This window comes from Lissotriton vulgaris, chromosome 10 (genome assembly GCF_964263255.1).
Source record: "Lissotriton vulgaris chromosome 10, aLisVul1.2, whole genome shotgun sequence".
Lineage (NCBI taxonomy): Eukaryota > Metazoa > Chordata > Amphibia > Caudata > Salamandridae > Lissotriton > Lissotriton vulgaris.
Window position 1 is genome coordinate 1,020,953,817 of NC_141698.1, and position 72,089 is coordinate 1,021,025,905.

General features: G+C 46.2%; 1 protein-coding gene across 1 annotated transcript; it reads left to right on the forward strand.

The window, feature by feature from the left end:
- Positions 1 to 2,773: 2,773 nt before the first annotated feature.
- Positions 2,774 to 31,007, forward strand: LOC147689247 (uncharacterized). Its single transcript, XM_086939905.1, has 10 exons — positions 2,774 to 2,840; positions 3,484 to 3,597; positions 5,063 to 6,318; positions 9,194 to 9,641; positions 10,379 to 10,478; positions 24,773 to 24,921; positions 28,333 to 28,445; positions 28,725 to 28,814; positions 29,513 to 29,635; positions 30,813 to 31,007. Exons 1-10 carry the CDS (start codon positions 2,774 to 2,776, stop codon positions 31,005 to 31,007), a joined length of 2,655 nt encoding a protein of 884 aa, XP_086796031.1.
- Positions 31,008 to 72,089: the final 41,082 nt, after the last annotated feature.

Here is a 72,089-nt window from a genome sequence, read left to right on the forward strand (position 1 = left end):
CATCTATGGAGCAGGGGTAAGGGGATTTGCATCTGTAGGTGGTCTCCAGGTGGAGGAAAACTGTTTCCTAAAAAGACTTTTGTGCTTGCCAAAATCATCTTCTAATGAATTAGTCCACAAGGAACTAGGAATCCCCCACCTGTCGGATTTAATTGCTCTAAGACCGCTTATGTTATGGCGTGCTGTGTGGGCGAAGGAAGAAACGTCCTTAAACAGAACTATTATAGAGGACTGTCTCTCCCTTGATAATTATCTAAAGATCCCTTGGATTAAATACGTAATGAACACCTTTAAGGAGATCATTGGAGTTGACGTCAAGGCGGACACGCTAGCAGCCTCTGATTTGTCTAAAGCTGAATTGAAGAATGTCTTTTTAATGTATAAGTCTGAACAGCGGCGATGTAATGGAATTAATGTATCCACTCGTTCCTTCTATGCCAAATATAATGAAAGTGTGGGTTTTCAATCTTATCTAAGGCACGTAAACAGAGCGTCCCATCGATTTGCTTTGACCCGGTTGAGGTTGGGGATTGGGCACCATTTGGTGGCTTTCCCTTCCCTGAACAAGCATCCAGAGGGCGCGTGTCCATGCGACAATAGCTCTGCACAAAGCACCCTGCACGTTGTATTGATATGGAAGCTATATGAACATTTTCGCATTGCCTTTTTACAACCTGCTTTTGTTAAGTTTGGTGTTAGGACAGTTCACGACGCCTTGAAGCTGCTTTTTAGCTTAAATCATGCTGATATCTGCTTTTTTACAGCTACCTTTCTTTTGAAAGCGATTAGGGCCAGGAAAAGTATGATCTTTTAACTTTTTATTGTGATGGATTGCTTTTATATCATGTTCTTTTTCTGGTGAATGTACCCTGCCTGTATTTGTTGTGCTTTTATGGACATTGTTTTTATGTCCCGAAATAAAGCCTTATGAACTGAACCGAACCAGGATCTACAGCTCTTGATTCACCCGCTCTGGTCGCTATGCCACATCCCCTCCACTCCCATGAGACTTGTCAGGGAGCTCTTTCCTTTGCCCCGAACAGTGATTGATAAAAACAGCTTATTATTCTTCACGTAGGCGAAACCGATGCATTGCCATTGCTTGTTTTTGTTACATTGATTGTGCTTTGCAATAATTCGTATTGATGCATTTTTAATGACTAATGAATATATAATTAAATGATCTATGTGTGTTTTAAAAATTCCTGTGGTACTACATTTGTTCCATTGTGGTGACTGAATGTGAGTGTATTTATTGTTTAAATAATCTAGCAAGGGGAATCCTTTAGATTGACTGGTTGCTTAAGCACTGTCCCTTGTTTTGAGGGGTGTCTCTCTTTTTTCAAGCAGAAGTAAAGGGACCCTTTAATCGGACACTCTAGAACCCCATACACGGAAGGCTCTGTCCAGGTAAGTCCTCTCTCTCTTTCTTATATAGGTCACTCACTGTACCTCCCTGTTGTATAATTATTACATTATTTACGTTTCTGTTAGTCTAATCTTTATATGTTTCTAATTGTACACGCTTTGTGTGTAGTCTATTCCCTGTTCCTCGGTACAGGCGTTATGGTGCCTCGAGAGGCCTAGTTGGCACTACATTGCAATGAATAAACACAGAAATTAAATACGTTTTATATTCTCTCGGGAGAGATGCATTTAATTCTCCTTTAAACCGATGTATTTTCTGTGGAAATCACGAGCACCTTCTCCCTCCCTTCCCCCTCTGCCCTGTCTCTGGAAATGTATTCCTGCCTGTCCTGGACACTGTCCTGTATGTGAGGTCTGTCCCCTGCTGCTAAGGGTGCACGTAGAAGCAGCTTGCGGGTGTGAAACCCCCTCCAGGTGTCTTACCACGCAGCTGAGGGGGGGGAGGAATGAAAGGGGGGGGGGCAGGTTGCAAGGCGCTGCCCTTTCGGGAAAATCCCACTGCCCCGTGAGTGACAGCGACTAGACACGCCCCCCGGGGACACTGCAGATAAAGAGCTGCTGGGGCCGGGTGTGGAGTGAGACACCAGCGGTGACTGACCCGGGCGCACTCCAGCTACCCCAGCCTGACGGGCTCCAGATTCACCCACTATTATTTTATTTATTTATTTTGAGAATTTGTAAAGCGCGACTGACACCTTGCAGGCTTCCTGGCGCTGGAAATTACTCTGTTGACGGTAAACCGGGAGAACAGTCAGACGGACAATTTATTTGGGGAAGAGCCAGGTCTTGATACGTCTCCTGAAGGGAAGAAGCTGTGATATCTGACGTATGTCAGTGGGCAGGCTGTTCCACAGCTTGGCCGCTGCAACACTGAATGATCTGCCCCCTGTTCTGGTTCTGTTAAATCTGGGTACCTTTACCAGACAGGCAGAGGATGAACGTAGGTCTCTGGCAGGAGTGTACCATAGAAACAGGGCTTGCAGAGGTTTAGGTCCAAGTCCGTGCAGAGCCTTAAAGACAATGCAGAGGGATTTGAAGGCCACTCTTTGTTTTAAGGGTAGCCAATGTAGCTCAGCCAGAGCTGCTGTGGCTGAGGCCCTCCTCGTCCAGCCAAGAGCCAGCTTGGCGGCGGCAGATTGAATTCGCTGTAGTCGATCCAACATCGTGACCCACGCTCCGGACTCACTCCGGATTCAGCCCACTCTCCAGACTCATCAGCCCAGACTCTGCGGATTCAACACAGACTCACTGCGGATTCAACACAGACTCACTGCGGATTCAGCCCATACTCCAGACTCACTTCGGATTCTGCCCAGACTCAATCCAGATTGACTCCGGCCGCAGGATGCCGGAGCCAGGGAAGGCCCCAGAGCCCCTTCACTATTCCATTGGGATCTTGTCCATCTGTGCTGGTAGGACCCATACTGCCACTTTCGTCATGTTTGATGCCTTTATATAGCGCTAGGATCCGATTGAGGCAGGCGAGCGCTTTGTGAATGGAGAGTCCAGGGCTCTGTTTAGATGAAGTGTAGGGGAATCATATAAGTGTTGAGTTGTTTTCTGAGGCTTAAGAGAATGGTTTAGGATGGGTTAGGGCCAGGAGCCGGTAGAGCTGGCGAGAGTCAGTGACATGCTATCTTCACAACTCAGTGCGACTGACTGTTTCTGCTCCAAAGGCCTTCGGAGCAGAAGCCTCTCAGGAAGTCTTGGGTCCCTTATAGCTCATTTCATGTCTGAATACAGCCACGTAGGCGCTTTCTCCCAGTACCTCATCTGTGACCAATCATTATTGAATATTGGAATAATAAAGTGAACACGTGTTTCCTGGGTTAAGGCGCGTGCTGCGGAGATCTGAAAGGAACAGGTGTGTGTTTGTGTCACGGATGTCTTTGCTGTGTATCCGGGCTCCTCCCAAGATGGGAGAGAGGCTGGTGTGAGTGTAAGTTATCATTTCATGTCTGTCTCTGTGTTTCCAGACTCCCTCCTAAAGAGGGACCATGGCAGGCGTGTGTTTTATTTATCTTTGCATCATGGCTGTCTTTGCTTTTCTTCCAGGCTCCCTCCTGCTGGCAGTGACGTCATACAGCTCCTCCAGAGCCACGCCCCTCATCCCCAGTACACCCCTGGGGGTCCTGCTGGTCATATTGGCAGCTCTGCTGGGATATACAGGTGAGATCACACGCGTGGGGTTCAGGGGAAGTAGAGAGGGAGGCACACGGCTGAGAATGTGCGACTCAGTGCCTTAAATACACAATGATTGTAGGACTCCTGGCTGTCCCTAAGGTATCCAGAGCTCGGATGGGGGGTAGATCTTTCAGATACCTTGCAGCCACCAGATGGAACAAGCTGCCCATGGCGCTACGACTAGAGCCATCTGAGTCAATTTTTACAGCTAAGCTCAAAACTGCTCTATTCGCCTAGTAGGTGTGCCGTTTTGCATGGTCCAGGAATAAAGTAGCTCCTCAGCGCGGGGACACGCCGTTGTTGCGTCACCATGCGCTTTACAAAACCCCCAAATAGAAATAGAAATAGATTGCCTCAATGCGCTTATGACATCTCAATATGGGAATGTAGTGCTTGAAACTAATGCTAGGTGGAGATGCCCAGAGAGGAAGTCTTCCCTCGCCCACCCTGGGGGAGGGCCTCGGGGTTATGAGTGAGAAGAGACCCCTTCTTTCGGATAATGATAGGAAAGTAAACCTGTCGAAAAGCCTGGTGCCGGTTCTGTGGGTCAATGGTGGGTAAATAAAGTGCGGTCCAGGAATCAATAAAGCCTGACACCGGGTCTGGCTGAGAGTTTGCAGAACTGGTGAGAACTATCGGCCAGGGAAGACAGGAAGATACACTGATGCTGATCTGAACCTTTTTCTTGTTCCATTTCTCGATCTTGTTTCCACCTCTGCTTTCTCCCTCGGACCCTCATTGTTCTCTTTCTTTTTCCTCACTTCCAATACTTTTATCATTCTTTTCTTTTAATGATTTTCTTTTCCCTCTTTAGTCACTTCTCCCCTCTGTCTCTCCCTCTCTCTATCTACTATATTTATCTCATTCCTCACACTACCCACTCCCTTAAATTTGTGTTTTCATTTACTCAGTCTCTCTGCTTGTCATTCTCTCTCTCCTTTCTGCCGTGGCTCTTTTTATTCCTTTGCCACACTTTTCATTGTATAGTTTTCTTTAATTTTTAATTTACTTTTCCCTTCTCTCTTTCTTTATCTCCTCTCTTTGTTCCTCCTCTTTCTCTTCATCACTCATCCTTTCTCTTTTTCCATCCTCTCCCTTTTGTCTAATTTTCTTTCTTCCAGTATTTACCTCTCTCTTTTCCTACCTCCTTTCTTATTTTCTTCTCTCAATCCTCTTCTTAGCACGTTGTCTCTTGTTTCGTTGTCTAGTTCCCTTTTTTTAACTTAAATGTATGGCTCCCATCTCTCTTTCTCTGTGTCCTCTCACGCAATCCCTTTCAATCCTCTAATGTTCTCCCCTTTCAGCTTTCTTTCTCTTTAAACCTACCTTTCCTATACTAACTTCTTCCTTCCATATCTTTCACTCTCTTTCCCATCTCTACCTTTTCACCTACTTTTGTCTCTAATTTCCTTCCTTCCTATATTTACTTCTCCCTTCTTCTCTCCCGCAGGAGTCCGCAGGAGCCGTGGTCCTCTCCCCTTGTTTGCGTCCTTCTGCCTGACGGTCTCAGCGCTATGGTGCTCTAAGGGAGTGATCCATATCATGGACGGGCAGGGGGTCCTCAGCGGGTCCCTTGATCTTCGTAATGCCATGGTCCCTGGTCTTGCAGCCTTCACCCTGGGGCTGCTCATCATCAGTCTGGTGGCCGTCCTTCAGAAGGAGGCTGCCCTCGCCATGATGGCGTTGGCCATCTCGCTCTCCGCTGCCCATGAAACCGCCACATACTATGACAGTAGCTTTGGTGCCTCGGCGGTGGCTTCTAACCACCTCCTCGTCTGTCTCGTTGGGGCGTACTTTGGTGGAGGGAGGCTCCTCTATATACTTACTGGGAAGTTGGTCACCCTCCCTGGCACAGATCTGGCTACGGCTAAAGCCATCCCCCAGGGCTCACCCATGGCCGCCAGCAGCAACGACGTGGTCATCATTGGGCTGATCTTGAATATGGTGTCCGCCAGCGTCTTTGGGTGCAGGGTCCTGGGAGTGACCACCAGTCTCTTTGTGGGGCAGGTGCCTTGGCTTTGGATGGCGGGGGTCTTCCAGATTGGGGTCTGCATCCTGTCCTATCGATGCTTGGATACCCTGGCGGCCACCTTCTTTGGCTTCACCTCCATCCTGCGGTTCGCTGAAGGGTATTCCTTGCTCTACCAGTTCTGGCAGGCCACTGAACCCATTTTCCCTGTCCCATTACTGGTGGTCTTTCTGCTCCTGTTCATGGTCTTGGCTGTATTCATGGCTGGTAGGAGCCTGGTGGATGGGCTGTATCCATTGTTTTATGTGACCTACTGCATCGCTTTGGCTTCACGTCCCACTGGATTCTTCCATGGTGGATCACAAGGAGTGAATGTGGCTATCTACGTGGCTTCAGCACTTATAACACTCATTAAACTTTACAACATGATAGCGGCCACCAAGATTCCAACAGGGGAGGGGATTGTTAAGAGCCTGTTCACACCTATTAGAATTTTCAAGTTACGTCAAGAAAAAGACCTGCATGTTCCTTACCTCGGCTATTCTAAGTATGCGGATGGAGAGGTGCTTGGCCACGCAGGCAGCGTTTTGGCCGCCTTTGCAATCACTATGTCTGTGGACCCAGCAGACGCACGTGCCACTGTCGTCCTACCGTGGGTGGTGGTAGCTGGAGGGCTTCTGAAATGTGTCTGTGGCTCTGTGGCCTTCTCGCGTGGTAAGACCCTTGAGAGCAGCACTGTAACAAATAAAGTTCTTGAATCCAGTATGTAAAAATAGGTTTGATTTATTGTAGATTAATCCAAGTTAAATGATCAATAGATATAATGATAAAAACCCCACCAGGAGCAGATGTTCTCTCGCTCAGCCTGTCTGCCATCAACTGTCTCCCCCTAGAGCAGTCAGGTACTTAACATTCTAGTATGACATCAAACATTCTATTACATGCAGTGGCTAAGCAATGGGGAAATCTAAGTAAGGGAAATGTAAAGCATGAGCAAGATGTAACACATCCCCCTTCCTTATAAAAACAACAAATAAAGATAATAGAATAAATTGCATTGCATTCATAAAAATATAATAATTGAACAATAAGATGGATTGCATTTTCATTTTAAAATATAATGACTAAAGGAACACATTACATAGCATTCTTAATTAACAGTTGAAATGCAAGAAGGATTCCATTTTCAAATTTAATGACAATGACCTTTCAAATCTAAAGGCCACATCCCCCTTTCCAAAGAGAAAAAGAAAAAAAAAACATTATCCACTAGAATGAAAATATGGATCACAAGTATAACTAAATAAAATCCACTAGAATGGAAAATATGGATTAAATACACAATAACATCCATAAGAATGAGAATGGATGGGTCAAATAAATAAATAAATATAAGCCAGATAGAGTAACCTGCGGCTTCTCAAAACAAAATAAGTACAATATGAACACCTCTAAACATAGAGCACTTGCGTGGTTCATAATGGCCAATAGAATAAGTTGTGGCTTTTAACAACCTTGCAAAATGGAACTCCTCAGAGTCCATAACCAGAAAATTTAGCAACTACGGCTCTTCTAAACATCAGCAACTGAACCCCTCAGAGTCCATACAAGCAAATTGAGCAACTTATTGCTCTCCATAACAATAGAACCATTGAAATCCTCAGAGTTCATATCAAACAAATGGAGCACCTCAAAATGAGCACTGATGTGGCTCCTCAACTACACATCTAATAAATCCCAACTCCTCAGAGTTCATAAAAGAAAATGGAGCGCCTCAAAATGAGCACAGATGTGACTCCGCAAATTATATATTCAATAAATCCAACACTAGGATAACTAATCCTCTGAACGAAACTTCACAATAAATAGAGCACAAAGTGGTTCACAACAATAAGAGAAAACTATGACTCAACTAAGTAATATATGTGAACTCCTCTAATTTGCACTAGAAAACGTGCCACATTAAAATAAGCAAGCAAAACTTTGAACACCTCAATAGAAATAGAGCACATAAATGGTGGTTCAACACAGCATACCAATATCAAATATGTCAGAAAATGAGCACGAGATTTAACAAAGTAAACACATAACTCTATACGAAATAAGAAGCAATAATACATAGGTAAGTTGGTAAATATGAATGGTAAAGCATATTGAAAATTTTCCAAAATAATAAATCAAAATAAGAAAAGTAGTCACCGAAGTCTGACTGTTGAAGTACTGACAGTGTGATCTCTCACCCAAACTCCGAAGTCTTTAGTTGAAATGCTGCCGCTAGTGTAATCCTTCAGCCCAACTCATCATCAAGAAGCAGAAAAACAAAATTCCTCACCAGCAAAACTTCGAAATCTCAACAAGGTGCACGTTGCCACATTATTGGAAATCCGTCGGTGCAGGTTGTTATGGCAACCTAAATAACAAATTAAAATGGCCGCCACGCTTTTAGAACGTGCGTGATTGCATGAGCACGTACAGGACACGTTCATGTGATGTTCACGCTGTCTCCCTTAATGCACTCACGCGATACTTGTGCCGTTTCCCTTCCTTCCCTGTGTGACGCTTGAAATGAAGGAAAGAGCGCACTCGCGATGAAGACCTCGGTCTCGCGCTGCATCTTGCGTCCAGGATCCAGAAGTCGCTCTCGTGTTGGCGCCTCGTGATTCACCAGCCATAGATATTCAAAACATGCAGAGGTGAGAAGCGCGCGGTAAAGATTGCTGGCACATTTGAATATTCACAAGTTGTACGGAGAAATTTAACGGCCAATTAATACTTCTTGTAATCAGTCACAAAAGTTTCAGAAAAGAAAAAAAAATCCTCAAAAACATATCTTGTATGTGCTCCCGCAAATAGAGGGCTGAAATGCGCTCCCATTAAACAACAAACTTGGGACCAATGCCTTGAAATGATTTCCGAAATGCCAGTCTTGACTTCTCTCACAGAACACAAGGCACAGAATAAAATAAAACGAAGCTGCCAAGTTCTTCGTGTGAATGTCACTGAATATATTACTGTTGAATTTTTCTTTCCAAGTGCAGACTAAAAAAAAAAACGTTTCTTTACCATTTAAAATAGTTTAGGGATTCCTCTTTGTTATCAGTTTTCAGCACAGCCCAAACACATTTGAAAATCTTAAAACACAGGCCAAAACTGTTCCAATTCAGCGGCAGGAAGTTAAACACCCTGGGATAGCAGGCTGTCCAGGTGACTGGGGACACTGGTGGGGTTAACCAGGGCGTTTCAGTAAATTTACCTTTTCTTTTCCGGCTTAACTGGTTCCTTGGTTGCAGTAGTACTTCATTTAAACAGTCCTTTTTCCACACATAAGTTCAGTTCTTCACCTCGTCGCCAATTTGTAACAAATAAAGTTCTTGAATCCAGTATGTAAAAATAGGTTTGATTTATTGTAGATTAATCCAAGTTAAATGATCAATAGATATAATGATAAAAACCCCACCAGGAGCAGATGTTCTCTCGCTCAGCCTGTCTGCCATCAACTGTCTCCCCCTAGAGCAGTCAGGTACTTAACATTCTAGTATGACATCAAACATTCTATTACATGCAGTGGCTAAGCAATGGGGAAATCTAAGTAAGGGAAATGTAAAGCATGAGCAAGATGTAACAAGCACCTTTATTCTTTATGGAGTTATGTGGATCATCTGGGGTCTCACCAGGTACGGTGGCCTCTACGGCCCCACAAGGGGCTTCCACGTGGCTGTGGGCATCATCTGCTTCATGCTCTTGAATGGGTTCATTATTTTCTGCACGCTGTTCCTAAGCAAAGCCTGGTTCCTGTATTGCCTCACCTTTGAACTCATCCTCATCAGTTTTCTATTGGACGCCGTCGCAGCCCTCCCAGTTGGGTATGACATTGCTGTCACCATCATCTTTGGCCTGGTCAGCTTCTACTGCTTCCTGGCTGGGCTGGTCAGTGACACCTTTGAAGAACCCCAGCTGCCCATGGGCCGCCCACTTCTGCAGCTCCAGGGGCATGGGGGTGGAGCCTCCAAGTGCCCCCACCTTCCTGCCAGGAGGGCCACATCCGTCAAGCAGATCGCAGGTAAGGAGATTCTGGGGGTAAATCCTTTTTTTTTATGTTGGGAAATTTAAAACTCTATAATTTGATTCAGTTATGTCTGCAATTTTTAAATGTTTCCATTCTTAGTTTAACAAAGTTGTACATTGTTTACTGCTAAACTTTGTCCGGAAAGACTTAGTGAAAACATGATTTTACCAGCAGAAAAATTTCTCCTTGGCAAAAATAAGACTTCTATTTTACCTCCAAGTCACATATTGAATCCTTAATAACATTAGTCATATTATAGTTTATACTTATTTGTTATATCCATATAACTATTTGGGGTTTTGTGGAAAAATTAAGCTGAAATTAGTATATTTCCACATTCATTTAACCGATAAATATGCACTTATGGTTGAATGTCTGCCAGGGTTCAGTGCTGTGAACACTTCAGAAGATAAATCAGTACATTATATGAAAATATGCGAATTTCAGTATCAACCTTGTGCATATCTACTGCTGTTAAAGCCTTTTACTAAAATTCCTTTCTTTTTGAACCCCCTTATCTATCAATCCACACATCTATTGACCTAGCAGTCATGGCAATCAGGGTTTAGAATTACTCAAAAGCACCCCAATTTCAGTTTTTATCCACATTTAAAAATAAACACAGACAAAAAAATAAATGTTTTCTGTCTGCATTTATCTGCAAAAATCAGTAAAAACGGAAAACAGGGTGCCTTACCTATAATCATGGGGTTCTTGCTCTTCTGTTGCAGAAATCATGAAGGATGGAGGAATCTGTGGTGTCCCCACAGACACGGTGTATGCGGTGGTGGGAGCCTGTAACCGGCCAGCGGCCGTGGAGAAGGTGTACAGGTGAGTGTTATCTTCACAGCCCTTATTTTCAATCAATAGTGAATATTTTAGATTGATGAATTTGAGAGAGCGCAATTTGAATGCAAAATATATCATAGCCATATCTAGACGTATATGTTATAAACGTAGGAATGAAACGCATATTGTAATGTTAAGTTGGCGATTATAGCATAAAAGCCAACGAATGTGATAACATGATATAGGAAATGTAAATGTATTTACATGTTAAAATGCATTAGATTTAGAAGGCCCGTATACATGATGGGTAATGTAGAAATGCTTAGGAAATGTAGAACGTGCACAGTAGAATTCGTGTACGTGTGTAACTTTAAACATGTGTAACTTTAAACGGAGAAACGTGGATAAATGTATAAAGAACTTACATGACGATGTAACCAAGGAGAGTGCATAAGTTATATTCTATGCAATTGTATTCTATGTAATATATATTCTATGTAAAATGTATTTAAGTATAACTAGGGCTTTTGCTGAAGTACGAATATATAAATGTATGCCAAAGGTTATACTGTGTAGAGGGCTTTTTGTAGGAATGCTGGAAGAGTTTAGGTCATTTGTGTTTGTAACCTAACTGGTCAAGAGCTCGCAGGAGCACAGTCAAATGTATGTAATTTAGAGGGCTTGTGAAAGTCGTAAATAGCTTGATGTGGACGTGAGAGCCGAGAAGTCTAGCACTTGTTAGATTTAAGGTGACAATGCCGGACGGAGCTTATTGCTCGAACGTGAGGAGAGACACTTTTGAGGTGGACTATGTTTTGACAAGATCATTCACAGGACCTAGCAGGGTCAAGTTAAGAGACATAGAGTTAAAGTTTTGTCTAAATTCATATGTTACTCGATCTGAAAAGAGTCAATAAAAGTCGACGATGAGATGATGAAGATGACATCCAAAGGAGAAGGGTCAACTTAACGAACGACGCAAGGAGTGGACCAATGGAAGAAGCAGGAAGTTGACATCATCGGGGAAAGTCCGTGGTGGGCGTCAAGGGGCGTTCCACCCACACTGCGATTGTGTATTTTAGGGACAGCACCCCGGGGAGGAGAGAGCAATTAGGGCAGAACCATCAGCAATGAGCAATTGGCAATCAAGAGAGGGAAATCAGAGAAGGGCGAATTGCTCAGAGCGAAGGCAAGGGTAGATGCCTTGAGCAGATGCGCTGAGACATCAGAGCGCAAGGGAGCAGTAGGCCGAGGACCCTTAGAGAGCGGATGGGTAGGCAGATAGGGTACTGCTTCTGAAACTTAAGATTTCCTTTAGAGGCTAAAGAGAGTTTGAACTTCTTTGGAAGTCAAACTGCTGACACCTTTTTAGGGAAGAAACTTGCGAAGTAGGGTTGTCACATAGCATAGAGTAGGGACAGATTAACTTGATGATTTTTATCTTACTGCAGATGACGCAGAAGGAACCACTTTACATCGAAGCTTAAGAATCTGATATTGTAACTGATTTTGTATTTTGTATACTTTGAGATTTTATCCTGAGTGGATTGTATCGCATTCAAATTAACTTTATATAAAACTCTTAAAACTTTATCAGTTGTAAGTGGTTCTTCAGAGTGGCGTCAGTCAATGGGGTTTGTCTAACCAATGCGGGGGTGGTCCTTTCCTCAATGACAGATACGAGCGGTCCAAAACAGATGAATGGGATTCTTTATTAAATTTATCATAATCATAAATTGATATCAAAATCTCATTCCCCGCAGTTGGTAGCAGAGTAATGATGGTTATCTTCTTGAGGAAGACGACCTAGGCCAGGTTAGTTTACCCCAAGGTCCCTAGTCATCGTCGACCAGAGGAAGAATTGCAGCCGAAGACGGTGCTGACGGTGTGTCGAGAGAAAAGCAGCAGAGTCGGTCGAGAGTGAGTATAAGGGTCATGCGTTGTAAGATTGCGGTGTTTTATGTTGTTCCCGTGTTGTAATGTCAAGCGGAGTTGAATGCCTGTAGTGTGATTGGGGGAAGGTTGTGAGCGCGCGCAACCGGATGAAATCTTATGTCCAGAGGACTTAAGTGGTTCGGGTGTATCGAACACCCAGAGTAAATTGTCTACCATTGAAAGGGGGTCATGAGGTACCATTGATTTCCCGACAGACCGATGATAGGGGGAGCATATGTGTGAGTGAATGAGTAGCGGACGCTGGTCGTACGTTTACTGTGTGTAAGTAACCTATCAGTTGAGGCAAGTGTCCGACCGTAAGAGGAAAGACGCCGTGCCAGTTGAGGTAGCAATTACAGTTAGACTGTGGCCGTACAGTCAGAGAAAAGTGATCGCTTGGACGGAAGTAGTCATTTTTCAGTGTATGAATGAAAACGCATATGAAATTGTGAAACGAGTTGAGAAACGAGGGAAGCTGCTGAAGAAAGAAGTGACGTCAGCATAGAACCGCGCTGAGATTGGTTAGTTTGTCAGACGTCAGCGAAGAGTCGCATAGAGATTGGTCGGTCAGCAAAGAGTCGCGCTGGGATAGGCTGATTAGCGAGTGTCGTACAGGGATTGGTGGTTGTCATCAAGACACAAACAAGGAAGAGAATTAGTAAGAAATATCATACGTGAGCAAAATGAAGTGCTTTAAGGGTTTAGGAAAAATCTTTAAAAAGAAAAGAAGAAATTTATATGCCGGAGAAGAAGCTCCACCAGAAGGCACACCAGCATATCATATGGCAGTAAATGTAGGCTTACACTCGATATTATGGATTTCCGAGTGGCACAGGCTAACTGAAGGGCAAAAAGAACTGGCGTTTCCAAGATTTGGAACGTTTAAATTAGAAGTGTTGAACCAACTGAAGGCGACGATGCTTTCAATGAGACCTTTACCGAGGCCAACACAATTTGAAGCTCTTGGTGTGTGGTTTAGAACAGCACACGAAAGGGGCGTAAAGAGGCGCCAAGAAAGAGTGAGAAGATCGGTAAAAGCAGTGCAGGATGCTAAATGGGACGAGGAAGCTAAGAAATGGAGGGTGCAGAAGATAGAAGCGGACAAACTGTTCACCATGATAGAGGCTACGGGAGAAAGGAAACCTCTAGAACAAGAAGATGAGGAAAGCGAGTCAGAGGAGGATCTGATAGAAAGGCTATTGACAGATAGACCGCCTCCATATAGCGGTGAACTTGCGAGTCCCATATTACCGCAAACAGACGGAGCTAGGTGGGGGGAATATAAGTCGATCCCAGCAACAGAGTGGGACGCTAATAAGACTGAGGAAATACCCCAAACTAGTTCTGAACAGAGAGTAGTGGGAAGATTTGTGGTCCAGAAGGTGCCGGAGACGCAATGCGCTAGGTCATACCAAATGCCGGACGCTTTGCAGGTCCCGGTCACCATAGGCCCTATTGTGTCAATCTACAACCCGGAAGGGGTCCAGCAGGAGGAACAGGCACGATGGGACAATGAAAGAGCAGAAGAGGAGAATAGGAATGCCACAATGAATCCCCACAGGCAAATACGAGCACCAATAAGTCGGAGTACCCCATTAGATTCCGCAACGGGTCCCAGGGTAGAACAGGGAGGTCGAAGAGGACCAATGGATTTGAGGGGTCCTAAACCGAAAACCCATAAGGAATTAAGGGAATACCTGAGAGAATGGGACGGTGCCGAAGAGGCTCGGAATAAAAGTTTAGAAACGGGATCCGAGTGGAGAGAGCAGGATAACAGGATTCTCTCTCATTGTGGAGCTGGCGAAAGCAGCCCCGAGTGGGAGAGAGGAAGCCAAGAGAGCAGAAGAGATACTTATCCTACTGATAACAGCAATAGGCTAATGTGCGAAGACAGAAGTGCAGGGTGTGGCGAAGTGCCTCGCGTCACCTTCAGTGAAGGGGAACGTAGGACACAGGAGTACCAGAATACACACACCATGCCCCAGGTGAGAATGTGAGACATTGGAGTCACGGAAACATGGAGAGTCGCGAGGCGTCTCGACATGCATCCGGGGATAGTGGAAGGAGTCGTGAGAACCTAGGGAGTCGCGAAACGTCTCGCCATGCATCCGGTGATCACGAAAGAGATCACGGGAACACGGAAGACCGGCGAGGGCCTTTTATTTTATTAAGCGATACCAGACAACAAGCAAGTTATAATGGGTTAGAGCAGAACGGTGGATCCTATCTCACATCTGGAGAAACCGAGCCTAAAAATCGGAACATAGGGTTGGGGGACGGAGCATTATTCCACCATACCCCACGTGGAGATGGAAAGGCTTGGGATCTAGAAGGGTGGGAACGAAGAGATGGAAGGAAGACTCCTCATAACTCACCTGTGCTCAGGCGTAGGGCGCATAGTGGAGGTGAGAGGGATATGAGAGAAGAACATAGAACTGAAATGCTGAAAGCTGAAATAAAAGCAAAACGGCTTGACGTGATGAGTTTGAAGGCAGATTTGGATGAATTGATTGATGGTACAGTGCCATTAGAGAGATTAGCCTCGTATACACCAGATGAGATACTGTTCCTATCCAAAGATATTACTCGGAGGGCGAGGTCAGCTCATGAGAACTTATCTAATTTAGCAAACAGGTACATGGTAGACCTGTCACGAACTAAGGCTTTGCAGAGTAACCATAGGCTAACTTGCACGGATCAGGATTTGGATGATCGCAGAACGATCGCGCTGAAAGTACACATAAGGGAATTGATCGTAAGCATCAGAATATGGAGAGATCTAGATAGATGGGAGGAAAGATGGTCCAGAAAGGGCTCCGTCAGACGGAGTGTGCTTGAGGAGTCCCAGGACGCAGGCTTGATGCGAATGGAAGCCTTCCCTTTGCGAGAAATCGCGAATGGAAGCTACGTTCACGTGCCTTGGAGTAGGGGGGATTTGGCGGCATTTACCAATTCCTTCCCAAAGCTCAGGGATAATCCCGTCGAGTGGTACAAACAGGTAGAAAGATTCGTGAAGATCTCGAAGGTACTGTGGATCGATTTGAACACACTGTTCGATATCGTAGTACCCGGAGATTTGTGGACGGCGTGCAAGCTTAGTGTCGAATGGCCTACTTGCGAGCCACCGAGAAATATTCGGACAAATGGTCCATCAGTTAGAGTCATGGAAAAGTACGAGAGGGTAATAACATGGCTTAAAGAGAAAGTGCCAGTGCAGGACATAGACTGGGTAAAGATAGATCGAACTACTCAGGAACCGAAAGAGACAGTTCATGAGTTCTATGAGCGATTGCTGAAAGCATTCAAGCAGTACAGCGGGTTAGATGTGATGGATCCCAAGGACATAGGACAGTTTGTTTCGAAGTTTGTCCTCGGGTTAAGACCAGAAATATGTCTAATGATCCAGCAGCATCTGATCTGTTGGCAGAACAAGCCTTTAGATGAAATTTTGAGGTATGCAAGATACTGTAGTGACGAGATAGACTCTAAGGCAAAGAAGCTTAAAGAAAAGTTAATGCTAGTGCAAATGCAAGCTGCTGGAAAGGATAAACCGCGCCAGCAGGGAACAGGAACGCAAGCAAAGAAACAGAACAATCAGAGCAGAGATGAGGAAGAAAGACCGAGACCGAGAATGGATATTGCAACACTGAAAAAGACGACGAGATGCCATCAGTGTAATGAGGTGGGACACTGGCGACGCGAGTGTCCTTACAATGTTGAGACAGGGGAATTAGAACAAGAGGAGGAAGAGGTTCAGAACAACGTGGTTAAGGGAGCCACAGTCCCGAAGGGCAGGTTTGTCAAAGGGGGGACTCAGACTCCTCGAGCCCCGTTTCCTCAACCACCTCGCATCTCAAACGGAGGGAAACCCTACAGGCAGATGCCATTGTTTGTAGGAGGAGAGGAATGCTACTACGTTGATCCTCTTACAGGGCAGCGGGCGAATAGGGAGGAAGATTGTACTCTAGGAGCCGCTTTGGAGGTAGATCAGAGAGGACCATACGTAGAGGCCGAAATAGCGGGATGTCCTACAACCTTTTTGGTGGATACAGGGGCCACCCGATCCACGTTGAGATCTGCGGTAGTCCCAGGTCTGCCAATGTCAGGAGAAACGGTTCAGGTGGTAGGGGTTGCGAACAAAAGGATGACGAATCCCTTGACCGAACCAGTGTCAGTAAGGATAGGGAATTACAGTGACGAACATCAGTTTGTGATCTGCGATTCTAGTCCTGTGTGCCTATTAGGGAGAGATTTGCTGTGCAAACTGAATTGCACGATACATTGCACACCTGAAGGAGTAGAAGTGCAGACCAATGATGAGGACGCTGATTTCAAAGTCGTAAACTCAAAAGAGTGTGTGGAACTTTATCCTACCTTAACAGTGGAGGAGCTTCCACAAGACTTGAGAGAGAAAGTCTCAGCTGAGGTATGGGATTTTACTGGGGAAGAAATAGGATTGATCAAAGGAGTGGAACCGGTAAAAATCTTGGTAAGACCCCATGCTGAGTATCCAAGAACACCACAGTATAAGCTAACGCCAGAGACGATTGCAGGAATAAAGCCTGTGATCGAATCCATGATTAAGCAGGGAATACTGAAAGAGATCGTGGGCAGTCCATGTAACTCCCCGATCATGGGTTTGCAGAAACCTAGTGGAAAATACAGAATAGTGCAGGATCTTCGGAAGATTAATAACATTGTTGTCTCATGTTGTCCAGTGGTACCGAATCCATCAGTGATATTATTTCAGATACCGTTCCAAGCTGAATGGTTTACCGTGATAGATTTGTGCCAGGCTTTCTTTTCGATACCGTTAGACGAAGAGAGCCAGTATCTTTTCGCTTTCAAGCTGGAAGATCGCGTCTTAACATGGTGTCGTATCCCTCAGGGGTATACAGAGAGCCCATCGATCTTTAACCAGTTATTGAAACGAAATCTTGAGAGTCTAGTACTGCCCAAGAATTCGGTTCTAGTCCAGTACATAGACGACCTCCTAGTTGCGTCAGAAACTGAGGAAGCTTGCAGAGAAGACACCATCACCTTGTTGAATCACTTGGCCGAGAATGGACACAAGGTGTCTCCAAGTAAGTTGCAATATTGTAAGACTGAAGTGCAATACTTGGGCCATAGGATTGAAAAGGGAAAGCGGAAGGTGTCTCCAGACAGAATAGAGGCGATTATGAAAATGAACGCGCCTACGACACAAAGAGAAGTCAGGATGTTTCTAGGCATGGTCGGTTATTGTCGACAGTGGATAGCAAACTTTTCACTGAAGGCTAAACCGTTATTACAACTGACGCACAAGGGAGTAAGTGATCCGGTACCATGGGACAAAGATTGTTTGATGGCGTTTTTGCAGCTGAGGGAGGACTTATGTCGTGCCCCGGCTTTAGGAATGCCAGATTACACTAAACCTTTTTTGCTTTACTGCTGCGAGAGAGAGGGATGCGCTTTAGCGGTATTAGCACAGGTCCATGGAGATGCGCGCAGGCCAGTGGCGTACTTTTCGGCTACATTAGATCCAGTAGCCGCAGCGTTGCCCGGATGTCTCAAATCCGTAGCTGCAACGGGTGTCAGCATTGAAAGATCTGAAAGCGTAGTTATGGGTCATCAGTTAGAAGTGTATGTACCACATTCTGTAGAACTGTTAATGACCAGGACTAAGACTCAGCATCTGACGAATAGCAGGCTCACACGCTACGAGCAAGTCATACTGGCTGCCGAGAATGTGACCCTAAAGAGATGCTCTGTCTTGAATCCTGCAACCTTGATGCCACTTCCGAATGAAGTGGACGATGAAAATTGTACAGAACATGACTGCCTCGATGTGACTGAACTATGTACCAAACCGAGACCCGATATCGTAGATGAGCCATTGACAGACCCAGACGAAATTTTCTTCGTTGATGGTTCATGCGTAAGAAACGATGTCGGTCAGCTGAGAGCAGCTTATGCAGTATGCACGATTACCAGAGTTATAGAAGCCGCTTGCCTGGAAGGAGTACACTCCGCACAGGTAGCTGAAATTGTGGCTTTGACTCGGGCTTGCCTAGCAGGCGACAGACTTCGAGTCACTATATACACCGATAGCCAGTATGGTTTCGGCGTAGTTCATGATTACGGGCAGTTATGGTCTCAAAGAGGTTACATGACCTCCTCGGGTTCTCCTATAAGGAATGGAGAATTCGTGAAACTACTGTTAGAGGCTTTACAAAAACCTATGGCCATAGCTGTGGTCAAATGTGTAGCTCATACTAAAAATGTTGATTTTGTATCACTAGGAAATAGATACGCAGATGAAGTAGCGCGTTATTGCGCAGAGCAGGGATATTCTCACACTGATGCAAAAGTGGGGGGAATCCAGGAAAGAACTGAATTGACCATGTTGTTAGACACTGTGGATACATGGGATGAATTGAGAGCTGTACAGGAAAATGCACCAAATGATGAGAAAAAGAGCTGGGAAACAGCAGGGTGTGAAAAAAGTGAGATGAATTTCTGGGTTTCTGCCGACGGAAGGGCAGTTTTACCAAATGAACTCATTAGTCCAATGGCAAGGAAATTGCATGGATCAGCACACATAGGAAGAGATGCTATGGTGAGAGTATTCAGACAAACGTGGTTCAATCCTAAATTTAGAGTAGCGGCAGAAGCAGTGTGTCAGCGATGTACGATCTGTCAGCAACTAAATGTGGGAAAGAGAACACCAGTTACCTTGAGTCACATAGGAAGGTCTGGGGGGCCTTTCAATAGGATGCAGATTGACTTCATAGAAATGCCTCCATGCAACAGACTCAGATACGTGTTAGTGATTGTCTGTATATTTTCTAGATGGGTTGAGGCTTACCCTACACGTAGGTGTGATACACTTACAGTAGCAAAATTGTTACTTAGAGAGTTGATACCGAGGTTTGGGGTGCCATCCTCTTTGGAATCGGACAGAGGAACTCATTTCAATAGCGAAGTGGTGAAGATGCTGTGTTCAGCTTTGAATATCGATCAGAAGTTACACTGCAGCTATCGACCAGAAGCTTCAGGGATCGTAGAGCAAATTAACAGTACTATCAAGTCCAGACTGGCTAAAGTTTGTTCATCGACATCCCTGAGTTGGCCAGACGCACTTCCAGTAGTTCTTATGAGTATACGTAGCACACCTGATAGAAGAACAGGCCTCTCTCCACATGAAGTGCTAATGGGGAGAGCTATGAGATTGCCATCGGTTCCGACTGCAGCGCTAGTGAACATCACAGACGATTTGATCTTGGACTACTGCAAGGGACTATCTGATGCCGTAAATTCTGTGTCCCTCCAGGTCCAGGCTGCAGAGGTTCCATCAGTACAAGACTTGTGCCATGACCTGAGTCCAGGAGACTGGGTCCTGGTGAAGAAGCATGTCAGGAAGAACTGCTTAGACGTGCGTTGGCGAGGACCGTTTCAAGTCATACTTGTAACGAATACCGCAGTGAAGTGTGGAGGTCTGCCAAACTGGATACATGCCTCACACACCCGAAGAGTGCCAACACCTCCAGAAGAAACAGCTCCTCTCTCGGATGAGAATCCGGCGGGAAGCGGAGAAGCCATAGAGGGGGAAAGCCAAGCTGCGGAGGTGATCGAAGAAACTGAAACTGTGTTGGAACAGGACGACGGAGGTCAGGACACTAGTGAGACCGAAGTCGCCTCAGGAGAAGAAAGTAATTGGGAATCTGACACAGATATCGAGCAGACTGAGAGTGACCAAGAAACAGGTCCTAGAACAAGGAGCGGAAAGACAAAGAGTGAAGAAGCCAGTTGGCCGGAGAGAAGGAAAAGGCCAAGTTCGGAAAGGAAGAAGGAAAGAACTCTTGCTCTGATCGCTGAAGAATCGGATCAGGAGGAAGAGACGACAGATTCAGGAACTGAGAGTCCACGAAGATCGAGAAGGGTACGTGTGCCCTGCAGGAGGTACGCCACCCCAGAGTGGACTTATCTAGCAGATGTATTGGGGACAGAAATCTGGGAGAGTGAAGAGTGTGAAAGTAATCAATCTCGATCCATTTGTGGCAGTGGAGATATGGATGTTGGCGCCTGGACTCGAGACTGAGGGGTTACTGACTTTCACACTTCCCATACCCCCACGTTTGAGTAAAATTCAAGATCTAGTGCTAAAAAGATTACAGTTTCCAACGGCTGGTCAGCAAATGTCAGAAGAAGAAGAAAAAGTTATTCGATTTGAATTGTTAATAATTGTTGTGAAAGCTGCAGGTCCGAAAATAATTGTTGATGCATAAAAGACTTTTTGTACTTATGTTATAAAGAAGAAGATAACCTAGCGCCGAGTGGAAAGAAGAATAAAATTAGGGATTACATTTAGAGGACGGAGAAGGGCTAAGGTTGTCTGCTGCTAAGAAGAGAAAAAGACATTGTGGTGAAAAAGATACCTGTTGATAAAAAGCACTTTAAAGACTAAGAAAGCAAACAAGCAACGAAAGACTGGAAAGAGAACTTTCGCTAGAGAACGAGGTACGCTGTTTTGATAACATGGAGAACGGCAACCCAAACAGAAAAGCTAGATGTATAGCAGGTACACTTATAGCAATAGTGATATTCCTCATAATCATAGTAGTGACGATATCTTACATGACAGGACATGAGAATGATAAAAGAATAGCAAATGTAAAAATTGTAACGACCTTGAAACCTGCTCTTGTGGGAAAGAAGGAGGAGAGCACTGTTATACGTGAAAAGGTGTTACTTGCAGATGAAGCTCGTAGATTACATATAGACGAGTCACAGGGAAACTTTAGGTCAAATGCATATGCCAAATTATTGTACGAATATATCGATGCCATGGAGGCCAAAGATTGCTACGTTTGTATGCAATTGCCAGCTTCTGTAGACGAAGGCATTAGATATCACCATCTCCCATTGACTTATGGGATAACCTGTAGTTTACTGCTTAGTATATTTTATGGTAGAGAAGGGTTTGAGTACTACTTTTCAAATTATGATTCGGTACTGCCTGAAGTTCCGAATTATAAGCAAATGAATAAGTGGGACTACTACAAAAAGGAAGATAGACTGGCTAAGTTCTTTCTTCCTTGGGATACATTAGATACATCATATGCACGTAGAAATAATCTGACTTGCAAAGTATCAGAAGTAGAGAAAAGGTTTATAGCACAAGTAGATGATCGATGCAGACGGCAGAAGATTTTAAAAATGTCAGTACAATGGAAAACAGATTGGACAGAAGAAGAGAAGGCACATAAAAAGAAAGGTAGTAATGGTCCAATAGCATTGGATAGAACGCAGAAAGGAAAGTTATGTTTAACTCGAAGCAAAACGTATTATGAGAGTGAATTTGTAGGTGAAGTTAGTTGCGAGCACTCTTTTAGACTAGAGTACTACACGAAAGATTTTATGAAAGGGATGCAAGCTATTCCGAATGTGTATTTTGTATGTGGGAGAAATGCCTATGTAAAACTTCCAGACAATTGGTATGGTTCGTGTTACTTGGCAATTGTCTTCCCCAAAATATATCATGCAAAGGATTTAGCGATTATAGAAGGAAAGGCTTCGGGGAGAACGAAAAGGGAAGTAGGAGATGCAGAAGTAGTAGGAGATGTATTTGGAGCGATGTTTCCATTGTTAGGTTTGATTCTTAACGATGTTAAGATTAGAAGGTTAGCGACAGTCGTGGATAGATTGTCTGCCAGCACTGCAAGATCATTGATGTTAGTTGAGGGTGAGATGCAGTCGATTAGAGCAATGGTTTTACAGAACAGACTTGCTTTAGACGTGATATTAGCAAAAGAAGGCGGAGTTTGTAAAGCTTTGAAGGTTCAGGAATGTTGTACATATATTCCTGATAATTCAAAACCACTTGAGAAAGTCATACAGAACATTACACAGATTCATCAAGAAATTGAAGATTTATCAAAAATAAATGTTTGGGAAAAAGTAGGAAATGGAGTGGGAAAGGTTGGAAGTTGGTTTGCTAATATAGGCAAAAGTATAGTTTGGTATATTTTGAAGCCTGTATTAATAGTATTAATTTGTATAATTACATTATTGGGATTAGTAAAATTGTATAAATGGTATAGGTCGAACCAGTTACAAAGATCGATGAGAGACCAAGAAAGGAGACTAGCTGTTCTACAAGATCAACAGTATAAAGGTCTGAGAACACTTGAATCGATAAAAAGAGGAACTGATGTAACTAGTTCGGTATAAGAGATGTATTCAAATTGCTTTTAGTGATGACTCCTAAAAGTCATCAAAGGGGGGAACTGAGAGAGCGCAATTTGAATGCAAAATATATCATAGCCATATCTAGACGTATATGTTATAAACGTAGGAATGAAACGCATATTGTAATGTTAAGTTGGCGATTATAGCATAAAAGCCAACGAATGTGATAACATGATATAGGAAATGTAAATGTATTTACATGTTAAAATGCATTAGATTTAGAAGGCCCGTATACATGATGGGTAATGTAGAAATGCTTAGGAAATGTAGAACGTGCACAGTAGAATTCGTGTACGTGTGTAACTTTAAACATGTGTAACTTTAAACGGAGAAACGTGGATAAATGTATAAAGAACTTACATGACGATGTAACCAAGGAGAGTGCATAAGTTATATTCTATGCAATTGTATTCTATGTAATATATATTCGATGTAAAATGTATTTAAGTATAACTAGGGCTTTTGCTGAAGTACGAATATATAAATGTATGCCAAAGGTTATACTGTGTAGAGGGCTTTTTGTAGGAATGCTGGAAGAGTTTAGGTCATTTGTGTTTGTAACCTAACTGGTCAAGAGCTCGCAGGAGCACAGTCAAATGTATGTAATTTAGAGGGCTTGTGAAAGTCGTAAATAGCTTGATGTGGACGTGAGAGCCGAGAAGTCTAGCACTTGTTAGATTTAAGGTGACAATGCCGGACGGAGCTTATTGCTCGAACGTGAGGAGAGACACTTTTGAGGTGGACTATGTTTTGACAAGATCATTCACAGGACCTAGCAGGGTCAAGTTAAGAGACATAGAGTTAAAGTTTTGTCTAAATTCATATGTTACTCGATCTGAAAAGAGTCAATAAAAGTCGACGATGAGATGATGAAGATGACATCCAAAGGAGAAGGGTCAACTTAACGAACGACGCAAGGAGTGGACCAATGGAAGAAGCAGGAAGTTGACATCATCGGGGAAAGTCCGTGGTGGGCGTCAAGGGGCGTTCCACCCACACTGCGATTGTGTATTTTAGGGACAGCACCCCGGGGAGGAGAGAGCAATTAGGGCAGAACCATCAGCAATGAGCAATTGGCAATCAAGAGAGGGAAATCAGAGAAGGGCGAATTGCTCAGAGCGAAGGCAAGGGTAGATGCCTTGAGCAGATGCGCTGAGACATCAGAGCGCAAGGGAGCAGTAGGCCGAGGACCCTTAGAGAGCGGATGGGTAGGCAGATAGGGTACTGCTTCTGAAACTTAAGATTTCCTTTAGAGGCTAAAGAGAGTTTGAACTTCTTTGGAAGTCAAACTGCTGACACCTTTTTAGGGAAGAAACTTGCGAAGTAGGGTTGTCACATAGCATAGAGTAGGGACAGATTAACTTGATGATTTTTATCTTACTGCAGATGACGCAGAAGGAACCACTTTACATCGAAGCTTAAGAATCTGATATTGTAACTGATTTTGTATTTTGTATACTTTGAGATTTTATCCTGAGTGGATTGTATCGCATTCAAATTAACTTTATATAAAACTCTTAAAACTTTATCAGTTGTAAGTGGTTCTTCAGAGTGGCGTCAGTCAATGGGGTTTGTCTAACCAATGCGGGGGTGGTCCTTTCCTCAATGACAGATACGAGCGGTCCAAAACAGATGAATGGGATTCTTTATTAAATTTATCATAATCATAAATTGATATCAAAATCTCATTCCCCGCAAATTCTTATAACAATGAGAACCACAGAATGAAACAGCCAAACACCAATTACATTGAGGAAACCCGAGAAAGAAACAACAATATACCAAGAGCAGAGAACCCCTGTAAAAGAAGCAACAACAAACAAGTAACCTTAGACACTTCTGTAAAGAAGAAACCAAACGTCCTTATAAAACTGAGAACAGACCAGCAGTACTATCCCTCTTTCTGCACCTTTTGGGGCACGTGAACAACCCCTAAAAACCAGGAATCTTTTTGTGACAAGTGAAAAGGACCAGTGTCTTGCTCTATATGACTGTATAAATCGTTCAGTCTTAAGATGGAGAGTAGATCTCATCCTAAATGTTCCTTTTTCCATCATCATGTCCCTGCTGGTGGTCTGAGATTGGTCAGAATCTCAACTCGGGATCCTCCAATCCCAGTGAGATGGATCTCGTCCCTTCACTCAGTTGACCTCTGTCTTGTTTCCTTCCAGGACAAAGCTGAAGCCCAAGGACGCCCCCATGTCCATCTGGATCTCGACCTTGAAGCAGCTGGAGCCGGCTAGACACCTGTTCAGCCCTCTGCTCTGGGACTTCATGCAGGCGGCCTGGCCTTCGCAGATGAGCCTGGTCATACCAAGAGGTGAGCAGGGGGTCTGTATCTGAGAGCACATGAAGACCAGTAGATCCCAGTTCATGACCACAAACAAGGGGGAAAGATGAGAAAAGTAACACCCATCATCTGGATACAAACCTACCACACACATTAATTGTGACTGCGGACTAGGACCCAGTCCCACCCACCCCAGGCTTCAATGCTTCATGTGTACACACAGACCATACATGCTCTTCAGCTTCCATGTAGGATTGTTTCCATGTTCCCTCATGTACTGTTTCTTTACCGCTCCTGTTGCAAACATTCACCACAAATTCCGAGTGTGATCTGACCCGTTACATTAGAGTCGCCTGTCCTGCCAACACCTGTGCTTTATCCTTCACATGTCTATACGGAGGAGGCCCCTACATTGCCTGATCCATGTATATAGGACAAGCACCAACATAATGCCTGCTCTGTGAGTCCAAGGAGGATCTTTAGTGATTATTTGGATCTTGGGCGCTCCTGTAAATATTCTGGTCCATAACTGCAGAGGATGAGCACTGCCCGCTCACTGACCTGTATCCTTCTCTACAGGGTCTGAGCCTCTCCATTATCTAACCCCACCCATAGGATGAGCACTGCCCGCTCACTGACCTGTATCCTTCTCTACAGGGTCTGAGCCTCTCCATTATCTGACCCCACCCATAGGATGAGCACTGCCCGCTCACTGACCTGTATCCTTCTCTACAGGGTCTGAGCCTCTCCATTATCTGCCCTCACCCATAGGAAGAGCACTGTCCGCTCACTGACCTGTATCCTTATCTACAGGGTCTGACCCTCTCCATTATCTGCCCTCACCCATAGGATGAGCACTGCCCGCTCGCTGACCTGTATCCTTCTCTACAGGGTCTGAGCCTCTCCATTTTCTGCCCCCACTCACAGGATGAGCACTGCCCGCTCGCTGACCTGTATCCTTCTCTACAGGGTCTGAGCCTCTCCATTATCTGACCCCACCCATAGGAAGAGCACTGCCCGCTCGCTGACCTGTATCCTTCTCTGCAGGGTCTGAGCCTCTCCATTATCTGCCCTCACCCATAGGATGAGCACTGCCCGCTCACTGACCTGTATCCTTCTCTACAGGGTCTGAGCCTCTCCATTATCTGACCCCACCCATAGGAAGAGCACTGCCCGCTCGCTGACCTGTATCCTTCTCTACAGGGTCTGACCCTCTCCATTATCTGCCCTCACCCATAGGATGAGCACTGCCCGCTCACTGACCTGTATCCTTCTCTACAGGGTCTGAGCCTCTCCATTATCTGACCCCACCCATAGGAAGAGCACTGCCCGCTCGCTGACCTGTATCCTTCTCTACAGGGTCTGACCCTCTCCATTATCTGCCCTCACCCATAGGATGAGCACTGCCCGCTCACTGACCTGTATCCTTCTCTACAGGGTCTGACCCTCTCCATTATCTGCCCTCACCCATAGGATGAGCACTGCCCGCTCGCTGACCTGTATCCTTCTCTGCAGGGTCTGAGCCTCTCCATTATCTGCCCTCACCCATAGGATGAGCACTGCCCGCTCACTGACCTGTATCCTTCTCTACAGGGTCTGAGCCTCTCCATTATCTGACCCCACCCATAGGAAGAGCACTGCCCGCTCGCTGACCTGTATCCTTCTCTACAGGGTCTGACCCTCTCCATTATCTGCCCTCACCCATAGGATGAGCACTGCCCGCTCACTGACCTGTATCCTTCTCTACAGGGTCTGAGCCTCTCCATTATCTGACCCCACCCATAGGAAGAGCACTGCCCGCTCGCTGACCTGTATCCTTCTCTACAGGGTCTGACCCTCTCCATTATCTGCCCTCACCCATAGGATGAGCACTGCCCGCTCACTGACCTGTATCCTTCTCTACAGGGTCTGAGCCTCTCCATTATCTGACCCCACCCATAGGATGAGCACTGTCCGCTCACTGACCTGTATCCTTCTCTACAGGGTCTGAGCCTCTCCATTATCTGACCCCACCCATAGGAAGAGCACTGCCCGCTCACTGACCTTTATCCTTCTCTGCAGGGTCTGAGCCTCTCCATTATCTGCCCTCACCCATAGGATGAGCACTGCCCGCTCACTGACCTGTATCCTTCTCTACAGGGTCTGAGCCTCTCCATTATCTGACCCCACCCATAGGATGAGCACTGTCCGCTCGCTGACCTGTATCCTTCTCTACAGGGTCTGAGCCTCTCCATTATCTGACCCCACCCATAGGATGAGCACTGTCCGCTCGCTGACCTGTATCCTTCTCTACAGGGTCTGAGCCTCTCCATTGTCTGACCCCACCCATAGGAATAGCACTGCCCGCTCACTGACCTGTATCCTTATCTACAGGGTCTGACCCTCTCCATTATCTGCCCTCACCCATAGGAAGAGCACTGCCCGCTCACTGACCTTTATCCTTCTCTGCAGGATCTGAGCCTCTCATTATCTGACCCCATCCATAGGATGAACACTGTCCTCTCACTGGCCTGTATCTTTGTCTACAGGTAGTGAACCTTTCCTTCATCCGACCCAGCCTGTGGGATGTGCACACTTCGCTGTCTGTATCTTGTATAGATGAAAGTTTCTCTTCATCATCTGACCCACACCTATAAGGTGACATCTTTACACTGCCTGACATATCCCAATAGGGATCCTCTCCATTATCAGAGCCCTGTCTACAGGGTCAATATTGTCCTTTGCACGTTTTTTGCCTATAAGGAGATGTTAGTTCATCATCTGACCCTTCCTACCTATAGTGCGAGCACCTGTGTAGTTTGAAGGCTGGTAATATAGAGGCTTCGAGTCAGAGGCTCGTTAAATATTGGCTTCCAGGGATGAGCTGAACAGCAGCAGGGCACGTTGTGAGTTTAGTGCACACCAGAGGATCCTCCTGCGGCTTGGGAGGAGAGGGGTGCTCTTGTGAGCGCGCAGGAGAGGGCCACGCTCGACTGGTGCATAGTCACTCACAGTGACTGCATGGGATTGGGGTATTTCCAAGGGTACCCCCTCACTTTACCAGAGTTTTTTGGTGTATTTCTCCATCATGCAGGACTCACATAAGTGGTTAGTTTTTAAGTGGAGGGGCCCATAGCTTTCCTGAATGGTGGGGTTTAGCAAATACCAAGGCTGTCTGACCTTGTTCCTCCTCATGCCTCTTTCTCCCACAGCCCTGCACTTCTTGTCTCTTTATCTCATTTTGAACTTTCTTCATCCCTGCTTTCATTGTCGCTGTTTTCCTTTCGTTCACTTCTTCCTTATTTCTCTCTTTTCTGCCTTTGTCCTTTTGCTCTGAGGTCCAAGTTTGATGACGAAAGAAAACAACTGTGGTCCCCAAACATGAGTGCTGGTGCCTTTCAATGGCAGACACCTGCCCAAAATAAGCCCTGCTCACACCTTTCTGTCTTCTTGAACCCACAGGCGAGTGGCTGCAGTGCTTCGGACTGGAGGACTCCGCTAAGTACATTGGCACCGCAGAGAGCATCGCCATCAGGATCCCGGATTGTTCTGTGACCACATCCCTGATTGACCTGGTGAGTTGTCCGGTGGTAGCGGGATGCCAGCACTGCCCGGGCATGGCTGGCACTGTTCTGCCACCAGTGATGAGCATGGCTGCCAGTGTGCGGCACCCTTTGCGCGGACATTAGTGGCACTGAGCTGCTAGTCCTGCTCGAGTATGGGTGGGTTTCACCAGCACACATGTAAGATATGTAAACACATCTCTCTATATCTGGGGAGGGTGAGGAGGACACTGCTATGTGCCCAATGAAAGTGAGTTGAATCTCCTACTCTGTTTCGTTGTGTCTCACCAGGTTGGGCCCATTGTGGTATCATCAGCCAATCCGAGCGGAGAAGCGGACACCACTCACCACAACCAAGTGTACGCCAAGATGGGAGACAAGGTAAGGACCATTACAAGCACAAGAGGTGTATCTGAGGACACTGTTCAGTACCCAGAGTCCTGATAGGCCAAGGAGTCTTCTGAGTGGCCTGCATTGGACAGACAACATTTACCAGGGATAGCCCATGTGCACTGTCAATTATCCTGATGAAAGTTAGTTTTTCTAGAAAGTTCTGATTTAGTATCTAATATTTGGTAGTTTATTTTGCCAAATATACACTGGATAAAGTCTGGATAAAGTTTACAAATGTGATTCGGTTAAAAAAAATTAAAATTGCTCCATGGGACTGGGTGACCAGTGACAACTTAGTTTACCGACTGCAAAGCATTTCAAAATGATGTGATGGTCCCTCTTCTATATCTAGGGAAGTGATGTCACTCGTACTGCAGTGAAAGTGAGGCCTCTGCAGTGGAGGAATCCTGGTCGAAAGGGGAGATGGCGACCTCACATTTAATAATGTTTGTGTTATTCTTAAACACTCCAGAGAGTAATGACTGGATGATGATACAACAGAATTATTCAGTAGAGTAGAAAGCTCCCTGTTGAGGTGCCCACCATGTCTTTGGTGAGAAGGAGGTCCAACCAGACCCTGGAATGAAGATAATGATGCCATGGTTTTAGTATCCATGGAAGCCCCGCAGCTGCCTGTGTGATGGGAGTCTGTGGGTGGTGATCTCACGTGTGTCTTTGCTCCTCAGGTGGACGGAGTCCTCTGCAATGGGCCTTCTCCAGAGAACATCGCCTCCACCATCGTCAACTGCACCAAGATCGACAGTGGGACCATCGGGTTCTTCCGGATAGGAACGGTGCCCAAATCCCACGTAAGTAGACTGTTTGTGTGTGTGTGTGCATCTGTGAGTCTCTGTGTGTGGTTGTGTGTTTGTGTGTCCCTTTGTGAGCATGTGTGTGTGTAGTGTCATCCAGTGGCAAATACAAGGAAGGCAACTGATTACATGCTCTTGGACATTGAGAAAAGAGAGTGGAAAGGATAGCATTAGATTTCATCTGAACATGACTGGAGGAGAGAGAGAGAGAGACAAAGAGAGAGAGAGAGAGAGAGAGAGAGAGAGAGAGAGAGAGAGAGAGAGGGAGAGAGAGGGAGAGAGAGAGAGAGAGACAGAGACAGAGAGAAAGAGACAGACCGAGCGAGAGAGAGAGAGAGAGAGAGAGAGAGAGAGAGAGAGAGACAGAGACAGAGAGAGAGACACAGAGAGAGAGAGAGACAGAGAGAGACAAAGAGAAAGAGAAAGAGAGAGAGGGAGGGAGAGAAAGAGAGAGAGAGAGAGAGAGAGAGAGAGAGAGGGAGGGAGGGAGGGAGGGAGAGAGAGTGTGTGTGTGTGTGGAGCCTAGGATGTTGGATGTCCAGGGGCAGAGATTTGCATGTGGAGTTACAGGAAGGATGTTTGAATATCTAGGGAGGAAGCAAACGTGCAGATTGGAGTTCTCAGGGGCCATATTTAAGAACATTTCTCTCTCCAGTCTGATGCCACACACAAAGCTGCTGATAGAGTAAAATGTGGAAGCCCCAGAGAAGAAATTGTGGGGCATAAACATGTCAGGAGAGGAGTCATGTCATGCCAAGAGTATGTGTTTGAAGTAGGGTCTAGTTGAGCATATCCAAGAAGGCAGTAAATTCAGAGAGGGGACTAGAGCATAGATGGCCGAGGTGAGCTCGTGAGAAAGTGTTACTCATTGCATTTAAAAAGTCGTTAAAATGTCACTCATAATTACTCAGACATTATGAAAATGTCACACATAGCAATCTGAAACCTTGGCAGATATGCATTAGTTTCTTAGAAGAACAGACATTGAATTACTGCAGCCCTCACGTCCAGTCACAGCTCTGACTACAGCCTGGACGCGCTGTCGGAGAGTGGAAGATTCCATTCCATCTCTCTGAGGGGGAGGCCTGCGTTCAGTCGTACTTTGTCCAGACCCCCTGGTGGTGAAGTCATGGCATTGCTCCTTCAGTAATGGCGCCGGTGTCTCTCTTTGCAGGTGCTCCAGCTGTTCAAGCAGGTCCAGAAGAAGCACATGTCCGGTTATGTGTCCAGCGCCTTCACCGAGGTCCCCATGGAGCCGCCATACTTGTCCAGTTCCATCACAGAGCACACGCTGCCCAAGAGCTCCGAGGACCCTTCCCAGCAGTCGTACGTCAATGGAGGATTCAGCATGGAGGATGAGAAGTTGTGATGGACTTGTGTGGGGAGAGCGCCACCTAGTGGTGAAGGAAGGGTGCCGTGACTCTAGTCGAACCAAGGAGAAAGGACCCCTCCTACCCTATGACAGGGTTGTACAACACAGAACACAGTCACCCTGGGATGCAGTGGAACCTTAAAAGGCTGGTGCCTTTAATAAAAATGCAAAAAACCTTTACCATCTTGGACGAGTATTTCAAAGTCATTGATCACTGCAAAGTCATAGACGGCAGAGACCCCGCACGGCTCGAGAGGGTTCACCCCATCTCTGGTGTTTGATATTGCACATCTGTACTAAAACTCTTTATTTAATATGTTCTTTATTGCATTCTTGAGATTGTTTCAATGTGTAGATCATCCTATTGGTAAGGTTTTCAAAACATCTGTATTTTATTTATTATCAATGTATTTATTTATTTTTTGTATTTTGTATATGAATAAACTCAAGTCTTAACTTATGTCATTTACCTTTTTTTTTTTTAAATCAGTCCATCAGTTCAATCTTGCATCCAGTTCGCAAGCTAAATAAAGCCATTTTACATCCTCAAAAAATCCTCTTCATAGCACTTAACCGACTAGGCGCTATAGTTTGAGTAGTGCGGAGTGGTGGACCCCAATCCCGCTAAGGGCAGAGTTTTATTCTGGTTCATCACATGACAGATCGCAACCACCCCTGAGGATTCATTTCACACACGTAGCTCACTGAATCGTACCGTGGCGCTGTAGCTCAGCTGTGGCTGCATTGGTTTGCCCGCTCACTCTCATTCAGACCGGTGGCCTGAGTTCTTATTTTGAGTTTTCAAGTTTGAATGCTCATCACTCTCTCTCTGACAGTTAATAGCCCCTTAAAATTCTATTATAAATGCATCTCTAATATACCATGGCCCTGCCATCATATGCCAGGCTTCTCCCAATACAAATCTAAGTTTTGCTCAAATATGCCAAAGTTTTCCCAATTACTTAACGCTGAGTGTTGTTAATATGGTGATCAACGCGCTAGCCTGTCCCCTGGCTGCTCAGCTGCGCGAGACTTTAGGATGCTACTCACAGCGGCAGGGGTCTGCTCACAGTGCCAGGGACCTGCTCACAGCGCCAGGGGTCTACTCACAGTGCCAGGGATCTGCTCACAGCGCCAGGGGTCTGCTCACAATGCCCGGGGTCTCTCTACAGTGCCTGGGGTCTGCTCACAGTGCCAGAGGTCTGTTCACAGTGCCAGGGGTCTGCTCACAGTGCCAGAGGCCTGTTCACAGTGCCAGGTGTCTGCTCACAGTGCTAGGGGTCTGCTCACAGCGCCAGGGGTCTGCTCACAGCGCCAGGGGTCTGCTCACAATGCCTGGGGTCTCTCTACAGTGCCTGGGGTCTGCTCACAGTGCCAGGGGTCTGTTCACAGTGCCAGTGGTCTGCTCACTGTGCCGGGGGCCTGTTCACAGTGCCAGGTGTCTGCTCACAGTGCCAGGGGTCTACTCACAGTAGTGGGGGTCTGCTCACAGAGCAGGGAGTCTGCACACAGTGCCAGGAGTCTGCTAACAGCACCAGGGGTGTGCTGACAGTGCCAGGGGTCTGCTGACAGTGCCAGGGGTCTGCTGACAGTGCCAGGGGTCTCCGGACAGTGCCAGGGGTCTGCTCACATCGTCAGGGGTCTGCTCACGGTGCTAAGGGTCTGCTCACAGTGCCAGGGGTCTGTTCACTCTGCTATGGGTCTGCTGACATCGCCAGAGGGCTGCTCACAGGGCCAGGAGTCTGTTCACAGCACCAGGGGTCTGCTCACAGGGCAAGTGGTCTGCTCACAGGGCCAGGGGTCTCCTCGCATTACCATGGGTCTGCTCATGATGCCAGGGGTCTGCTCGCAGTACCAGGGGTCTGCACAGAGTGCCAGGGGTCTCCTCTCATTATCATGGGTCTTCTCTCGGCGCCAGAGGTCTGCTCAGAGTACCAGGGGTCTGCTCCAAGGGCAAGGGGTCTGCTCACGGTGCCAGGGGTCTGCTCACAGTACCAGGGGTCTGCTCACAATGCCTGGGGTCTGCTCACAATGCCTGGGGTCTGCTCACAGTGCCAGGGATCTGCTCCCAGGCCAGGGGTCTGCTCACAGTGCCAGGGGTCTGCTCACAGTGCCAGGGGTCTGCTCACAGTGCCAAGGGGTCTGCTCACAATGCCAAGGGGTCTGCGCACAGCGCCAGGGGTCTGCTCACAGTGCCTGGGGTCTGTTCACAGTGCCAGGGGTATGCTCACAGTGCCAGGGGTCTGCTCACAGTGCCGGGGGTATGCTCACAGTGCCAGGGGTCTGCTCACGGTGCTATTGCAGCGTCGCGTAAACACACACTACGCCTCACTGCGATCAGACTCAACTCGCTGAGACCAGACTCTGCAAACAGTTCTTGTCCTCTGCGTACCCGACCAGCAACAATGACAGCAGCCCGGCCGAAGCTGAAAGCGGGAGGCACCGGGTCCTTGCACTTGTCTTCTAAAAGTTGTTGTAATGCAGGCAATTAAATAAACATCAAACTTCTGATGAGAATGACACTTTATTTACTTCCTCTCGCTGGTCGGCGTCACTCACAATAAACAGGCGCTCAGCTTGGAATCCTCCCGAGCATAGGGGCAGATTTACAAGCCCCTTGCGCCACTTTTGCATCACTTTTCCCATGTTAAAAGTAACGTTAAAGGGGCGCATGGGGCTTGTAAACCTGCCCCATAAGGTTCTAGGAGGAACCAATCTTACCGCTAGAGCAGGGGAAACACAGGAACAATTAAAAAACATTAATAGAATAAGTGGATATATTTCAACACAGCATATATAGCATTATAATACAAAAGAGCTCTCAACAATCCAATGTTCTAATTACTTATATGAACTTTCAGTCAGCCCCATTTATTCATTGGTTTGTTGTGTCAATCATGTTTTTCTGCTGCCCACTACAACATAGTAATCAACAAAACGAAATGCCAATACTGCAAAATAGTTTCTTAAATTCAACAAAACAATGAGTCAAACAATTGTCTTGTAAAGACCACTATTTCAGCCCTGAATACATCTTCAAATCAAATTACTTTTGATTTTTCATCTCATTTTACAAATAATTTTTACTTTTTGAAAGAATTTATTTCCAGTGGAAGACTTCAAAACCTATTTACAAAAGAGGGCCCCTATTATTAAATACTAAAGGGAATTATCTACAACGAATTTGTGAAGGAAATTTATTTGTAGAAAAAAAATTTATTGAAGTAAACAAAAATGTCATTCATACTGTAAAACACTGCAATCGTTCCGTGTTACAATCATACTTATACCAAAAAACGCACTCATATATCTAAAGATTGAAGAAAGAAAAAGAAGGTATACCCTCACCTAGGACATTTTGTTTGACTCTTTTGTGGTGGGGTACTAAATGCTATCTATTTTATACAGGACTGCCTTAATCAATAACGTAGGCCCTCTAACATCTTGAACCCTTTTCGCTCAATTACAAAAGATGAAACACTAGGTTGGCCTATCAAAAGCAGGAGGTCGACGCGTTTCGAATCCCCTTAATTAAGGGGACTATCCTCAGGACCAAGAAGGGGTGTTCTCTCAATGCTTGGCTCAATCAGTACAATTGTGTTTTGGTGAAAAGGATTTAATTCAAAACCAAGGTTGTATCTTGGTGAGTCACTCAGTTGTTTAACTTAGTGCTTGAATTTTATGTTGTGTACTGTCTTTTTTTCTTGTTTTCTTTTGGATAGTCCGTGGTAGCTCTTATTTTTGTCGAACCTTAGTTCACACAGCAGGGCTCTCCAAGCGAAGGATCTCGGCTTTCTCTTCCGCTATCGTTCTGATCTACCCGTGTTCCGACGCGTCCAATTGAACATAAGGAACTCCTCCAAACTCCACTACAACATAGAGCATGGTGTAGGAGAGCAGGATCTGTTTACTTTGGTTACCCCCACTTTTTGCTGTGCTTCACTGGTTTATTGACTTTAGTCTGGCTTTGGCCCTGCTAATCAGGACCCCAGCCTAGTTGTTTTCTCTCTAAATTGATATCCTGTACATTAGGTACACCCCAGATTGGCAACTGGTTTATCCTTGCGAGTCCCTAGTATATAGTACCTTAGGTACCAAGGGCATAGGAACCCCAGAGGCCTACCAGGGGCTAAAGCATGTATTATGCCGAAGCACGGGCTGAAAATTCGTTCCGCTCGCGGAATTTGCAGATTTTCCGCGATTTTGCGATCCGTGAATCTCGCGAACGCGCGAAAAAATGGTGACGAATTTTCAGCCAAGCACTAACAGGGTTACAGCAGCAGGTGCAAAAGTTGAAGCTAATTTTTTGTAACCTTTCAGTTACAAAGAAATAAACTTCAACTTGGGCACCTGCTGCTGTAAGTCTGTAAGTGCTTCCTGGCGCCTCGTTGCCTACTTGCAACTATTCTCTGACCCTTGAAGCAGGGTCAGAGAATAGTTACAAGTAGGCAATGAGGCGCCTGACACGAAAATTAAACCTCAACAGGAAGCACTGACAGATATAAAAACAAGCATTTGCAATCCAATAGGTCTCGCATTAGGAAAGTTTAAGCTATTGGTCTTGTAAATGACAATTTTTTTTTATGTGTTGGTTTTGAAAATAGCTAAATTAATAGCTTTGTCATTTACAATGCCAATAGTTATAACTTTCGCAAATATGACACCTATAGCATTTGTAATGCAACATGTTTTGTATTTACGTGACTTAGATGTATTGATATTACAAATTACAATGGCTTTTAATTTTTTAAAATAATTAATACTTAAATAAAAGTGATTTTAATTTATAATGGAAATAGCTTAAACTTTTGTCAATAACTTTTGTGAAGATTATGTTCAGTGTATTTTATTGAGAGAACATATTTGAAATTGGAACCAGTTGTTGTTGAATGGTTGCACAGATTGATGCTGGGCTGGCGCTGAGTGGTGCTGTGGGGGTGCTGAGTGGTGCTGTGGTGGTGCTGAGTGTTGCTGTGGTGCTGCTGAGTGGTGCTATGGTGCTGTGGTGATGCTGAGTGGTGCTGTGGTGGTGCTGAGTGATACTGGGATGGTGTTGAGTGATGCTGGGGTGGTGCTGTGGTGGTGCTGAGTGATGCTGTTGTGGTGCTTAGTGATGCTGTGGTGGTGCTGAGTGGTGCTAAGTGATAATGTGGTGGTGCTGAGTGATAATGTGGTGGCGCTGAGTGATGCTGTGGTGGCGCTGAGTGGTGCTGTGGTGGCGCTGAGTGGTGCTGTGGTGGTGCTGAGTGATGCTGTGGTGGTTCTGAGTGATGCTGTGGTAGTGCTGAGTGATGCTGTGGTGGTGCTGAGTGATGCTGTGGTGGTTCTGAGTGATGCTGTGGTGGTGCTGAGTGGTGCTGTGGTGGTGCCGAGTGATAATGTGGTGATGCTGTGGTGGTGCTGAGTGGTGCTGTGGTGGTGCTGAGTGATAATGGGGTGGTGCTGAGTGATAATGTGGTGGTGCTGAGTGATGCTGGAGTAGGGCTGAGTGGCGATGTGGGGATGCAGAGGGCAGAAAGGCACAAAAAGCAGTCTAACAAAGGGCAGAAGGACAGAAAAACAAAGGAAAAACGAGTCTAACAGAGGACAGAAGGGCAGAAAAACAAGAGAAAAATGAGTCTAACAGAGGTGCTGAAGGGCACAAAAAACCAGTCTAACAGAGGACAGAAGGGCAGAAAAACAAGGGAAAAACGAGTCTAACAGAGGGCAGAAGGGCACAAAAAACGAGTCTAACAGGGGGCAGAAAGGCACAAAAACGAGTCTAACAGAGGGCAGAAGGGCACAAAAAACGAGTCTAACAGAGGGCAGAAGGGCAGAAAAACGAGAGAATAACAGAGGGCAGAATGGCACAAAAAACGAGTCTAACAGAGGGCAGAAGGGCAGAAAAACAAGGGAAAAATGAGTCTAACAGAGGGCAGAAGGGCACAAAAAACGAGTCTAACAGGGGGCAGAAGGGCAGAAAAACAAGGGAAAAACGAGTCTAACAGAGGGCAGAAGGGCACAAAAAAACGAGTCTAACAGGGGGCAGAATGAATCCCACCCTGCGTGTTTGTCCACGAAGATGCCACCGTTTTGTGCAATACCTCTACTCAACTGGAGTACTTTCTACTGTCTAATCAGTAAGTGCTCCCTCGTTGGCTAAATGTATAGGGGCAGATTTACAATAACTGGCGCATCCCCGCACCATGTGGCAAAAACGGCACAGATGCGTCATGCATCTGTGCCGTAAAAGCAGCGCATTGCTGGAGCTGCATCACAAGCGCGACGCAGCCCCAGCAATGCTCTGTGGGGGCCCTATCTCCCCAATGCTGCGTCAAGCCTTGCGCCTGCTTCAAGCAGGCGCAGGGTTTTGACGCAGTATTGGCCTAAAAGTGACTGAGTGAAATCTTGTAGATTTCATTAGCCACTTTTAGGAGGCGTTCCTGCGCAGGAACGCCCTCCCCTGCGCCGGAACGCCTCCTGATGGCGCAGGGCTTTACAAGTCGTGACACATCTCTCAGCATTGCTGGACGTAGCTCCAGCAATGCTCTGGGGGGCCCTATCTCCCCAATGCTGCGTCAAGCCTTGCACCTGCTTCAAGCAGGCGCAGGGTTTTGACGCAGCATTGGCCTAAAAGTGACTAGGTGAAATCTTGTAGATTTCACTCAGCCACTTTTAGGAGGCGTTCCTGCGCAGGAACGCCCTGCCCTGCGCCAGAACGCCTCCTGATGGCGCAGGGTTTAACAACGTGACGCATCCCTCAGATGCGTCACGTTGTTAATACCCAGCAACATGGCGCATCTTTTGTGCTGCCGCTGCATCACAAAAGTGACGCAACTGCGACGCAAAAGAGGCGCAAGCGGCTTGTAAATCTGCCCCATAGTGCTTTTACTACACTGTAGCTGCGTAAAGGGCCATAAGATGTGTCTCCAGTGACCATGTGTGCCTGTGCCTGTGTTTATATTTACAACAAGGGGTGGTGAGGGACAGAGTCTCTGAATTAAGCAGAAAGCTCTCACCCAGTCAAGAGATCAGGGCTAGATCCAACACCGTTTTTTAGCTCACTGCACCATCCCAGTTTCAGAACCTGGCTGTATGCAAATTAGTCTGTTCCTCTCCCAGTGCATGATGGGAACAGGGCAAACCAAGCTACAAAAGCCAATTCTTACACTGGGAAGGAAACAAGCTCCCGGGGACCGGTTTCTGGCATTACAGCCGTCTTCGGCCCGGTTTGCTTGAATCCTGATGGTGCAATGAGCAAGGGTCTCACATCTGAGAATACCCTTCCACGCTTAGGGTGGACAAAAATATTTACAACAAGGGGTGGTGAGGGACAGAGTCTCTGAATTAAGCAGAAAGCTCTCACCCAGTCAAGAGATCAGGGCTAGATCCAACACCGTTTTTTAGCTCACTGCACCATCCCAGTTTCAGAACCTGGCTGTATGCAAATTAGTCTGTTCCTGTCCCAGTGCATGATGGGAACAGGGCAAACCAAGCTACAAAAGCCAATTCTTACACTGGGAAGGAAACAAGCTCCCGGGGACCGGTTTCTGGCATTACAGCCGTCTTCGGCCCGGTTTGCTTGAATCCTGATGGTGCAATGAGCAAGGGTCTCACATCTGAGAATACCCTTCCACGCTTAGGGTGGACAAAAATATTTTCAACAAGGGGTGGTGAGGGACAGAGTCTCTGAATTAAGCAGAAAGCTCTCACCCAGTCAAGAGATCAGGGCTAGATCCAACACCGTTTTTTAGCTCACTGCACCATCCCAGTTTCAGAACCTGGCTGTATGCAAATTAGTCTGTTCCTGTCCCAGTGCATGATGGGAACAGGGCAAACCAAGCTACAAAAGCCAATTCTTACACTGGGAAGGAAACAAGCTCCCGGGGACCGGTTTCTGGCATTACAGCCGTCTTCGGCCCGGTTTGCTTGAATCCTGATGGTGCAATGAGCAAGGGTCTCACATCTGAGAATACCCTTCCACGCTTAGGGTGGACAAAAATATTTACAACAAGGGGTGGTGAGGGACAGAGTCTCTGAATTAAGCAGAAAGCTCTCACCCAGTCAAGAGATCAGGGCTAGATCCAACACCGTTTTTTAGCTCACTGCACCATCCCAGTTTCAGAACCTGGCTGTATGCAAATTAGTCTGTTCCTGTCCCAGTGCATGATGGGAACAGGGCAAACCAAGCTACAAAAGCCAATTCTTACACTGGGAAGGAAACAAGCTCCCGGGGACCGGTTTCTGGCATTACAGCCGTCTTCGGCCCGGTTTGCTTGAACCCTGATGGTGCAATGAGCAAGGGTCTCACATCTGAGAATACCCTTCCACGCTTAGGGTGGACAAAAATATTTACAACAAGGGGTGGTGAGGGACAGAGTCTCTGAATTAAGCAGAAAGCTCTCACCCAGTCAAGAGATCAGGGCTAGATCCAACACCGTTTTTTAGCTGACTGCACCATCCCAGTTTCAGAACCTGGCTGTATGCAAATTAGTCTGTTCCTGTCCCAGTGCATGATGGGAACAGGGCAAACCAAGCTACAAAAGCCAATTCTTGCACTGGGAAGGAAACAAGCTCCCGGGGACCGGTTTCTGGCATTACAGCCGTCTTCGGCCCGGTTTGCTTGAATCCTGATGGTGCAATGAGCAAGGGTCTCACATCTGAGAATACCCTTCCACGCTTAGGGTGGACAAAAATATTTACAACAAGGGGTGGTGAGGGACAGAGTCTCTGAATTAAGCAGAAAGCTCTCACCCAGTCAAGAGATCAGGGCTAGATCCAACACCGTTTTTTAGCTCACTGCACCATCCCAGTTTCAGAACCTGGCTGTATGCAAATTAGTCTGTTCCTGTCCCAGTGCATGATGGGAACAGGGCAAACCAAGCTACAAAAGCCAATTCTTACACTGGGAAGGAAACAAGCTCCCGGGGACCGGTTTCTGGCATTACAGCCGTCTTCGGCCCGGTTTGCTTGAATCCTGATGGTGCAATGAGCAAGGGTCTCACATCTGAGAATACCCTTCCACGCTTAGGGTGGACAAAAATATTTACAACAAGGGGTGGTGAGGGACAGAGTCTCTGAATTAAGCAGAAAGCTCTCACCCAGTCAAGAGATCAGGGCTAGATCCAACACCGTTTTTTAGCTCACTGCACCATCCCAGTTTCAGAACCTGGCTGTATGCAAATTAGTCTGTTCCTGTCCCAGTGCATGATGGGAAAAGGGCAAACCAAGCTACAAAAGCCAATTCTTACACTGGGAAGGAAACAAGCTCCCGGGGACCGGTTTCTGGCATTACAGCCGTCTTCGGCCCGGTTTGCTTGAATCCTGATGGTGCAATGAGCAAGGGTCTCACATCTGAGAATACCCTTCCACGCTTAGGGTGGACAAAAATATTTACAACAAGGGGTGGTGAGGGACAGAGTCTCTGAATTAAGCAGAAAGCTCTCACCCAGTCAAGAGATCAGGGCTAGATCCAACACCGTTTTTTAGCTCACTGCACCATCCCAGTTTCAGAACCTGGCTGTATGCAAATTAGTCTGTTCCTGTCCCAGTGCATGATGGGAACAGGGCAAACCAAGCTACAAAAGCCAATTCTTACACTGGGAAGGAAACAAGCTCCTGGGGACCGGTTTCTGGCATTACAGCCGTCTTCGGCCCGGTTTGCTTGAATCCTGATGGTGCAATGAGCAAGGGTCTCACATCTGAGAATACCCTTCCACGCTTAGGGTGGACAAAAATATTTACAACAAGGGGTGGTGAGGGACAGAGTCTCTGAATTAAGCAGAAAGCTCTCACCCAGTCAAGAGATCAGGGCTAGATCTAACACCGTTTTTTAGCTCACTGCACCATCCCAGTTTCAGAACCTGGCTGTATGCAAATTAGTCTGTTCCTGTCCCAGTGCATGATGGGAACAGGGCAAACCAAGCTACAAAAGCCAATTCTTACACTGGGAAGGAAACAAGCTCCCGGGGACCGGTTTCTGGCATTACAGCCGTCTTCGGCCCGGTCTGCTTGAATCCTGATGGTGCAATGAGCAAGGGTCTCACATCTGAGAATACCCTTCCACGCTTAGGGTGGACAAAAATATTTACAACAAGGGGTGGTGAGGGACAGAGTCTCTGAATTAAGCAGAAAGCTCTCACCCAGTCAAGAGATCAGGGCTAGATCCAACACCGTTTTTTAGCTCACTGCACCATCCCAGTTTCAGAACCTGGCTGTATGCAAATTAGTCTGTTCCTGTCCCAGTGCATGATGGGAACAGGGCAAACCAAGCTACAAAAGCCAATTCTTACACTGGGAAGGAAACAAGCTCCCGGGGACCGGTTTCTGGCATTACAGCCGTCTTCGGCCCGGTTTGCTTGAATCCTGATGGTGCAATGAGCAAGGGTCTCACATCTGAGAATACCCTTCCACGCTTAGGGTGGACAAAAATATTTACAACAAGGGGTGGTGAGGGACAGAGTCTCTGAATTAAGCAGAAAGCTCTCACCCAGTCAAGAGATCAGGGCTAGATCCAACACCGTTTTTTAGCTCACTGCACCATCCCAGTTTCAGAACCTGGCTGTATGCAAATTAGTCTGTTCCTGTCCCAGTGCATGATGGGAACAGGGCAAACCAAGCTACAAAAGCCAATTCTTACACTGGGAAGGAAACAAGCTCCCGGGGACCGGTTTCTGGCATTACAGCCGTCTTCGGCCCGGTTTGCTTGAATCCTGAGGGTGCAATGAGCAAGGGTCTCACATCTGAGAATACCCTTCCACGCTTAGGGTGGACAAAAATATTTACAACAAGGGGTGGTGAGGGACAGAGTCTCTGAATTAAGCAGAAAGCTCTCACCCAGTCAAGAGATCAGGGCTAGATCCAACACCGTTTTTTAGCTCACTGCACCATCCCAGTTTCAGAACATGGCTGTATGCAAATTAGTCTGTTCCTGTCCCAGTGCATGATGGGAACAGGGCAAACCAAGCTACAAAAGCCAATTCTTACACTGGGAAGGAAACAAGCTCCCGGGGACCGGTTTCTGGCATTACAGCTGTCTTCGGCCCGGTTTGCTTGAATCCTGATGGTGCAATGAGCAATGGTCTCACATCTGAGAATACCCTTCCACGCTTAGGGTGGACAAAAATATTTACAACAAGGGGTGGTGAGGGACAGAGTCTCTGAATTAAGCAGAAAGCTCTCACCTAGTCAAGAGATCAGGGCTAGATCCAACACCGTTTTTTAGCTCACTGCACCATCCCAGTTTCAGAACCTGGCTGTATGCAAATTAGTCTGTTCCTGTCCCAGTGCATGATGGGAACAGGGCAAACCAAGCTACAAAAGCCAATTCTTACACTGGGAAGGAAACAAGCTCCCGGGGACCGGTTTCTGGCATTACAGCCCTCTTCGGCCCGGTTTGCTTGAATCCTGATGGTGCAATGAGCAAGGGTCTCACATCTGAGAATACCCTTCCACGCTTAGGGTGGACAAAAATATTTACAACAAGGGGTGGTGAGGGACAGAGTCTCTGAATTAAGCAGAAAGCTCTCACCCAGTCAAGAGATCAGGGCTAGATCCAACACCGTTTTTTAGCTCACTGCACCATCCCAGTTTCAGAACCTGGCTGTATGCAAATTAGTCTGTTCCTGTCCCAGTGCATGATGGGAACAGGGCAAACCCAGCTACAAAAGCCAATTCTTACACTGGGAAGGAAACAAGCTCCCGGGGACCGGTTTCTGGCATTACAGCCGTCTTCGGCCCGGTTTGCTTGAATCCTGATGGTGCAATGAGCAAGGGTCTCACATCTGAGAATACCCTTCCACGCTTAGGGTGGACAAAAATATTTACAACAAGGGGTGGTGAGGGACAGAGTCTCTGAATTAAGCAGAAAGCTCTCACCCAGTCAAGAGATCAGGGCTAGATCCAACACCGTTTTTTAGCTCACTGCACCATCCCAGTTTCAGAACCTGGCTGTATGCAAATTAGTCTGTTCCTGTCCCAGTGCATGATGGGAACAGGGCAAACCAAGCTACAAAAGCCAATTCTTACACTGGGAAGGAAACAAGCTCCCGGGGACCGGTTTCTGGCATTACAGCCGTCTTCGGCCCGGTTTGCTTGAATCCTGATGGTGCAATGAGCAAGGGTCTCACATCTGAGAATACCCTTCCACGCTTAGGGTGGACAAAAATATTTACAACAAGGGGTGGTGAGAGACAGAGTCTCTGAATTAAGCAGAAAGCTCTCACCCAGTCAAGAGATCAGGGCTAGATCCAACACCGTTTTTTAGCTCACTGCACCATCCCAGTTTCAGAACCTGGCTGTATGCAAATTAGTCTGTTCCTGTCCCAGTGCATGATGGGAACAGGGCAAACCAAGCTACAAAAGCCAATTCTTACACTGGGAAGGAAACAAGCTTCCGGGGACCGGTTTCTGGCATTACAGCCGTCTTCGGCCCGGTTTGCTTGAATCCTGATGGTGCAATGAGCAAGGGTCTCACATCTGAGAATACCCTTCCACGCTTAGGGTGGACAAAAATATTTACAACAAGGGGTGGTGAGGGACAGAGTCTCTGAATTAAGCAGAAAGCTCTCACCCAGTCAAGAGATCAGGGCTAGATCTAACACCGTTTTTTAGCTCACTGCACCATCCCAGTTTCAGAACCTGGCTGTATGCAAATTAGTCTGTTCCTGTCCCAGTGTTACAGGCACACATGGTCACTGGAGACACGTCTTCTGGCCCTTTACGCAGCTGCAGTGTAGTAAAAGCACTATACATTTACCCAATGAGGCAGGGGCGTTGGAGACACTAAAAATTCTGGGGGGGGACAGGGACAACCTTGTGGACTTTCCAGTGACCCTATACAAATCACTGCCCGTTAAACAAATACAATTGCATACTTTCAAAGTGAAATATTAAGAAAAGCAGGCATGTTGTAACAATTTTCATTTATGCTTTATTGTTATTTACATTCATATAGTAATCAGACCAAATGTTAAAAAAACATGTATATGAATCATCTTGATGCACTAAGCAAACATAGGTGGCTGACTTAGGGTGGGGGCGTCGTGTTTGCAAGTGCATTATGATTTGAAAAGTACCTGCTGCTGCATTCCTGGTCTCCAGCAATTTTCAGGCTACAATAAAAATGTGAAGATAACTTTGATGATTAATGTTCTTTATTGAGAGAGATCGAAGGTTTGTCTAGTGGAAGTTTTGACTCTTGGTAAGGTAGACACAGTGGGTTAATATGCATGCTGCAAAGAATGTGTGCCGCGCAGATCACAAAATGCATATCATGTAAATTAGTCAGTGAGTTACTGCCTTTGTCTGAGAGATTCTGTTGGTATTTGCAGTTTAAAAGTTAAAATCCTAACATTGAACAGTGAGCTATTAACCGTCATCAAAGAGCTGCATGAAAACTTCAAGGTATAGATTAGAACATTATGATTTTTCTCCAGTATTTCCTTATCCTAATGTTGGAAAATGGGTTCATTAGGATAGAAATCAATTCTGATTATTGAAGAGAACCCCCCAACCATGGTGTTATGTTTTAAATTCTGAGTGTGTGCTTCTTTAGTGTTGCAAAGCCATCCTGTGCCCTGGGCACTCCCAACGTTTTGCTGACTGGTACTGGTGGTACCTGACTCTGACTGACCCTGGCCTCTGCCTGAACAGGCAGAGGGCCAGTGCTATTCTGAAAGAGCCACTTAAAGATACTGTGAAAACACCTACATACACTAGGGCGCACTATGGGTTAGGGTACCCCTATGATTGGCATGACCTCTCCTATAAGGCCCTAGTTCATAATAAGGCAGGGAGATTAGAACTACATTTAAGTCCCTAGAATATATTAGGGCATGGCAGTTTAGAGCCCAGCAGCCCTTTCTGCGATAGCATGTGTGCATTGCTGAAGCCTGAGGTCAGTTTAAAAGTAGCCCTGTATTGTAGGACTGCGTTTAAAATGCAAATTGTGCCCAAACTCGACTTTTGGGTTTGGGGAACTTATAAATTGATCAACTACAATACTGGGGCAAAATTAAGTTAAGTGGCAAAAAAAATCCACTTAACTGTGTCTGTATCATATTTGCCACATAATACATCATCTGCTGCATAATCTAACGATTTGACCCAAAACGATTTTGTAGCTCAAACGAAATTACTAAAAGAAATGTGACATGTTGCTGTGAAGCGTAGGGCCCTTGCAAAGGTTGACTGGTCACCTTTCCCTGTGCTGCATTTGTATGTTACACAGGTACTAATGAGGCAAAAGCTTTGCAGAGGCTGTTAGTATGTATAAATATGTTAAAATATTAAAGTATCATAGAATGCACCACATTACGCTGCAGCCTATGGGTACGCGATGGCTACAAGATCTCCCGGAGGGACCGCTTCAACCAAACCGGAGGAGGCATCGCCATCATCCACAGAAACACCATCCGAATCACAACCAACTCCGATGACACCCTCACCGCCGCCGAGCACCTTCACTTCCAGATACACACTGACCCCAAGACCACCCTCAGAGGCACTCTCATCTACAGACACCCGGGACCAGGCACACAATTCAGCGAAGCCATAGCAGACTTAGTCAGTCCACACGCCCTCACCTCCTCGGACTACATCCTCCTAGGGGACCTCAACTTCCACCTGGAGAACAACAAGGACTGCAACACCGCCGCCCTGCTGGAAAACCTCGCCAACCTCGAACTCAAGCAACTGGTAAACACCCCCACCCACTACGCCGGCCAGACTCTTGACCCCATCTTCTCCTCCAGCAAGCACATCTCCTTCAGCCACTCCACTGGACTACACTGGACAGATCACAGCTGCGTCCACTTCAACTTCAGGAGAACCACGACCCACCACCACCCGCAACAGGTTCCCCGCAGAAGCTGGAGCAAGATCACCGCCGACCAGCTCACCACCGCCCTCAGCCAGAACCCACCCACCAACACAACGGACCCCAACGAATCAGCCCGCAACCTCACACAATGGCTCACCAACTGCGCCGATGACCTCGCACCACTGAAGAACCCTCCCAGCAGACCCAGCAGCAGGAAAGCCTCTTGGTTCACCAACGACCTAAAAAACTCCAAGAAAACCTGCCGCACCCTCGAGAAAGCCTGGCGCCACGACCAGACAACAGAAAACATGACAGCCCTCAAGAACGCCACCCGCAAACACCACCAGCTGATCCGCACCACCAAAAGGACAACATTCAAAGAACGACTGGACAACAACACCCACAACAGCAAGGGACTCTTCAGCATCGTTAAAGAGCTCTCCAACCCCAGTGCCTGCAACCACAGCATCACACCCTCGCAAGACCTCTGCGACTCTCTAGCCTCGTTCTTCCACCGCAAGATCGCTGACATACACAATAGCTTCGGCGCACAGACCACGCACCCAACCACCGAACCAATGCCCCCTACCACCACCCTCTACACCTGGACCCCTGTCAGCACTGAAGACACCACCCGCCTGATGAACACTATCCACTCCGGCTCCCCAACCGACCCCTGCCCACACCATATCTTCAACAAAGCTGACTCCATCATCACACCCCAACTCTGGAACATCATTAACAGCTCCTTCGCATCAGCCACATTCCCGGAGAGTTGGAAACATGCCGAGCTGAGCGCCCTCCTGAAGAAACCCACCGTGGACCCCATGGACCTCAAGAAATTCCACCCCATCTCGCTCCTCCCTTTTACGGCCAAAGTCATCGAGAAGTCCATACAACAAACAACTCTCCGCCTTCCTCGAGACAAACGGATGCCTCGACCCTTCACAGTCTGGTTTCCGAGCAAACCACAGCACCGAGACCACTCTCATCGCAGCTACAGACGACATCAGGTCCCTGCTCGACCACGGAAAAACTGCTGCCCTCATCCTCCTAGACTTCTCAGCAGCATTCAACACCGTATGCCAACGCACCCTGATACAGCGCCTCAGCAACACCGGAATCCAAGGAGCGGCCCTGGAGTGGATCATCTCGTTCCTCGCCGGAAGAACCCAGAGAGTCTGCCTCCCCAGTTCCGATTCGAGGCCACTGAAGTCATCTGCGGCGTTCCGCAAGGATCCTCACTCAGCCCCACCCTCTTCAACGTCTACATGAGCCCTCTCGCAGCCACCGCACGCCAACACAACCTTAACATCATCTCCTACGCCGACGACACCCAGCTGATCCTCTCCCTCACCCACTACCCCGCCACCGCCAGAATCAGCCTCCAGGAAGGAATGAGAGACGTCGCGGAATGGATGAAGCTCAGCCGTCTGAAACTGAACTCAGACAAGATGGAAGTCCTCATCCTGGGACCATCCCCTTCTGCCTGGGACGAATCCTGGAGGCCCCCTGCCCTGGGCACCGTACCCAAGCCAACGGACCATGTACGCAACCTGGGCTTCATCCTGGACTCCTCCCTCACGATGACCAAGCAAGTCAACGCCGTCTCGTCATTCTGCTTCAACACCCTGCGCATGCTCCGAAAGATCTTCCGGCTGATCCCCACCGAAACCAGAAAGACGGTCACCCAGGCCCTCGTCCCCAGCCGACTGGACTACGGGAACACCCTCGATGCTGGAACCACAGCCAAACTCCAGAAAAGACTCCAGCGCATACAGAACGCCTCTGCACGACTCATCCTGGACACCCTTGTCGCAGCCACATCTCCGCCCATCTGAAAGACCTGCACTGGCTCCCCGTCAGCAAGAGGATCACGTTCAGACTCCTCACCCACGCACACAAGGCTCTCCACGACATGGGCCCGAAATACCTCAACAGCCGCCTCACATTCTACAAACCCACCCGCCAGCTCCGTTCAGCCAGCCTCGCCCTCGCCTCCGTCCCACTAATTTGCAAATCCACCGCCGGAGGAAGATCCTTCTCCTACCTGGCGGCCATGACATGGAACTCCCTCCCCACCCACCTACGGCTGACCCAGGACCATCTCTCCTTCAGGAAACATCTCAAGACCTGGCTGTTCGAGCAGTAGCGTCTCCCCCCTCCCAGTGCCTTGAGACCCTAGCGGGTGAGTAGCACGTTCTACAAATTTCTATGATTGATTGATTGATTGAGCCTTTTTATTGTTGCATCATTTAGTCAACACTGCAACGTAATTTTGGCCTCCATTGCTGCATAACTCCAATGGCCCGAAAGAAGGCTGCACATGTTAAAAGTGTTTGTGCATGAAGCAGAGACCATGAAGTTTGCAAACTTAGGGGCTGATTACGAAGGCAGGCGGACTTCAGTCCGTCTGCCATCGAATCGGGGAATGGGATCGCTGGCCTTCAAGGTGGCGGCCCGATGATAGGCATTACAATGCAGCCGCCACTATGGCGTTCGCAGGGCCTATCTTTTACATTGCAGCAGGTGCTGCTGGCTGCATCATCTGCCGCAATGTAAAAACTGACATGTCAATCAATCAATCATAGCATTTGTAAAGCGCACTACATACCTGTGAGGGTCTCAAAGTGCTGGGGTGGGGGGGGGGGGGGCAGCTACTGTTCAAAGAGCCAGGTCCTGAGGAGTCTCTTGAAGGTTAGAAGATCTTCGGTTTGTCGTAGGCCGATGTGGAGGGTGTTCCATGTCTTGGTGGCGAGGTGGGAGAATGATCCTCCACCGGTGGTCACTCTTCGAGAGCGGGGGACGATGGCGAGGGCGTGGTTTGCGGAGCGGAGCTGGCGGGCGGGGGTGTAAAAGCTGAGTCGTCTATTGAGGTACGCCGGTCCGGTGTTGTGGAGTGCCTTGTGTGCATGGGTGAGGAGCTTGAAGAATATCCTCTTGTTGATGGGGAGCCAGTGCAGGTCTTTCAGATGGGGTGTGATGTGGCTGCGGCGGGGTATGTTGAGGATCAGTCGTGCAGAGGCATTCTGGATGCGTTGCAGTCGTGACAGGAGTTTGGCCGGGGCTCCTGCGTAGAGTGCGTTGCCATAGCCCAGTCTGCTGCTGACGAGGGCTTGGGTGACCGTCCTTCTAGTTTCAGTGGGGATCCACTTGAAGATCATGCGAAGCATGCGGAGGGTGTTGAAGGAGGTGGAGGAGACGGCGTTGACCTGCTTTGTCATGGAGAGTGTGGGGTCGAGGATGATCTCTAGGTTTCGTGCGTGGTTGGTGGGTGCTCCTAGTGCTGTTGGCCACCAGGAGTCCTCCCAGGCAGATGGGGTTGAGCCGAAGATGAGGATCTCTGTCTTGTACGAGTTCAGCTTCAGTCCGCTGTCCCTCATCCAGTCTGCGACAACCTTCCTTCCTTCGTGGAGGTTGGTTTTGGCAGTGTGGGGGTCCTTGGTGAGCGAGAGGATCAGCTGGGTGTCGTCGGCGTAGGAGTTGATGTTTAGGTCGTGCTGTCAGGCGACATGGGCGAGTGGTGCCTTGTAGACGTTGAACAGCGTTGGGTTGAGGGATGAGCCTTGGGGTATGCCGCAGATTATCTCAGTGGTTTTGGAGCGGAAGGGGGGAGGCGGACGCTCTGTCAGGTCCCATGTCTGGGGGCTGGGGGAAAGGGGCCCGCTATGGGCCTCCAATGTCCCTTTCTGCCAACTTTTCCATGGCGGGTGAACTGCCATGGATAGGCTGGCGGGTAAGGGGTATTGTAAGCCCTACTGTGGTGCCTGGTAGGCACCACCAGCATTGTAGGAACCACGAGCCCCTCCGCCGCACTGGCGGGCTCAAGTAGCCAGTAGGGTGCGTGGTGGTTGGTCATTCCGACTACTGCTGAAAAAGGCCAATGTAGGTACCAATGGGCGCAGTGGACTGGCCTCAAAGATCTTGTGACTTCAGTGACAGTCACTGTCGATCTAGGGTGTGCTTCTTTGTATGCCTGCTCGCAAGACTGGAGGTGAACTGCAGTATGGATTGTGGTGGACAGGCCTTCCAGGTCTACTCACACTTGCTACCGTTGGGGTCCACCTGCGGGTGCTAAGACACCAGGGCTTCTAAGGTCTATCGGGCCTTCTAAGGTGTAGCATCGAAATGAGCTCTGTCAGGAGTGCGGTCTGGTGGACTGGTCATGAAGGCTGAAAATGGTGCTCCAGTTCCGAATTCAGCAGCTCTGGCCAGAGTGCCACATCCTCTCCCACACTGAACACCATAGTGCCCTACTGAGAGAAACTTGCACTGCCTTCAGCTACAACTCAATTGTGCTGCAACTAAATTCAAATTATGCACTAGACAACAGTAAAATGCAGCCTGAAAAAAATGAATAACATCCTGAAAAAAGCAAACAGTCATAAGGAATGCAAGAATAAGCAAAGCATGTGAAATGTATTCAGGAACAACATGGTTACCGTAACAGTTTTAAACTCATTATTCAGAAATCAGTAAGTGATTTTGCCTGAAAAATTCAGAACATGGTTACAGGACCAGGAAGGGACCCGTTTCAATGTCCATCACTTATATCCTTTCAAAATGTAAGCAGTTCGGTTAACAAAAAATATCACATCCCGAACACAGAGCTGCAGTACACATTTATAAGCTAAAATAATTAAAACTGTTGAAAACGATCATATTAAACATTTTCACTCCACTCAACAACCAGGTATTGCAGTCCCTTTAGAAATTGTGCCCTTCCCGTGGGAAAACAATGTTGTTCAAAGAAAGAAGAAAAAAGAAAGTAGCGCTTTCACTGGCAAACTCTGTAAAGTGGTTCTAATGTGTGTGGGTGTAAATAAGAATCTGGCCTGTCTGCTGACCACTCTGTATTGCTTAATTTAGGTATTTCATTTTTTTTTTTTCTCTCCGTCCCGAGGTTTTTCTTTGGAATCATAAAACGGTCAGTAAATGAGGAAATATCCAGCCAAAGTGTCCGCCTATTTTGGATCCATTTCACAGAGCAACAAATGAAGAAAAGGAGATGCAAGAGAGAGTAATAAGAGCTCTTGAAATCAGAACTTAAGAAGGAGCGAGACAAAGACAGAAATGGGTATGAAGGAAAACAGACAGTTTTTTTCCCCTTCTCTGCTCTTCCCAGGCCTCCGAGCCTTCCTGCAGCATAACAAAGGGCAGAGGGCGGGTGGCCTCTTTGACTCCAGGCAGGTCAAGTGCAGGGCCATTAGGAAGCGCTTTTGCGTGCTAATGGCCCTGCTGAATAACCCTTGTCCCCCGTGTCCCCCCAAGTCCAAAATCTGGGGGGGACATATCCCCCGCGTCCCCCACACTTCCTAAGCCCATGTAATGAGGGAGCACTTACTGGATTAGCCAGTAGAAAGTACTCCAGGGCAAATCGCAAAAATATCCGCGATTTCCAGGAAAATTTGCGAATTCGCAGATTTTTTGGGGATTTCGCAGGGGAATCCGCAAATTCGCGGAACGAGAATTCGCAAATTTCGCCCATGCTTAATTATGCCACCCCTGGGAAGCCTTCCAAAATGGCACCACAGGTCTGCACTTGCAGCCTGGGTAAGGTGGTGTAAGCACCCCTTACTGAGATATAGTATACCTATATCTACCTTTAAAAACAAATATACATATAAACCTATACATCACTCCTGTGGTAGGCCTTGACAATCCTGAAGGCAGAGTGCTTTGTTTTGTGTGAGAGGGTTCCCTAGCATGAGCAGAGCGCCTCTGCAGCTTTCGGAATACCTTCCTTATAGCTGGTCTGAAATATGGCCCTACTCTTAAGTTGATTATTATCCTCTCGGTTTATGCTAACTTTGGTTTGGCTTTATCAATACAAGTCGTGTTTGGTGTCAAACACTTTGGATTACTACCCCCCCCCCCCGCCAGTTCTGGTGGCAGGGGGTAGCATTCCACCCTTCTAGAGGGAGAAGACATGTACACACTTACTTTCCCGGTAAAAGTTTAAAAGAACCCCAGCATCACAAAGTGGATGCTGTTGCCACAGACACTAGTTTGACCTCCTGCTGTTGGATGAAACAGGCTTTAGTGTATTGGGGCAGGATGGGTTGCATTCAGTGAATGCTTTTCAGACACTGGCTGGGGCACACAAGGTGTCCCATGTATTTCCCAGTTCAAACCGGTTGCTGGGGCACTCAGCCCCAGCTCTGGCGCGAAACTGGACAAAGGGGAAGGGGTGTAAACTCCCCCTCCCCAGGTCCTCCCATAGGTGGGACCCTAGAGTTAATCCAACTCCTAAACTTAGTATAAGTATAGGAACCCAGTCCCTAATTAATTAATTAATTAATTGTGTGCTTATATAGCGCAGGAATCACTCCCGAAGGGGTACCTCCGCGCTTCGACCGCTGCGAAACCCTTCCTGGCTTCCCTGAGAGATGGTCCCTTAATGGGTATCTCCAGGGTGAGACCAGGCATCCCCGGCGGTCTGGTGGGGCCGTTAGTGAAGATGAGGCAAGCTAGTGCCCTGAGTTGCCAAGTGTGATCGCTGATCAGAGTGGGCACCGAGGCGAGAGAATTATCGAGTCCGCTGACCCTGGTCCAGAAACCTGCCGCGTCGGGAATCGAACCCTGGTCCCGGGCCGTCCTCTGCTCTCGGGTCTGCCGCCTCTAACCAGTGAGCCACACTACTTCACCTAGGACTTTAGATTACCCTGGACAAAACTCTGAAGATGAAATCTTGGACCTTTGACATTCCATATCGACTGGAAGACGGTAGAAATCTACCTTGGGGTCAAGGAGTGACTCCCTTGTTCAAACAGGCACCAAGGAAGCATCTTGCCGGTCTTCATTTTTGAGGCTCCTGCCAGACCCTGAAGAATCCCCAACACAGGCCATGGACGTACAGACATCTCCGAGGCTGACACGAGTCCCCAGCGAAGCAGAGACCTGTAGCCATCACGTGAGACGTGGGACCGGAACTCCTGGACATCTAGCACATTTGACAGTTCATCGACTTCCTAGCTTTTCCAAATTTGTGCATTGGGGTACTTGTAGGCCAAGCCCTGAGCATCCTTTGCATTGAAGATCATGAGCCTACACTCCACAAGTGTTCCTTGGGCCCGCTTCTAACATTTCTGCTTGAGGTACCTTTGCGATTCATGGTCCGTCAACTGGTGGGTCCCCATGAAGGTAACTCTTCTTTTTCTTGGGCTTTCATGCTTGCTTCAGAAATGCCCTGACTCCCCTCCAAAGGGTGAGTCCCTCAGACCTTGCTGGTCTGCACCGAAGCCAATCTTTGCATCTTGCGTGGGTTGCTGTTGCCAAAGCTTGTTGGGTCCAATCCGGGTACCAACGCTGCAGCACTCGATTTCCTTCGTGGTACAGCTCGAATCCAGCTCCTGGTTGTCATCAAGGCCTCCTGGTCTTCGTGGCTGAAGAGTCATGCTTCACATGGTCACTGGCTAGTGACCCAGACTCTGTCCCCTCTGCTTTCAGGTTCTTCAGATCTTTGATCCACCCTTGAATCCATCCAGGCACTTTTCTCCTGGTCCCCTGCAGCACTTCTTTGCAGCTCTCCATAGGAAGCAACAACGAAACCCAACACAAAAAGACACCTATGCACCCGGCTTCCCTGGGTGAAGTAACACGAATACTTTGGTGCTCCCGTGGGTCTTGACTCTCAAAGTGTCCAGTACTGAAGGGGTTCCCTTGTAGTCCACTCCTAAGTATCCCTAATCTTTAACTTTGTAACTTTAACTTTCGCCAAAGAAGACAATGGTGATTTGCGGCTGTGTTTAGACACTGCACGCGTCCCCTGTGGGTCTCCTGCGTCCCTACCTTGGGTGGTTCCTGGTTGCCCCAGCGGTTCTACAGGTCCTAGGTCTTGTCTCTATGTTCACAGTGGTACCTGTACCACTTTCTTAGTATATGGTTTGTGAGTCCCCTAGGGCAAAACGTATACTGTGCTATTTATTGTGTGCTATTTAAGTTCTTGTATTGTATTTTTGCCCCTCGCCTCGTCCAGAGACTAGAGGGGTTGTGTTTAGAATAAATACATATATATTTTATATATACCTGGATTTGTCCCAATCAACCTTTCTCTGGTGCTCTTTCATTTGGTCATTCAAGAGATTATAGACTGGTAAAACAAGCTGCTTTACATTCCTTCAAGACTTAGCCTGAAGGCTGCTCTCCACAGCTACCACTAGGATAGCTGGATCACTGACAGAATTTCGAGGATCAAAATATCGACCTGCCAACATATCGTGGAAAAAATATAGAATGCCAGAATATCGACTGCCTATCTACAAACAGGTAAGTACAAAAATATAGACTCCAAAATATCGATGTAAAAACATATAGAATTTTTTAAATGTCTTAAAAATAATTTAAAATTAATATAATAATAAATATAATTAATTTAAACATACTTAAAATACTTAATAAAACTTAAAATTAATAAATAATTAATGTAACTAAAAAAATGAATACATATATATATATATATATATATATATATATATATATATATATATATATACATATATATATATATATATATATACATATATACATATTATTAACAAAACACAAACAATATTTTTACCGTAGGATAGCGAGAGGGTTAAATTTACTATTACCACTCCAGTGAGTGCAACAGTAGGCAAAGCATTGGAAAGTGTAGAGGTAAAAATCACTATTCCCACTCCAGAGAGTGCAACAGTAGGGAAAGCGTTGGAGAGCGTAGGGGTAAAAACTACTATTCCCACTCCAGTGAGTGCAATAGTAGGGAAAGTGTTGGATAGCGTAGGGGTTTAAATTACTATTCCCACTCCAGTGAGTGCAACAGTAGGGAAAGCGTTGGACAGAGTAGGGGTAAAAATTACTATTCCCACTCCAGAGAGTGCAACAGTAGGGAAAGCGTTGGATAGCGTAGGTTTAAAAATTACTATTCCCACTCCAGTGAGTGCAACAGTAGGGAAAGCGCTGGATAGCGTAGAGGTAAAAATTACTATTCCCACTCCAGAGAGTGCAACAGTAGGGAAAGTGTTGGATAGCGTAGGGGTGAAAATTACTATTTCAACTCCAGTGAGTGCAATAGTAGGGAAAGCGTTGGATAGCGTAAGGGTTTAAATTACTATTCCCACTTCAGTGAGTGCAACAGTAAGGAAAGCGTTAGATAGCATAGAGGTAAAAATTACTATTCCCACTCCAGAGAGTGCAACAATAGGGAAACCGTTGGATAGTGGGAGGGTAAAAATTACTATTCCCACTCCAGTGAGTGCAACAGTAGGGAAAGCGTTGGATAGCGTAGGGGTAAAAATTACTATTCCCACTCCAGAGAGTGCAACAGTAGAAAAAGCGTTGGATAGCGTAGGGGTAAAAATTACTATTCCCACTCCAGTGAGTGCAACAGTAGGGAAAGTAAATACTTCATATATAAATAAAAATAACATAAAGATTAATACCAATTACAAATTAATTTAAATATTTAACATGTTTATATATTATATTAATTAATCAATTAAACATACAAATAAATATTATTTTTTATTAAGAATTACCTACTAATACAAATTATTTACCAATTAACAATTAATTAATTAACAATTTAAAATTAATTAAAAATTAGATCAAAAAATAAAAATTTAAAAAATGTAATTACTTAATTAAATTACTTCCCACCCTATTCCCCTATAACCCACAACCCACTACAGAAAATAAATTAATTAAATTAACATAATTATCAATTAATCAATTATTTAAAATGAATTACCAATTATATTTTAATTAATTACCAATTAATAATTAATTACCAATTAATTCAAAATAAATACCAATAAATAAATTAACATATTTAATTTATTATAATTAAATTACTTCCCACCCTATTCCCCTATAAACCCACAACCCGCTACAGAAAATAAATTACAAAAAATAACATATTTATCAATTAATCAATTAAAAATAATTACCAATTATATTTTAATTAATTACCAATTAATTAACAATTAATTCAAAGCAAATACCAATAAATAAATTAACATATTTAATTAATTATAATTAAATTACTTCCCACCCTATTTCCCTATAAACCCACAATCCGCTACAGAAAATAAATTACTAACATTAACATATTCATCAAATAATCAGTTAAAAATAATGACCAATTATATTTTAATTAATTGCCAATTAATAATTAATTTACAGTTAATTCAAAATAAATACCAATAAATAAAATAACATATTTAATTAGTTATAATTAAATTACTTCCCACCCTATTCCCCTATAAACCCACAACCCGTTACAGAATTATATTACGCAAAAATTAAAAATAATATTAACTTACTTACCTCAAATTCGATATTTTTGTTGTCTATATTCTGTCCATTTGATATTTTTGTATTCTATATTCTGTCCATTCGATATTTTGTCCATTCTATATTTTTGATTCGATATTAATAATATTCTATTCAATATTAATATTATTCTATTCGATATTTTGGTAGTCTATATTCTGTCTAGTCGATATTATGTCTATTCTATATTTTTTACTCGTTATTATTGCTACTCAATATTAGAAACTCGATATTTTGACTGTACACCAGGATAGCTTTCTACATAGGTTGTCTTTAAACCTACCATCAATCAAGGTACTTTGGACTGGTCTAAGGTTCCCACTAGAATAGTGGACATCATATGCCAGGCCAACTTCTCACACATGGGACAATGGTTCAGCCCACTTCTGCCACTGGCTAACTTCACTTTGAGGGGTAGTATTCTGTCTTTTCACAAGGAGCTCAACTACACACCAAGCAGGTCCCTTAAGTGCCTAAAACTGAAGGACCGGGCTTTTAGAACCCAGCGGCGTCAGGGAGAACGCCTGAAACCTTCGAGTTCACCTGTCTTGGCAAACAGAGACACGGGATACTTCTTGATGACGTCAAAGACCAAAGTTTATTGGCTGCAACCAGGAACAGAGATCTATGAAGCACACACGGGTGGTTCGCTAGAGACTGCACAAATTCAATAAGCGGAGCATGGTCTTTTATGCCAAAAATCAAGCCTCAGGCAACATTTCAAATTAGCATTCGGTGCATACAAACTGACCAATGACAGTGTAACATTTCAAAAGTAGCGAATGACGATAATCAAAGACAATCCCATTTTCCGTTGCCAGCCCACCAGAAATGACCAAGCAAATTCCAGGTTTCCTGTTCAATCAGGCCGGACAAACCCATCATAAAGCCTTTAACCCAAATCAATGATTATGTCGTAAAGGAAAGGCAGAAACAGATTGGAAAGGAGATAGAAAGGTGGGAGCAGTGTACCATAAACTCAGGCACGTCCTGCTCTTTGATCTTTATAAGGCCAGCTGCTGAACAAGGAACTGGCTCAGCGAGGTCAGCCTCGGGCAAGGAGTCAGTTCGGCCAGGTCATCCAGGAGTCAGCTGAGGCGTACGTGTCTCAAGGACTCGTTCGGCCACAGTCATCGGGCCTATGTTAGGGCAACCACACAAAATGGCTGCCATATACAAAATGGAACCGGGAGGTTCAAACTAAATCCTCGAATACAGAGTGTTCTCCTATATCGATTCATACGAAAACACTCAGACACACTACACTCGCCCTTTGCGGTCTGCCGACACCAAAATCGTCCATTTCCGACGATCTTTAGTGAACGAGTTCGGAACCATCGAACCCAGTTCGAAAACCACGGAACCACAGACCCTCCTTTTGCCCTTACATAGGCAACAGACCCAAACCCATGTTAATCTGAATCCAGATCTATATTCATCAGATCATCGATATGTTGCTGTAGCATCATCCTATTACTTAGTACCTCTCTCTGGACAGGTCTCCTTGCACACGAAGTAGCGCAGAGGCCACAAACAGCAGGAGCACACTGTACACAGAGACAGAACATGAAAAGGATTGCTAAGACCATCCTAATGACCATCAAAATCTTCCAACCCCAAGTGGATATCAATCCCCATAACCATCCCATCAAAGACCAGTCTCCTTTGTCCAAATGGACAGAATCGGAGATTTTATGCAATTTGGAAATGGCCTGGAAGACTGATGGAGTGTTGTCTGGAATGAAAACACAGCAGCTCGATTGAATCAGCTTGCAAACTCCACCTCGATCTGCTAGAATAACATCAAGGGCAACTCTGTTTTGAAGTGTCATAAGTCTATCCGACTGGAGCTCAGCAGTCAGGTTACCAAGGGCACCAGCAGTTTCGACTATGGTGGACTCAACCACTCTCGTAAGCTGACGAATATTCCTACTGTTAGCCATAGGTCCCCAGAACGGCAGAAAACCCTTGAAGAAATCTCCCAGTTCTTGTCCTGCAGTGTCTTCTTGGTTAAAGACACCTCTAACAACTCTTGCCTTATGGTAATCTGCCGCAACTGTAAAAGTGGGAGGTAACAGAAAGGAAACAAAACATGTGCCCGAGAAGTCGGGGGGCAACCATGTATAAGCTTTGTCGTAGCAAACAAAATAGGTACCCTTAGCAGCTAGAAACGCGGGGGAAGACTGAGACGCAAATACATAAGTCTCAGCGCAAACACTCTTCCCTAACTGAGCCTTCGGATTCTTGCCGTTGCCCTGCAGACAATAGTGGCCCTGATGAGGCACTATCCAAATCGGTGGAGAACTTTTCGCTCGCTGGTTAACACTCAGACTAACTCCATATCCAGTAACGTTCCAACCAATGTAAGCTAATGTCTTATCTCTCGGAATAGTCTCATACGAGCTAATCCCTCTAATCATGTCAACAATGCCTTTAACTATAGCACTGTTCTTTGGGTTGTCTTTCAGTGAACGTTGGGGGTAAACACTATGGGCATAGATAAACATCGTTCTATAAGCCCAAACCGAACCATTTAAACTAAAGGGCAAAACTAAATAAGGAATACCCTTGTCAGTTGTATGAGGCCTCAAACCACAAATCCAACAATTTGTCGTATTCATCACTAACTGGTGTTGGTGCAGAAGTTGGATGAAGGAATTGTTAGCAAATTCCAATCGTCTAACTACCTCATGCTCAGGCAAAGGATGGAAAGAATGAGAGGAAATAGTAGGTGAAGGTGTAGGTTGTACAGTGGGATTAAACGTCATTCTTAAAACAAATGTTACATAACCGGCTATAAATATCACGAAGCTCAATAGTAAAAATAAACATGGTATCTAAAAACTTTTCTTCGATATTATTTTACATATTCGTTTTCTAAAAGTCAATGTCTGTACAGGTCTCTCCAACTCAAAGAAATCCATCCTGAACTAAATGTGCTGCCCGCGGTGGTAGGTTGTATCTGCTCCGGAATGCCTCTGCTAACCCAGGAAGGCTGCCTTGGGCCAACAGAACCCTCGACCTAGTGTCTCAGGCTTGCACCCCAAAGACTGGTGGCAACCGCGACCCTAGCAGCAAGAACCAGATGGCAGTTCAAGAAAAACAAAAATGAGTAGATCCTTGGTGGAGAGTTAACCTGCAAACAGAAAAAAATCATCAAACTTTAATTGTCTTTATTTATTTGTCCGTAACTCTCGGTCTCAGATTATAGCGATTCTTTCCAGCTAATTCTTGATCAGCGAACAAAAGGTGAGGTTCTGTAGTGTCCAATCAATCTGCAGGATGTACTTATTCTTGCAAAATTCTATTGCTCTCTTTCTCTTAGTTTGTACCAATCAGCCGAGCATCGCTGAACGGTATAAACCATGGGACAACTTCTGTTTCAGAGTCTGCAAGTCCCTCCTGGACCCACTTATCGTATGGCAAGGGCAGAGGTGCCCTTTTAGTATGAGATCCGTGGATCCAGTTACGCTTGCCTCGCACTCGGACCACAGATCTTGTTGACAGGAGTACTTGGTAGGGCCCCGTCCAACGGGGCTATTCGTTCTTGGTCCGCTGGAAGTTACGTACAATAATCCACGATCCAGGTTCTATAGAATGACCTGGATCCTCTGCAGCTTGTGGAAGGCTGTCATGCACCTGTTGGCGTAAAACCCTATTTTAGTTTTCAGTTCACGCAAGTAGTCAAGCAACACAGGATACTCGAGGTCGCTGAACCTCGTAGGTCTTGGTACGCCCCAAATATTTGCTGGGCGACCAAACACGACCTCATACGGACTCAAACCCATTCGCGAATGCACAGTCATTCTTGTGGACAAAAGTGCTAATGGCAAGGCATCTGGCCATTGTAAACCAGTGCTCTCTTGAATTTTGGCCAATTTTAACTTAAGAGTGCCATTGTAGCACTCGACTAAACCAGCTGATTGGGGGTGATTTGCAGCGTGGAATTTCTGCCTAATCCAGAGACCCTCACACACTCTCTTCATAACTTGACCCACAAATTCACTCCCATTATCACTCCAGATAATTCTGGGCATTCCAAACCTTGGGAAAAATTATTTTATCAAGGCCTTCGCTGTGGACAAAGCAGTATTGTCCTTAAGGGGGTAAGCTTCTACCCATCTAGAAAAGGAGCAAACAGCCACTAACACATATTTCAAGTTGTTGCATCTCTCCATATGGATAAAATCTAGCTGCAAAGCCTCGAACGGATACGTAGGAGGAGCAAAATGACCAGCTGGTGTTGGAGTTCCCTTACCAGGATTATGCATCAAGCACACCATACAGTTCTTGACCAAATTCTCTGCACATCTGGGAATTCCCACATTCTGCCAAACAGGGGCCAACAGTTTGCAAATCCCTTTCACACTAATATGTGCCATTCCATGAGCCATTGTAACAACTGGAAGCACATACGCGTTAGGCAACAACCATCTCTGATGCTCTGACAAATCAGTCCAACAACCATTCGAATCCAATCTACCCTTACTTTCTCTCCATTCATTCAACTCTTTCTCTGTGGCCTCACCCTGAATAGATTTCACGCTCTCAATAGTGTCTTCACACATACTCTTCTCTGGAACCCATCTTGCTGGACCCGCAACAAACATTCGACTCATCATGTTTCTAGCAGTTTCTTTCGCAACTTCATCCGCAAACGCATTACCACGACCAACATCATCTGTAACCTTTTTATGGGCACTGCATTTCACAATCGCTACTTGTAGTAGTAACATAAGAGATTCAAGAAGTTCATTCACCAATTGCCCATGTTGGATCTTCGTCCCATGCAATGTCAAAAATCCACGTTCATGCCACAAACGTCCAAAGCTATGAGCCACACCAAACGCATACTGACTATCCGTGTACACATTCACACGTTTTCCTTTCGCCAACACACACGCTCTCGTAAGTGCGATCAATTCAGCCGCTTGTGCTGAGTTATGTGGGATGCGTGCAGCTTCAACAACAGTATGCAAAGTCGTCACAGCATAGGCTGCAGTCGTATTACCATTCAGCAACTTAAAGCACGAACCATCAACCCACAAAGCATCATCACAGTCAGGAAGAGAAGTATCCCAAAGATCCACTCTCCCTTTCGTCTCTTCTTCGGTTCTCAGAAAACAATCATGCTGTTCTTCACTATCATCATCTGTCTCGAGCGAAATTGGCAACAATGTAGCTGGGTTTAAGGTATTACACCTTTTGATGTGCACATGACTCGCTAACAGTGTAAGCTCATACCCTGACAACCGAGCACTAGTTAAGTGCTGTGTCTTGGTACGATTCAACAAGGTATCCACTGCATGTGGAACCATAACCACTAACGTGTTATCCATAACCAAACCAGCAGATTGTCGAATTGACACGGCCGCTGCCGCTGTGGCTCTCAAGCAACTTGGCAACGCTCTAGCTACAGGATCCAAAGTCGACGAAAAGTACACACATGGGCGTTGCTTATCGCCAAACTGCTGAGTCAAAACCAATAATGCACATCCCTCTCTCTCGTGGGCATACAATGTGAAAGGCTTACTGTAGTCGGGAGTACCCAACACAGGAGCCGAACACAACGCATTGCGTATTTCAGAGAAGCTCTTCTGACATTCATCAGTCCAAGGAATAGGATGTGGAGTATCCTTAACAGTAAGAGCTATCAAAGGCTTCGCTAGCAAAGAAAAATTAGGAATCCACTGTCTACAGTACGACGTGATACCCAAAAACACACGTACTTCTCTCTGTGTCGTAGGAACACTCATTTTCACAATAGCCTGAATTCTTTCGGGGGTCAGTTTCCTTACCTCCTTCGATAAGAGGTGACCTAGGTAGGTAACTTCTTGTCGACAGAATTGCAGTTTTGAGAGAGAAACTTTGTGATGACAATCAGATAAATGACGTAATAATGACAAAGTGGCATCCTTACAAATCTCCTCAGTATCGGCAGCAACTAACAAATCATCAACATACTGAATAAGAGCTGCACCTTCAGGTAAAACCAACAGATCAAGTTGTGTCTTTAACCACATGGCTGCTAGGCGTTTTCCCGTCCTGCGCTGAAGATCCAAAATAACCATTTTTCATGACGAGCTGGCCTTGTCATCAGTGCACGGCAGGTAATCGCCATGACGAGCCCAGCTCGTCATTAGCTTCGAAGGGGTTAAAGCTTGACTGTAAATCGATGGACTCTCACAATAGCCTTGAGGAGCGCGCTTAAAGCGGAAACTTCGTCCTCCTAAGGAGAATCCAAAGATATCTCTAATTTCTATGGCAATCGGGATACTTAAGAAAGCATTCTTCAAGTCGATCACCGAAAACCAGGTGGCAGAAGCCGGAATCAAAGTCAATAATGCAGTAATGTCAGGCACAACAGGAAATTGTGGAACAACAATCTTGTTCACTTCACGAAGATCGATGACAAATCTATATACAGGGGGTTGTGAAGGATCAGTTCTCTTTAGAACAGGCAAAACAGGACTATTGCACACATTACCTCGCGTCTCTTCAATAACACCCTTGTCGATCAGATCATAAATGATCGCTAAAAGTGCACGCTCACCATCATATTGTGGAATGCGCGGTAACTTAGCATTCGCCTTCAGTGTCACAACATACTGGGGAATATCCAACAGGCCCACATCATTTGGACCCGTAGCCCACAATGAATCCGGTAACAAAGACAACTCCGATGGAAGACAATCTTTCAATACATACATCGGAGAGATCACACTCTCACCCAAAGTAAGCTGTACCCCTGCTGGAGAACAATACAAAGTCGCATACAATCTCTTCAATAAGTCCAATCCCAACAAATTCTCATTACAACCTGTAGTCAAAAGAAGGGTTGCTTCAAACTTACAAGGACCAACAGAAAGGGGTAATGGAGCAGAAATCGGATTCGTAACGGGGGCGCCAGAAAAACCTACAGAAACATTATTAAAGCCAGACAAAGGTGCGCCAGGGAGTTTAGAATGCATAATAGAACTCTTCGTAGCACCAGTGTCTAGCAGAAAAGGTTCTGACACACCTGATGCAATCACTTCAACATAAGGTCCACTCTGATCTACTGGAACTGAAACAACTCCCTCCCTTTGTCCATGGCTGTCCTAACAATTACTACCATTTGCTTCGTCGCCTTCAACGTAATAATCATCTACGTAGTACTGTGTTGTTCTACCAGACGAATTCTGCTGTTGGTCAAAACTATTCATTGAATTCTGTGGAGGCAAAGAACGTACGTTCTGTCCGCGACCTCTACCTCTAGGCGCTTGCTGAGCACCTCTACCTCTCACACCAGGAGCACTATTCGCTCGTTTTAACAAGACCGGACAACTATTCTTATAATGACCCTCTTCTTTACAATACACACACTGATTAGGGCCATACGGAAAACGCTCTTGAGAAGTCTCGTCTCTTTGCGAGTTTCTCGAATACTGTTGAGGTTGCTGATAATCACGCTGATTATTGACACGGGGTGGATAAGCTTGTTGTAGAAGAACTTTAGTCTTCAATTCTTTAGTCTTCTTATCCGCTTTCTCTAACTCATCCTTGCGTCTATTCTCATAGTACTGAGCCGTAGCTAAAATCTGCGCTGATGTAGAAACAGGCCAAGCACTCTCAGAATCCTTCAATTTAGTGCATAACTCGGGAAGAAGATTGTGTACAAATTTGTCGACGAACAATCTCTGGCCACCCTCGGTAGCCATATCCTGTCCACTATGATCGACAAAAGTTTCTTCAAAACGCGTGAAAAAATCTGACATAGTCTCATCTTTCTTCTGCTTACCTGCAGACAACTTGTCCCAATTAACACGTACTTCGGGAATCAAAGTCTTCATGAGATTAATGATCCTACCAGGGAGCTCTGTAATAATATTTTCAGGCTTAGCACCTCCAACTTGTCTATTGTTTGCAGCAACAAGATTAACCCACGAATTAACCAATTCATTATCATGATCCGTATGTCGAATGACATTCCAGATGAGCTGTGGAACAACATTCCCAAATAACATATCTATGTCCACCAAATTCATGACGCACAAACTCACAGTTTGCGTAAGCTCTTTATAATATCCCGCTGGATTTTTCTGCGGATCAGGCAAAGTCTGCTTAAGCGCTAGAACTTCAACACGCTTCCACGGAACATGTACCCACACTCGCTGAAAGTGCGCAACAACAGGCGGAACAGCATTGGCATCAGCAGGTCTCCAAACCGGATGAACCTCTCACATCGGATATTGACGCACTTTTCTCCCAACTATCGAATCGGGCTCAAACAGCTGTTCAGAAGAAGCATTATTTTGAAATGACAATAACGTCGTCACCGCTCTCTCGATGTCAAGGAAACTCACAATCGTTCCTTTTGCAAACTCAGAACGCAATCGGAACAACTCTTCAGGAGGTTTACCCACTTCGTCCATCCATTAGTCATGGAGGAACGCACAAATGATCTCAAAAACATATCGTTGCTTAGGTGCTTCCCATTGCCGAAAGACATCCATGATACCCTCAAGATCGTACTGAGACGTGTACGTAACCCATCTACGTGCCATGTGATCCAAAACCACTCGTTCATCCGTATCAGGCAACTGACTACGCGACTGTCTACGCTCACTCACTGGAGACATACCCAATTGTCCCAACCAAGGAGTCAGAAACCAGAAAAGGCAGCAGTCATCCGCTGTCTAGGAGAAGGAGTAGTCGGAAGAATAAGGGAAGACGAAACAGTAGTAGAAGAATCCAAAGTCGGAACTGAAGTAACATTAGGGACAGACATAGGAGTAACAGTTGAAGAAGAAGGCAAAGTTGGCGGCCCCTGAGGAGGCTGCACCAAAGGAACAGTAGCCAACGGAAGAGCTGGCTGTGGAGGAATTACAGGAGGTGCAATAACCGGCAATTGCACAGCCACCACTGCGCATAAGGTGGCGGTGAATTTAACAGATGCGACATTAAAGGATCTTTCGCAAGATCTTTCTCGTCTTTCTGCTCTTTAGGCAGCAAGACTGGATAGCATCTATCTATGGCTAACTTCCTCACACTGAGCATCTGTTCCCTTTCTTGTTCTTCTTCATTATCTTTATACGCAATGGCAGCTTGCACCATTGACATACCTCTGTCTCGCTTATTCTTTTTCGCTAATTTCATTTCTTTCTGTTTGGCTTCTTTGCGCCATATGCGGAAAGAGTCAAACATGGCCGGCCGGGCTTTCTTCTTGAACAACTTCACCTCGAGGTTATCTAAAATTTCAGTCTCAAAACTACTGTAACAGGGCCACTGTAGGACACCGTCACTCTTCGTATATTTTACCCAGATCTCGTTATAACTAATAGGGCCCACACCATGTTTCACATACAACTCGTATGTAGGAGTTCCGATCGGAGGAACCAAACACGAATCTTCTAACCGGGAATCCCTTATTGAACCACAACTAAACAAGTTTCTAAAACTGCTAAAACCAGGCATCTTGCTCACTAGTCTAGCTTCAAACAACAAGAGGAATCTTAAAACGATAATCTCGTGAATACACGAATCCCTTGGCTTTGGGGCCTGCAGGTACCAAATCAAAGCGATCCACTAAAGGATACCAAACAAACTAAGGACTAGGAGATGCTCTGCTTATACTTAACTGAAATGTCGATGGCGTCACCAGAAGACCCGTCAATCGTCTCGCTCTACAAACGTCTAAGGCTCCAAAACAGGACGACAGTCAGGGCAGCAGTCCTTCGTAGCCGTCGGAAAGCGGGAAACCTCGCAGCAAAGACTTTCGGACCACGAGGACATACAGGGGTCGATGAAGTGGCTGGCCTTCCTCCAGAATTTTCACACAAAGCTTCTCACGAACCTCTGGCTTGGACCGGTACCGCTGAAGTCGCCCCACGTTGGGACCAGGTTTTTAGAACCCAGCGGCGTCAGGGAGAACGCCTGAAACCTTCGAGTTCACCTGTCTTGGCAAACAGAGACACGGGATACTTCTTGATGACGTCAAAGACCAAAGTTTATTGGCTGCAACCAGGAACAGAGATCTACGAAGCACACACAGGTGGTTCGCTAGAGACTGCACAAATTCAATAAGCGGAGCATTGTCTTTTATGCCAAAAATAAAGCCTCAGGCAACATTTCAAATTAGCATTCGGTGCATACAAACTGACCAATGACAGTGTAACATTTCAAAAGTAGCGGATGACGATAATCAAAGACAATCCCATTTTCCGTTGTCCAGCCCACCAGAAATGACCAAGCAAATTCCAGGTATCCTGTTCGATCAGGCCGGACAAACCCATCATAAAGCCTTCAACCCAAATCAATGATTTTGTCGTAAAGGAAAGGCAGAAACAGATTGGAAAGGAGATAGAAAGGTGGGAGCAGTGTACCATAAACTCGGGCACATCCTGCTCTTTGATCTTTATCAGGCCAGCTGCTAAACAAGGAACTGGCTCAGCGAGGTCAGCCTCGGGCAAGGAGTCAGTTCAGCCAGGTCACCCAGGAGTCAGCAAGGCGTACGTGTCTCAACTCGACTCGTTCGGCCACAGTCATCGGGCCTATGTTAGGGCAACCACACAAAATGGCTGCCATATACAAAATGAAACCCGGAGGTTCAAACTAAATCCTCGAATACAGAGTGTTCTCCTATATTGATTCATACGAAAACACTCAGACACGCTACACTCGCCATTTGCGGTCTGCCGACACCATAATCGTCCATTTCCGACGATCTTTAGCGAACGAGTTCGGAACCATCGAACCCAGTTCGAAAACCACGGAACCACAAAAACTACTGTGGTAATACTTACTTTTTTGAGCACATGGATGACGGAGAGCAGTTTCCCCATCTATAAAAGTGTGTAAAATCCATGAGAAAGCAAAACAAGCATTGACAAAGCTAATAGGGTGGCTCCCAACACCAGAGCTATAGGCTTTGCCAATGCTTGTTTTTATCTATATGTGGCAGTGGTGGTTAGCTGGGAATAGGGGTTGCGGGGCGGCCCACAATGTTTTTCAAAAACACTTACCATTTGCCGGCCACATTCTCTCCTCTGCTTCGGTCCCTTCCCATGCCACCTTCTCCTCAGCTTCAGTGGAACACAGGTTCCCTCCCCTAAGCCAATCACAACGCTGCAATGCAGTGCTGTGATTGATCTGAGAAACATGGTTCAGTGCTCAGATGGTGACAGGGAGCCTGTGCATGTTCCTCACCAGGCTGTGTAATGCAGCCTGGTGGGTAACATGCAAAATGAGCATCACTGTTTGGCTGGCCCAAGAGAACAGGCCAAACAGTAATGCACACTTAGGGAGCGCAAACAATTGACGGCAGTAGGAAGTCATGCTAATAAAATCACGCACATCTTTCTGAGTTTGAGGAATAGACATTTTAACAATGGTACTGATGCGCTCAGGGGTCAATCGCCTACCATCCTTCGACAGTAGGTGACCTAAATAGATGAACTAGTGTCAACAATACTGAAATTTGAAAAGGGACAATGTATGTCCGTTGTGTGCCAAATGCAACAACAATTTAACAGTCCTATCCTTGCAACCTTGTTCAGTGTCGGAAGCTATAAGAATATCGTCTACATATTGGAGTAATACGTTACCTGCAGGAAGCGCAAGAGAGTCCAATTGGGCTTTTAAACCTTGACTATAACTACTAGGGCTCTCAAGATAGCCCCGAGGAGCTCGACAGAATCTAAAGCTTCTGCAAGCTAGTGTAAAACTGAACAATTACCAGCTGTCTGGATGGATCGGAATACTGAAGAATGCATTTTTTAAGTCAATGACAGAAAAGAATTTAACTGTAGAAGGAATCATCGTAAAAAGAGCAGTATTTTCAGGTACCACTGGGAACTAGGGAACCACTATTTTGTTAATTTTGCACAAATCAATCACAAAGCGATAGACGTCGGCAGAGGTACCCTGAGTTGCTCTTTTAAGAATGGAAAGAATAGGGCAATTGCAAACATTATCATTAGTCTTCTCAACCACATCTTTTTTAAACGAATCCTGTATAATCTGCAATAGAGCTCGCACTCCTGCCTGCTGTATTTTATCCTGAGGGATGCAGGGCAAAATGGCATTGTCTTTAACTCGAATAGACTATCAAAAAAGGGAGCTCAGAGGGAAAGAACGTACAGGGTTGCTCTCCACTCAAAAACTGATCAACAACAAAAACCCTGTCTTAAGGACGTGAATTATGTCAGTTAATTTTATACCAGAACAGTCAATTAGTACTGATAACTGCTATCCTCCCCTATATATTTTATTATGTTCAGGGGACGTTTCACTGCACTACGTCCAAAGTCTTTAAAACTAAAGGAAAAACTATTGGGCGACAGTTTTTTGACAGCCACACAGAACAAAAACAGACAACTGTCTGACACCTTAAACAGTATCAGGTATCCACCACACAAGGTTAGGAGCAGGCAGAGTTTTACTCAGGAAAAAATGTGTGAAGAAACTGAATGACACCTCACATGATGCTAGTCCGAACAGCATGCGTCGAAACTGGTAGCACCCGAAGGGGGTAATGAATGAAGTCAACCTCCTGCTCTGTGGGTGTAGTGCGACTTGATGGTATGCTGAGGTGAGGTCGATGGTAGAGTACCACTTGACCCCTCTCGTCCTGGCCAGCATCTCCTCTATTCTCGGCAAGGGGAACTTCTCTACCACGATGTTTTTATTCAGTTCGCGTAGGTCCACACATAGCCTGACCTTTCCATTGGGCTTCATGACTACGACCAGTGGCGCCAGCCACTCTGCGCACGTGATCGGTTCAATGATTCCTCTTCTTTCTAGTCCTTGCAACTCTTCCTGTACTGCTTCCCTCACTGCCAGAGGTACGTTTCTCACCTTGTGAGCCACCGGTATGGCGCCTTCCTTGAGGACAATTTTGTGTGCAAACTTCTTGAGCTTACCCACCGTTCCTCCGAACACCTTGGGGTACTCTTCCTTCCACTTGTCCAGGTCTGGCCATACTTCCGGTTCAGTGAGGAGGATCTTCTCCTTACCGCCAGGGTCCAGTTTGATGCCCAGGTCGCCCTGGTCTAGCCACCCGAGCACCGATGGACCCCTTTCTGAGATGTATAGCTTGCAGTTGGCTGATCGTCCTCTAAATTCGAATTTCAACGGCCTAAATCCCAACATAGGTATGCGATCTCCGTTGTATGTGACCGGTCTTATGTCAAGCCTCTCCAATTCCGGACCCAATTGTGGTTCAAAGATTTCCTTCCACACCATTCTCTGGACGATGGTGTAGGGCGAGCCAGTGTCCGCGACGATGCTTATCGGTACTCCTCCGATTGTCATATCCAATACTGGTTTGGTTGACCTTTTGCTGTCTACGCTTAACACTTGGTCGTAGATGCAGAGTACCGTATCCTCCTCATCTTGTTCAGTCTCCTCCCTGTCCTCCTGTCCGTGGTCGATGTACCTTACCACTCCTCTGGAGGACTTCCTGCGGCACACCTTCTCATAGTGGCCTACGATTCCACAGTACATACATTTGGCGCGAAACGCCAGACACTTCCTGTCATGGGCTTCGTGAGCCCAACTTCCGCATCTGTAGCAGGATTTCTTGCTGTTTCCCCCTTGTTTTCCAGGCGGTCCCGGATCTCCTTGCCACCTGTTCGGTCCTTTTGACGTAAACCCCTTACTTCTGGTGTCCTTGCGGGGTTCTTCTTCCCCTATTCTGTTCACCATCGGACTTGCCACTGGCGCTCTTTTTGCCGCTACCGCACATCTTCGCGCCATTCCTGCCCTCTTGACGACGATCATCACTTCCTGCAATGTGACGTCCCCGCTGGCCCACAGCTTGTCCTGCACAGCGGTGCTCGTGGTGTGCATCACAATCTGATCCTTGATAAATTCATCCTGGAATGCGTCGTATTTACACGTTGATTCCAGCTTTCTCAGCGCCGTCACATACTCTTCCACTGACTCTCCTTGTTGTTGCTTACGTTGCTGAAAGTTATATCTGTCAATTGAAACACACACCGTGGGCTTGTAGTGTTCATTTAGTTCCTCAATTGCATGGGCATACACATCACCGTCGGTGCTCGCTCGCTGCTTGGGTATCAAATTCTTGAAGATCCTGAGCCCCTCCGGGCCCAAATTGTGCAACAATATTCATCTCTTTCTTTTATCTGAGAATTTGTCCTCATTCTCATCTTCCAGCACCTCTATTAAGTTGTCGATATAGTCTCTCCAATCCTCCCATCGCATTAGTGGTTCTCCCGGCTTGGGCAGGAATTGCACAGGGGTTGTGGCCTAGGCCGCTTGTGCACTCATCCTTTCGCTCTTTACCGGAGGTGGGGCACTGCTGTGGCCTTTAGGGCTGCCTGGCACGTTTTCTTCCTCTAATTCCTCTGATTTAGGCTGGGGGGCCTCTGTGACTGCCCCTTCGCTCTTTCTGTAGGTCGCCAGTGCTACCGCCCTTAGTTGGCTGGGGTCTGCTAGTGTGGTGGGGTGTGTAGGGTCGTCTGCCCCTCTGCACGCTCTGTTCTGCTTCTCCTCGATGCCCCACTAGCTCCCCTCGTTCACTTGTCGGCTCTGCCGCGCTCTCTGGTGCCCACTTGCCTGCTTATGACGCTGGGTACAGGTGACTCACTCCTGTAGTGCTTGTGGCTCGTGGGTTCTGGTTGAGGCTTCTGTGCTGTCCTTATTTGATTTATATTTGTCTCCATTCAGGTCATGATCCCGACCTCGTTCCCATTGTAATGTTGTGTATTCCACAAGAATAAGGACAGGAGACCGCCGTGTGTGCTGACGCTATATTTATTTAAGTATCTCTCAAGAGAGCGCCAAGCCGGTGCAAACAGTGCTACCGATACTCGCGCTGATTCTGTGTGTGTGCGCGCGCAACCTAAAGATGGCCGCCGGCACGTTGCGTCATGACGCGACGTGCAACAACTGAAACGCCAACTCTACACTCCCTAACCCATCCTTACTTGCTTCACCTGTCCTTTCCCTTTCTCTGTGGTTCGTCCGGGGCATCTGTCTGGTCCGCCGTGGCCCTAGGCACCGTTTGAGCGGAGAGAGCAGCCTGGAATGCAATTTGGAAGGTAAACGCCCACCATTCTTGGGTAGTTGACGCTCTAGTCTTTTACGCGCCTTCCTACCTAATTCGGAGCCCGACCCGGACACGCCTGCATTGTGGGCAGTAGCACGAGTACCCCCTTAGTGTTGATAACTTAGTTAGTCTTTAATCTGCCATATCTTTTTTAATTGGCAATAGTATTTTATGTTTTTAAATATCGTGTCCTGGGCTTCTCGTGGACTGCTAACTGTCTAACACTTTACTGTACGCCCTAACCCATCCTTACTTGGCCTGTACTTCCCCTTCCTCTGTGGTTCTTCCGGGGCTGCACTCTGGTCCGCAATGGCCCACCATCCTGTGGTAGTTGACACACTATCCTTTTTTTGCGTGCCTTCCTCCACCCCGGCTTCTGGGTTCCTACTTAATTTAAAGCACGATGCGGACGTGCAGTGGATGCGCACAGCAGACACGCCGCTGGCACACCAAAGGCAAGCACGTCCGCGCATGTCCACTCCTGGACGCCGCCAGCCACCAGGAGGGCTGTATCTTTTTCCTATCCTTCATTCTCTTATTCTCTCCTCACGTACAGCTCAGCAGGTCTAGATCACCATAACTGCATATGGCTTTGTGGCTGGTCCTTTTTCTGATGTCATCCTGATCTCCCTGGTGATGGAATGTATTAGTTCAAATGACCAGTACTGTTGTCTTGACTGGATGTGGAGCTGTGGATGGGTTCGTCTTTCTGATAATTAAACCTTGGATTTCATTTTTTAACCTTCATCCTTGCATGTTCCTTTCATTAAATCAGGATCATACTCTGGCGTAGTTGGCAAATTCCTACAAGGAATTTTTCAAGGAAGAAAAGAAAAGAAGAACTCAACAAGCCACTTCTACTTCATTTTTAAATTGTGCTCTCAAGGTAGTATTACTAACGTAGGTACTG

Bases quoted from the DNA above. Each gene is read 5' to 3' on its own strand.
- LOC147689247 (XM_086939905.1), top strand. From the start codon at position 2,774: ATGCCGGAGCCAGGGAAGGCCCCAGAGCCCCTTCACTATTCCATTGGG. The intron at 6,319-9,193 runs GTAACAAATAAA...GTAAAGCATGAG, and splicing joins AGACCCTTGAGAGCAGCACT to CAAGATGTAACAAGCACCTT. The intron at 10,479-24,772 runs GTGAGTGTTATC...GTTTCCTTCCAG, and splicing joins GCCGTGGAGAAGGTGTACAG to GACAAAGCTGAAGCCCAAGG.